Raw genomic sequence first — 72,089 nt, forward strand, 5'->3', positions numbered from 1 at the left:
TATAGTTCTGCCCTCATATCCTGGAAAATGTCCTGGAAGCCCTGCCCCAGACAACATCTGAAGGGAAGGACTTTTCGGGTCACTAAATTCACAAGGGATCTCTTGGACCCACCTGGGTCAGTCGGACAACTGTGGGCACAGTCTGAGTAACAAAAGAGTCTAGAGATTTCCCAACCACTCCCTCAGCTCCCTTAACCTCTTCCTCCACTATCCTAGTTCTTGCTCCTCATTCTCCCCTTCTCCTTTGGTGCTGGGGAGACAGAGGCACCTTCCACCTCCTCCTCCTCCTCCTCCTTCTCTCACCCACTGGCAGATCTTGCAACTGTTATTTGGCAATGTAACTAGAGTGTAGATTTGCAGTAATTCATGCCTGGTATGAATCCAGGGGACAGACACCTACAGGTTGCTATTTGGGTTGGAAGGCCTGGCTATATATTAGATGAGAAGCAGCAGGCAGGGCAACAGTAATGCTTGGTCAGGTTCTAGACACATTTTAGAGTGCAAGATATACCAGTAGAAAAATGTCTGCATGAAGATTAGACAAGAGGAGAAAGGATATGTATACAGAATGCTTTAGAGGCCCTAATGGTTAGAGCAGTGAATTGAGAATCAAGAGAACCAGGTTCACGTACCACTTGAGTTGTTGGTGATTGTTTTAATTTTTTTTTAATTGTGCGCCCTCCAGGAAAAGAAAAATACCTACTGTACCTAAATGTAAGCTACTTCAATAGTATTCAGGCTTGCAGGTGTCTTATATATTCAGGTATGGTAGACTAAATTGCTGTTATGGTCTGTTCTGTTTAATGTTTTGTGCTATGAATATTGTGAATCCTCTTTTGTTAACCACCTAGTTATAGGTGGTATAGAAATTTTAAAAATAAATAAATATTTTTCTGCCCCTGAAGGGCTTACAATTAATAATAATAATAATAATAATAATAAAACAACAAAAAAAGTGGAATTTGAATCTGGGTCCCTTGATTCTTACTGCACTGGGGGCTTAAGGAGTTATTGTTCCTTAATCCCTCCACTGGACAGTTGCTTAATCAGTATATATTTCTGTAACCTGGATGTGAAAAGAGGAGTGGCCTAGTGGTTAGGGTGGTGGACTTTGGTTTTGAGGAACTGAGTTCAATTCCCTTTTCAGGCACAGGCAACTCCTTGTGACTCTGGGCAAGTCACTTAACCCTCCATTGCCCCAGGTACAAATAAGTACCTGTACATAATATGTAAGCCACATTGAGCCTGCCATGAGTGGGAAAGCATGGGGTACAAATATAACAAAGAAAAAAGTACCAGGTCTAAATACAAATGTCTATCTTTTTAAAGTCAGATGCCTCTTCCCCTTTGGACTATCCCTAATCCCATCCAAAATATGCCTAGACCATGCCCCCTTGCCATATGGATGTACTGCACTATTAAATGTCCATATCCTGCCTTTGTAAAATTGGAATTTAGATATCCTTGCAATATGGACATCTAAATGCCAGTTTTCAGATGTCTAAAACAAGAATAGATCTTTTAAAATAACCACCATAGTGTCATGGTTCGGCAAGACAAGGCAAGTCATACTATACATATTGGGATAGCAGGAAGGCATATGCAAATGAGAGACTAGGGGACTCTCAATGTAGTTACATGGAATATTTTTTCATCAATGAATATTTAAGTTCTGGAACTCATTGCCAGAGCATGTGGTAACAGAGGTTAGTGTATCTGGACTTAATAAAGTCCATAGTCTGCTATTGAGATAGACTTGGGGAAGCCATAGCTTGCCCTGGGATTGGTAGCATGGAATGTTTCTACTTTTTGGGTTTCTGCCAGGTACTTGTGACCTTGATTGGCCACGGTTGGAAACAGAATACTGAGCTAAATGGACCATTGGTCTGACCTAGTATGGCTATTCTTATGTTCTTATGTACAATCTACATGAAAAAGTGGCATAAAATGATACCACTAGCATATGCAAAGTAGGTATGTTGTCAGATGTTAGTTTCCACATGTTGAAAATGCTGATATGCCCATTACAGATATGTCGATCTTCAAAGACATTATCACATGCTGATGTCCTTCTTATAGCAAAATGAATTTTCTCAGCAAACATTCCCAAAGTACCAATTTTCAACCTTTCAACACCAGCAGACTTGCAAGTGTATTCATGTTCACACTAATATATATATATATATATATATATATATATATATATATATATATATATATATATATATTTAGTAAGGGGATCCTCAGGTATCACAATGCAAGTGTTATCAATGACCACTTTCTTGATATAGCACTGCATACTCCTCATTGGTCCCTCATTTTTTATTAACAATTTTTATATCAAAAATTCAAAAGCTACTAAGCATAGAAAATAAACAGAGCCTCTGCCAACATGGCCAGGTTTCACAATCTTCTTCAAGGTAGAGCTCCAAAATAGCATCTGAAGTTTTGTCATATATCCTCAGCTTTTGAATTTGTGATATAAAAATATTTAATAAAAAATGAGGAACCAATAAGGAGTATGTGCTGTTATATCAAGAAACTGATCATTATTAGCACTTACATTGTAATACCAGATGATCCCCTTACTAAAAAAAAAATATTTTAGTGTGAATATGAATACACTTGCAAGTCTGATGGTACTGAAAAGTTGAAAATTGGTACTTTGGGAATGTTTGCTGGGAAAATTGATTTTGCTATATATTAAGGACCCTGTTTACTAAGCCACGCTGTAGGAGCGCTAGAGATTTTAACACGTGCTAAAAATTAGCAGGAGCTAATGCAGCAGCCCGGTGGTAGTTCCTACTGCGCATCATATCCAGCGCTACTAAACTTTTTGTAGTGTTGCTGTGTACCCGGCGGTAATCGGGCAGTGCTGCATGCTGCCCAGTTAGCATGGGAGCCCTTAGTGCCACCCCAATGGGTGGCGGTAAGTGCTTTCCCCTGAAATGGCCGTGCAGCAAGTGCTTCACTATGGTAAAAGAGGGCCTTGGAGCGCATCAAGAAAACACGCTGAAGTCAGCGCAGGCCCCCTTTTGCTGCAGCTTCGTAAAAGGGGCCCTTAGTAAACGGGGGGGGGGGGGGGGGGGGTTGTTTGAAAATTTTTCAATAATAAAAAAAGCAACTTTTATAACTTCTCAAAGACTGTTCAGCTTGTCTTTTTTTCTGAATTGTTATCGGCATTGAACTTTGCAGTCTATGCGGAATATAAAATTAAATTGTATTGTAGGGTCAGAAAAGATTAATGCCTGCTCATTTTTTTTTATTTTATTATTCCTTATTTGCACATGGTAACTTCAGGCAGGGATATTTGAAAGGAAACTATGCATCAAAAGAGATCATTGTTTCAATCCTAAATTGTTTTACTGGATCCATGAACTCACATCTCAGGAAGCTTAGCTTGGCTGACTTCTGCATCAGTGTGCTCTTCTTTCTGTCTCTCCTGGCCAGTGTGTTGTATTTTTTTTTAGTCCCAGAGGACATTTGTCTCTTATTTGCAATGGGAGAAGGTATGTGGTCTTGCTACTAGAAACTGAGATAGGGAGAAGGCCTATTATTTGTAGGAAGGATGGGAGAATGAAAGAAATTCTCGTAGAGTTGCACAGATGTAGGTCATATGTTTTATCTATTTTATTTCAAATACTAATAGCCTGTATATCAAAAAATCTATGTGGTTTACAATACAAAGATGCATAATTTTAAAACATATATAATTGAAAAGACAAAAAACAATAGACTGAATACAATTAAATGGTACCTAAATCACTATTAAATTGATCTTTATTATACATTTTTATCAAATCTAGATAGCTCATTATTCCTCTGATCCTATTATCTTTCAGTGAAATATAGGCTTATTGGAATAATTATGCCTTCACCTTCTTATGTAAGGACAGAATCTAGCCAACATTCAAAGTGATTTAAGCAGGTAAGAGAGGCTCCTGCCCATTTACATCATCTGAGACCACCTACCTCCTGATATTCAGCGGCCACTGAATATCGCCAATCCTAATTCCACCTGCTTAACTATGCAGACCTTGACTGAATATTGGCCTGGACCCACGTAACTATATTTTAACTTTAAAGAAGCCCCAATTCTCCTCCCAGCCTCCAAAAAAGCCCCCCTCCTTCCCCCAGTCTGAGAGAATCAAAGCCATCCCCCTGTAACAAGCCTCACAGACCTACCTGTATCCCTGGGGGTCCTAGTGGGGGCATTGGGAACAGGAGCAAAGTCCCCTTACTTCTACCCCTTGTGACTGACTTCTATAAATGGCTGCCATCTCGTGGCAGCAGTTCGTGGTACTTGGACCATCCCCAGCAAACTTAGCCCTGATATTAAGTGCCAGTGCCTGGATGTGGCCCAGCACCGACTATTGGAAGCTAATCTAGTCAGCAACAGTCAGCGTTTAAAAAACCACTGACCGCCGCCAACTGAATATTGGCCAGAAAGTTATTAACTTTTCATATATATTTTTATTATTATTAATTTAGATTTTGCTCACACCTTTTTCAGTAGTAGCTCAAGGTGAGTTACATTCAGGTACTCTGGATATTTTTCTGTCCCAGGAGGGCTCACAATCTAAGTTTGTACCTGAGGCAATAGAGGGTTAAGTGACTTGCCTAAGATCAAAAGGAGCAGCAGTGGGATTTGAACTGGTCACCCCTGGATTGTAAGACTGGTGCTCTAGTCACTAGGCCACTCCTCCACTCCTAGGGCTTTTTTTGAGGGGGTACTTGGAGGGTACTGAGTTAGGGTTACCATATGACTCCAGAAAAAGGAGGACAGATTGAGCCAGTCTGGGTTTTACTTCCATTGCTTTCAATGGCAGCAAAGCCCAGACTGGATCAATGTGTCCTCTTTTTTCTGGAGCCATATGGTAACCCTATAATGAGTACCAGCACCTTTTCCATTGTTTGCTAAAATTGACCCATGGACCCCACGTGGTTGCAGGGGGCCTGGCTATTGTGAGATGGGTTCCTCAGTGATCACCCCACCTCTGAAGGGTGGCCTAAAATTGAGTACCAGCACCATTTTTACTAGAAAAAAACTCCCTAGGGTTTCCTTTCATTTGCCGCACAGGAATTGCTAGTGCAGCTTTGTAAAAGAAGCCCATAGTTATGCAGTTGCCAACACTGAATATCGACCAGCATCCACATAAATTCTGGGTTGGTGCCCAGACATGACCCTGGCATTGAATATAAAGGAAATGTTTTATACTGACTTTTATTTGGAAGATTGAAGCATCTCTGTGTAATCATTTAAGGTAAGTGGATATTTGAATAAATGAACATGCCTGGGACACCCAGAGGAGGACAAGCCCATTGACATAAAGGAGATAATAAACCTAACACAGAAGATAAATGTTGTATGATTTATAAGGACAATTCTATAAGGGTAAAATTTGCACTTATATTTTAGGCTCAAGTACTTAGGCCAACCATAGAGATGGTATAGATGCCCAGGCCTAGATTTATACACATACTTGTGCAACCCACATGCGGTCCACCCAGATTCCATCCATGTGTATATCCACTCTGAAATTCTGCACCCTTTCAGTTAGGCATCTTCTTGTAGAATACTACATAGCTGGAATATTTGCATTTGCATACATAGGTACACACATACATGCATAAATACCAGCATTCTGTTCTTTTATATGTCCTCTTGGTGCCTACATATTGGTGCTTTCTTTATAGAATTCCCCTCTATGGGGTTAATTCTGTAATTCTACGTCTATATATAGGCACATATTCTTTAAAGAAAAGTAAGTCCTGACATCTCTATAGAATACTAGCATAACAGGGCATATATGAGCATATTTATGGATTTGTTAATTTATTTATTGGGGTTTATTAACCACCTTTATGAAGAGATTCACCAAGGCAGTGTGATGTGATATGATATTATATGTTTCTTGTATCTCACTAACTCTCACTTACTAGTGGTTCAAAGCGGTTAACAAAGATAAAGGGAAAAAATATATAACATAGGAAAAGATGATCAAGAGGCAAATCATTTAAACAGATAAGTTGCATGCATAGTTACAGAATACAGCATCTGCACGCCCTTTATAGAATCGTGATTAGCGCCAATTTCTTTCAGCACCCAATTTTGAGCGTCATTTACTGTTTCTGGTCTTGTACGTCAAAACTCATAGGGGTTGATATTCAGACTGTGGGAGGGAGCCTGGCTAACTCCCGCAGTTGGTGGTCGGCCCGGATATTCAATGTTGGTTCGTGTCCGGTGACCGACATTGAATATCTGGTTTATTTTTGGCCAATTTAAACTTTAAGCGGCTCAGTGTGGACACTTATAATAGAAAAAAAATCCACCAAAAGACGGAGAACTCAAGACACCCCACGAAAAACAACAATACAAAATAAAAGTGGGAGGATGACCAAGGATGCCAAAGACTGAGAAGATGTATAATATAGGCTTCATACATAATAACTTTTTCACCCATTAAGTTTGCCATTTAATATTCTCTTTTGCTATGGTTTTCAGGTATTTTACAATTAAACTACTCCAATATGTGTACATACATGTTTTGTATTTCCAAAAATATCTGTTAGTATAAACCCAATTCAGAGATACACATTTTATTCAATATTTCCTTTGCATATGCACACCATTATTTTGCTTTTGTTGTTTTTAACTATTTTTTAATGTAGTAATGTTGCCTCAATAAATTTTATATGTATTTATATGCATTTAAATATTCTGCTTTTGATTTTTAACTCTGTTATTTTCTACGTATGTTTTAAAATTAAAATATAATGTTTTTTTATTATGTTATTATTACACTTTAGATATATCTTACTATATATTTTAGCATATGCATGTTATTTATTAGTGTATTGTTTTTATAATTTTCATTTATTTACATTTGATCATAGACTCCTGATGCAGGCCTAACGGCCGAAACACAACGTTGTGTCGAGTCTCTTCACTTTAATAAACTTTTCTATATTATACATCTTCTCAGTCTTTGGCAACCTTGGTCATCCTCCCACTTTTATTTTGTATTGACACTTATAATAGCCATCTATGGACTGAATATTTGGGGATAGCCAGCTATATCGTCCAATATAGCCAGTTATTTCCTAGCCACTAACCACCGATATTCAGCAGGAGATAGCCAGCTCTCCCCCGTTGAATATCTCTGGATAGCTAGTTAAGTGCCATTTTTGAGTGGAGTTGAATGGAGAGTTGTCACTAAATACCTTTTCTAGAATACCATGATGCACAAAATGTTTTTTTTTCAAGCAATATTTGATGTCTAAGCACTTCTTCCTATCCAGGCAATCAATTTCAAAGTAGCTGCTCAAGTAGTTCACTATTAGAAGGTACTCAATTTCTTTGAATTGAAATATGTTGATTCCCACTTTTTGTCAAAGATTGGTAGGCGTTGGGTGAGGGGTTCTTGGGCAGTGACCAATTGGATCTTAGCACATTTGTATTACCTCTGGACAAAGTTCTGAATTTCATGATTCATGGATGGCCAGAATTATTTCCAGCATCTTTTGACTGAAACATACAGTCATTGTCCTTTGTAAATCGACAGTCAATTCATCAGAGACACTGTGAAAATTTCCAATCTTTGGTGCCAACATCTCATCGTTAGTGAGCAGTCCTCTCCGGATCTACTGCTTCATAGCCAGGTAGATCTTATCATTTTCCCCAGCTCACCAAATAGTATCTATCGTTTCAGACATTGCAACTAGCACTATCTCTGTGTGAGATGCCTCCTTGATCAGTAAGGCTTACGCCATGTAATGTATTCAAGCCCCCCCTTGGCTACACCACTGGCCTGAAGAAAGAAACACAAACCAGTTACAGCAGACAGTGAGACTGCTTATTTGATTGGAATATCAAGCACATAAAGGGTTTTGAATTATTACCTGTGATGCATAAAGTTTTAATTTCAAGATTTTCCCTGAAAACATTAATAGGATTAATTAGAAAGGATTAGATTTGATTCCTAATTTACACAGTGCAGTGGCTTGATTTTTTTTTTTACCTTTAATTATTATTAATTTGTCAAGCTGTGTAATTAACAGGACACGTAAAGGGTTTCTACTAGAGAAAATCATTACCTGTAGATAGATTTCAGTCTGATAAATATATCTAATCCCAAGACACTAGGTGTGACACTATTATTTATCTTCTGTGCATAAGGTCTTTATATAAATGTACACCCAGTATCTAAAGCCTTAGGGAAAATATTGCTTAACACCAGATTCTTCTAGGATTCAGTATTTAGATAGTTTTAAAGTATATTATTGTAGCTGATAATGTTTTTCTTGTCATTGACATTAGTGAATATTTTTGAAAATGTTAGATCTTTATGGGGCAACTTTCAAACTGCCCATATTGTGACAGAGACTGCATGTACTATATTTATTATTCACAGGCTTTGTACCAGTTCGCAGAACAAAATTATGATCAGATTTATCACGTTCAAACTTATTGTGGCTCGGAACTATGTACGCCCAGTTGAACCTACTTTTTCTCTTAGTAAAAGTTTGTTGGAAAGAACACTTAAGGGATTGAAAATGCAGTCTGTAATGCAGCTAAAAACATGTGTGTTGTGGAACAACATGTAAGCTGCTAGCAGCATTGATAGTATTTTTCAGACCATTGTTTACCTGTGCTGTTCTATTTGACCAGTTGCTTGTCCCCAGGAAGATTTACTGGGACTCCTTCATGTTTGCCAGCTTCACTGTGCCTGTTCCCAGATCACTGCTATCCCCACTTCCTGAATAACATCACTTGGAGGCAAAGGATAAAGGAGGTCAGGCCAATGCTGGAGGGAGAGAGCCTGATCACTTGCTTGTCCCTGAAAGATCTGCTGGAACTCCTCCATGTTTGCAAGCTTCACTGTGACTGGTACTGGAGCACTGCTAGCCCCAGCCCCTGAGTAACATCATTCAGGGGCATGAGGTGAAGAAGGCCAGACCAGCAACCCAAAGTGAGAGCCTCCTCTGTTGCGTTGACAAAAGATGGTGACTAAGGAGCTCCTTAGTGTAACCAGTGGAAGAATTTTTTTTATTTATTTAGTACCTGGCATCTGGGAGCTGAGGGAGGCTCTGGGACACATGCACAGTAGTGTCAATGGAGACCTGCACTGACACTGGCAAGTTTAAAAATACTGAAAATATTTTAAAAGGGGATTGCATGCATTTCAAGATTAGAATTCAGATGCTGGAAACTTTTACTTATTAGTTATAAGGTTTTTGAAGTTTAGAATTCATGCAAATGAGTCCGTTTTTGAAGGGTTTTAGTTTGGGTATTTAAGGTTCAATTTTCTTGGGAATTTTTAGAGAATAAACATTAGGCCATGGTTATGACCTAAATTGTGAAGTTTGAGGCCAAAACAAAGGGTTTATATATTGGTTTTATCCTACAAGACCTTATGGAATTCCTGTATGGAAATATGATCTCAAATAGAGATACCTGATTGGTTGCACTACTGTTGTTAGAGATCTGCTTAGTGACAGTTAAGGGAGAGCAACAGAAACTTTCCATGAGAGAAGACCTGCTTCTTAGTGTGGTTGTGTGTATGAGGTCTGTGAGTCAGAGATTGGTAACAAATCTTGAGTGAAATAATAATAAAAGACTGTTTGAGGTTACTCTGATTGAGAATATTAGAAGGATAAGAAGATTTTATTGTAACCTGAGGAAGTCTGTGATTTCTTAACTGTAAGAGGAAAGTTGCTACATCTCATAGGGGTTAGTGAAGACTTCCTGTATTATTTAGAGGGGGGGAGATAAAGCATTATTTAAAATTATTTTATTCTAACCAAAACTGCTGAGAAGCCTTAAAGGTTAATGATCCTTCATTGGGCTTAAGAGATATTAACAGAAATTGATATGATAAAAATTCTAAAGGGATCTCCTGAACAAATAACAGTTTTTAGAAAAGGGGTTATCAGATTTGAAGTCTGTACCAAACAGGTTGGACAGCCATTTAATGTTGGAAGGGTAAAAGTGAAGGGGTAACTGAAATAAAAAATCTCTTAGGGCTGAGTGAATTCTGTATGCTGGTGTGTGAGTAGCATGGTCAGTGTTATATGACAAGAATTCAACAACTGCTCTTTCCATAGTTAGGGAAAAGAAATGTTTGTTAGGACAAGTCAGGAAAAAGAAAAGACTCAGAGACTTTAATTTAATTTATTTTTCTTATTTTAGAATACAGTTGAGGTTCCAGTAGAAGGCAGGCAAATATTAAAGTACATACACTGCAGGGAGGCAGACTCTCTCCTTTTATTTTTTTAAGTATAGGTTTAGGAGGAAGACAAAGCTGAGACTACCAGGGAAGAAGAATTGATCCGAAGGTTCAGAAGGCATCCAGCTAAGTACTATAGGAAAAATAAGGATAACTGGACTCTGGACAGAAAGAGAGAGAGACACTTTGCATTCACATTGCATATACATACTCTATGGAACTGAGAATCTAAGGAAAGGAAAATCTAAAATAGTTAAATTATTTCTTGGCTATATGATTGGTTTGAAATAATATTAATGGATACTTACCTTTAAAGAAATTCCTATAGGAAATAAATAAGAAAAAGAAAGAAGTGGTAATTGCTCAAAAGGGAAAAATATTAAGAAAATTCATGCAAGATGTGTTAATAGCTATGTAATACCTGTGATTGTAAGTAATTCTGTAAGTCCTATTGAAAGGGAAAAATATTTTAGAGTGTAATAGCTGGATCCAGTAGGATATTGAGACATTGATAACAGTTATGCTATTCAACTTTTACTAATCGTTATGAATTTCCAGGTGCAATATAATCCTTGATTTGCTCCAAAATAAACAATATGGTTATTCTTTATTAAAGTGTGTGGTTTTAAATTGATGTAAATCAAATTGATTCTATTTACAGGAATTAATACTTATCTTTAATGTATTCCTCCGGTAATACCTTTCTCAGGAGGATGTTTGTTTATGTTCACTTTGCCTTTTTGTGAGCTGCACACAGTAAACCTTGGCTCACAGGGCTACATACAAGAGGGGTAATTGAACTGTGTGTTGTTCGCAGGACAGGCAGGTGACATTAGAAGGCTCCTTTGGGCAGACTTTGGGGGGGAGGGTTCTTTGTTGTCTTTGTTTTTGTGAACATTCTTTTGTTGGAGTGGATGAAAGGAGGGATTGATGTGGTGTTGGGTGTGGGGTGGTATGCGGAATTGGGTTCTATGTTAGGGTGTAGGCATGATATTTCAGGAAGCACTTCAGTGTTTAGACAGGTTGAAGTATGTACAGAGTGTGTGATGTAGGACGAGAATTTGCAAGTGGGATTAGTGAATTCAAGATCAGTAAGTAACAAGACAGTTGTGATGTATGATTTGCTGAGTCAGAATGGTTATGATATTTGTGTGTAACTGAGTCTTGGCAGGTGGAGTTAAATTTAGTAGTAGTACAGCAGTGTTGTCAATGTGACTATAAATGGGAATGATCCAGTAGAACATATAAGAAGGATGGGGAGAGAGTTATGTTTTTTTAGGAAGAGTCTGAGTTTTAAGGTGGTGTATGAGTGAGCTCTTAGTTCGTACTGGTGATAATTTGCCGATGGGTGTGATGTATTGTGCACCAGGAATGTAAGAATCTGGTTGTTTGCTATTGTTTGAAGCATTACTAGCATGGCCAGTGAATTTGGATAACTTTTGTTTGTCAGGGGAGATTAATATTCTATTTGATCCTGTATCCATTTAAGTTTGTAGAAAGGGATCATGTTTTGTTTGAAGTTTTGGAGGCTCACGTCTTTGGAATAAATAGTGGAGAAAATGACTCATAAAGCAGGACATGTATTGTATTTGTTTTGTTTTGATTTGATTTTTTTTTTGTCACATACATTAGGGCTGCTTTGGTTCAGTCATTTATTGTGACCCCCCCGCCCCTGTGTGTGTAGGGGAGGGGGTCTGATCATGCACTTGTTTCCTTCCTCCTGAAATTTGGGGAGAATTTGGATGTTACACTGGACATCCACGGGTTATGAAGGTACGTTCAGTATTTTTTTTTAATTTTTTTATTTATCATTTTTCTTAATTACATTCACGTTTATCACATAAATGTAAGGAAAAACAGAAATTAACGTTCAGTATTTAAAGTGCAAAATTTGTCTAGGGTGTGGCTTCCATCATTGGTTGTTGGAGAGGACTGTTTGATAGATGAGGATGTAGAGGTACTCTACTACTACTACTACTACTACTTTGCAGGAGACATTGGATGTCATTGAGCAAGTACATGACATTCTGATCTGGCAATGCTATAGGCCTTGCCTGTGGTGCATGCTTCCATTGCAGTAACCGATAAGAGAGCTGAGAAAGAGTCAGAGGGTAGGGAAGAACACTTATGATTTTGATATTTATCAATTACAGCTTCAGGAATATTTGTGGGTGTGTGAGGATGAAAGAAATAAATTTATAGGAGTCATGTGAAATATGCCTTGAATAGACTGAAGAAGTTGTTCCATACAGTGAAATTGTTGGTAAATGTTTATGTGGATTGGAATATGTTGTTAGGGCCAAATGCTGATGAGTTTGTGGTTTTCTAGGAAGTTAAAATGATATAACTGGAAGAGATGTTAGGTGATAGAGGGATGTTGGATGAGAATTCTGAAAATAGGAAGGAAGTAGAGGTTTGGAAGTCATTTTGTGTGGCAACAGAAAAGATTTGCTATATTTTGAGTAGGATTACCCCAACTAGGTCCTTATTGGATTCTTGTGCCTAGCAGTGGTAAGTCATTTGGCTAGGAAGGTGACACCAGTGTTGACAGTGATTGTAAATAAATTGTTGATCTCTGGTTTATTGCCAAAAATGTGTAAATGTTGGTTTGATTCTACTGTATTAGGGAATTGTAGGCCAATCTCCGTATTACGTATGACAGCTAAGGTGATTGAAAAGGTAGTGTTGTTTCGGTTGGTAGAATCAGAATGTATTGATCAAATCCATTATTTGGATAAGCACAGATATGGCTTTTGTGCTGCTCATGGGTTAGAACCCTTGTTGTTATCCACAGATGACACCTTGAAATATAGAAACAAAAAAATGTAAGTAGATAAAGACCATATGACCTATCCAGTCTGCGCAGTCATGCCATCTAGTCTCCCTATCACTCCCTTAGCTGTCCTGAATTCAGATACTGTTTCAGTCTCGACCACTTCTACCGGGAGACCATTCTATGAATTCACTACCCTTTCTGTGAATAAGAACTTCCTTAGATTACTTCTGAGTCTATCCTCTTTCACCTTCATCTGTTCCAGAGTTTTCTTTCAATTGAAAGAAACATGCCTCCTGTGCATTTATGCAAATTAGGTATTTAAATGTCTCTATCATATCCTCTGAAGTCTATCCCCATACACTTTATGATTAAGACCACTGACCATTTTAGTTGCTGCCCTCTTGACCAACTCCATTCTGTTTATATCTTTATCAAGGTGTGGTCTTCAGAATTGTACATAATAGTCAAAATAAGGTCTCACCAGAGTCTTATACAAGGGCATCATCACCTCCTTTTTCTACTGGTCATTCTTCTCCCGATGCACCCAAGCATCCTTCTAGCTTTCACTGTTGCCTTTTCTACCTGTTTGGCCACCTTCAGATCATCTCATATGATCACACCCAAGTCCCGCTCCTCTTTCATGCACAAAAGTTCTTTACCCCTAAACTGTAACATTCCCTCAGGTTTTTACAGCACAAATGCATGGCCTTAAATTTTTTAGCATTAAATCTAAGCTGCCAAATTCCAGAGATGGAGTATGGATGAGAAGTAGAATTTTTGTTTGATGACACTGGATATGTCATCTGCACTTGATACTGTTGATACTGGTTTATTGGGTTATGAGATAAAGTATGATTCATTTTAGTTATATTTCTCTGGGCATTCTAAAGTGGTGGGGTGGTCTTGGTGAAGAAAGGAGCACCCCAGGGGTCAGCACTGTAGGTACGTCTTTTTAATATCAATATGGCCTCATTAAGTTCAGTATTTGAGACCTTGAAGGTTCATTATCATGTGTATGCTGACAATATTCAGTTATTTTTTTCCCGTAGTAAATGGTGTTGATGGGGTGAGAGAGTGCCTGCCCTGAGATTGGTAGCATGGAATACTGCTACTGTTTCGGTTTCTGTCAGGTATTTGTGACATGTACAGGCCAATGTTGTAAACAGGATACTGGGCTAGATGGACCATTGGTCTGACCCAGTATGGCTATTCTTATGCTCTAATGAATGCATTAATATAGTCGGCATTTGGATGAATAATAACAGACTTGTTTTCAATGTAAAGATGGAGATCATGATTGTAGCTAGAGTAGTTATAGGTGTGTCAAAATAGTCGCACATCACTCCAGTACTAAAACAGTTGCACAGGTTGTCAGTTTAGTTCAAAGTACACTTTAACATACTTTCATTGATTCATCAAACTACTCTTTAGTCTGATGCTCCCTGGTATATGATCCAGGCTTTGGCAATCTACTACCCATGTCAACAATTACACTCGGAAACTGCTATGCAGTTATCAATTAAGGAGACCTATGAAGAAACTAGGGGCACTGCCTTTTCTTTGGCCAGTCACTTTTATGGAACTCATTACCTGGAGCTCTGTGATTACGTAACAGTACTGTGAAATTTAGGAAATTTTTGAAAACATGTTTATTTGTTCAGGCATTCTTCACTGTTTAAATGTATTATTAGTTAGCAACCTAAAGTGAACAGGAATTGAGGAGAATGAAGGGTTTAATGCTGTTATGTTTGATTTTATTGTTGATTGTTTTTATTATATGTGTTTTCTGTAATCCTAGGTTGTAGGTGGACTATTATGGCCCTGTTTACTAAGCCACACTGTAGGTGCGCTAACGTTTTAGAGTGTGCTAAAAAGTTAGCATGCCTACAGCGTGGCTTAGTAAATAGGGCCCTAAGGGGCCCTTTTACAAAGGCACGTTAGGCTCTATGTACATGCAACGTGCCAAAATGAGACCACCGCCAGGCTACCACGTCCCCCCCCCCCCCCCCGGTGGTAATTTCAGATTTGCCACATGCCCTTAATGCCTGCATGATTTATTTATTTATTTCATCCCACATACAGTGTTTCCAGTGGTATTCAGCAGTTGGCACACGCCAACCAGTCACCATGTATGTAGCGTGTGAGCCCTTAAAGCTAGATCAATGGGTGGCATTAAGGGCTCAGGACAGTTTTACCATATGCTTTTTTCCCATCCCAATTTTAAAAAGCCCTTTATTGCAGACATGCTATCAATCCAGGAACATAAAACCTATGAAATTAAAATAATGAAATATTTTGACACCTACCAGACAAGACTTAACAAAGATCGGGATTCCTATCACATTATAATCCATACAATTATACTGCTTTGTCACCCTCTGATCACCCATCCATCTCTTCCTGTTTCCCATCCCCTACCTCCACCCTTACCTTTTCCTGTGAGACTGTCATTGGAATGACTTCACGTTTCATTTATATAATTCTGATAATTCCCATTGCTTGTTCAGTTCTGATCTGAAAAAGGTATTGCCTTCCAAAGCTAATCAAAAATATATTGTTAGTCCAACAAAAAAGGTACCTTCTTTTCTTTCTTTTACTTTTAATCTCATTCTCAGATATTTAGACCATGGTCAGTGAGGAGCCTGGATATTCAATGCTGGGCATTTTCCAGTGACCGGCATTGAAAATATTGGGGGGGGGGGGGGGGGGGTTTGGCCGGTTTCAACTTAACCATCCAAGTTGATATTCAGAGCTGGTCAGTTGAATTGAAACCAGACAAATATAGGCCTACTATTTTAGCATCCTAATTTGGCTGCCAAACCTAGCCATCAATACACTGAATATCAGCGGATAGCAAGTTATATCGCATGATATAACCGGCTATCCACTAAGCTCTAACTGGTGATATTCAGAGGGAGATATCCGGCTATCTCCTGCTGAATATTGCCAGATAGCCATTTAAGTGCTATTTAAGTGGCCAGAAGCCATTCCTGAACGGTTAAATGGTTTTAAATATCAGCTTGTGTTTTCCTGTCTAGTGTTTTGTCTCTCCATTATTGTTTTTGCCTTGTCTACCACTGTTTTTGATTTTTAATAATTATTTTTTGTAAACTGCTGAAATTTTATTTAGATTTTGAAAGATATCAAATAAAGTTGAACCTTGAACCTAAATACACTTTCTAAATTCCAGTGTCGTAAATAATCTGAAACTGCTATAAGGCCTTACAGTTCTGTTTGCCTTATGATTTGTAAATACATTATTGGTAGAACTAGGAGCTGATGCATCTGTTAAAAAATAGGAGACCTTTTTCTTTCTAATATATTACTATTTGTTTATTTCCTCAGACCTTCTTTGACTTTTTTTCTAACAAGAAAGGAAGGAAAGTTGCTTCCCAAGGAAGAGGTTTCATTAACTGTGAGTGATCCTTATATGTTTTGTTTTCCAGGTCCTCTTTGCTGTGAAGGAGCTAATGCAATGAAAAATGGTAGGTTGTTTGGAGCACTTTGTTTTAATGCTGAGTAAAATGGTTTCATTTGCAGTACAGTTTATTTTAATGTACTGTAAAATGGACTTTTAATGCTTTTATTAGAATTTATTCATTTTAACGTGCACTATGGGGCTCATTTTCGAAAGAGAAAAATGTACAAAAATTGTCATAAAGCACCATTTGGACGGATTTCTTCTCAAAACATCCAAATTGGTATTTTTGAAACCTGTTTTGCAGATGTCTATCTATGCATTTCGTCTGCAGTATGTCTAAATCTCAAGGGGGCATGTTGGGGGCATTTCAAAGGCGTGATTAGGATGTGCCTAACACTTAGATGTTTTACAGCCATAATGAAACAAAACCAATATGTCTAGAGTGAAAATTCAACGTTTTGGTCTAGGTGATACGAAAAGATGCCCTAAATGACAAGATGACCACTGATGGGATTCAGAGATGACCCCCTTTACTCCCCCAGTGGTCACTGACTCCCTCCTACCCCCCCAAAAAAGTGAATTAAAACTAGTAATCATTAGCCTCTATAACAGCTTCAGATGTTATACTCAGGTCCTTTAGAGCAGCATGCAGGTCCCTGGAGTAGTGTAGTGGTGGGTGCAGTGCACTGTAGACCCAGGTGGACCCAGGCTCATACCTCCCCCTACCTGTTACACTTGTGGTGGAATCTGTGATCCCTCCAAAACTCACCCGAAACCCACTGTACCCACATATAGATGCCCCTTCACCTATAAGGGCTATTGTAGTGGTATACATTTGGGAGCAGTGGGTTTTGGGTGAGTTTTGGAGGGCTCAGCAGACAAGATAAGGGAACATTGGTGAGATGTTGATGATACGTTGAAACCCTCTGCTCAGTGTGCTGCGGTGGCTAAGAAAACACATAGAATGTTAGGTATTATTAGGAAAGCAATGAAAAACAAAAGTGAGGATGTTATAATGTCTTTGTATCACTCCATGGTGCAACTGCACCTCGAAGATTGTGTTCAATTCTGGTTGCCGCATCTCAAAAAAGATAGAGTGGAATTAGAAAAGGTACAGAGAAGGGCAACGAAAATGATAAAGAAGATGGGACGACTTCCCTATGAGGAAAGGCTGAAGCGTCTAGGGCTCTTCAGCTTGGAGAAAAGACGGCTAAGGGGAGATACGATAGAGGTCTATAAAATAATGAGTGGAGTGGAACGGGTAGATGTGAGTCATTTGTTTACTCTTTCCAAAAATACTAGAACTAGGGGGCATGCAATGAAGCTACAAAGTAGTAAATTTAAAACAAATCGGAGAAAACGTTTCTTCACTCAATGTGTAATTAAACTCTGGAATTAGTTGCCAGAGAATGTGGTAAAGGCGATTAGCTTAACGGGGTTTAAAAGAGGCCTGGATGGCTTCCTAAAGGAAAAGTCCATAGACCATTATTAAATTGACTTTGTGGAAAATCCACTGCTTATTTCTGGGATAAGCTGCATAAAATATATTGAAATTTTTTGGGATCTTGCCAGATATTTGTGACCTGGATTGGCCACTGTTGGAAATAGGATGCTAGGCTTGATGGACCTTTGGTCTGTCCCAGTTTGGCAATACTTATACACTTATGTATGTGTACCTGGGAGCATTTATATGAAGTCCACAGCATTGCCCCCAAGGTTTCTCCATTGTTCCCTTGGGATGTCTCGGAGACCAGTCTGCTAAAAATGCTGGCCCCTCCTACAATGTCTTGATTTTCTACATTTTTCACTTGTGCATCTTTTTTTTTTTTTTTTTTGCGAAACTGTCCTGAAAAGGTAAATGCACAGAGCACAAAGCCTTGTTACAAACTGTATTTTTTTAAAAAGATGTTTTGCTTTTTCAAAAATGGTTACACTTGCTATTTTGATTTGGGACATTTAGCGTAAACCATTCAAAGTCCAACTTAGATGTCATATCGAAAATGCCCCTCTACATGTCCTAGCTATAGAAAGCAGTAGTATATCTTTCCTCTTCTTGTTGGTGGATATTGGTAATACAAAAGGAATACATAAGGCTTACCTTAAGGATCTGTATATTTTTGGTCTATATTCAATAAAGAATTGTTTTCTTGAGCAAAGAATGTGAAAAAATCTTTTTCAGTTATGGCTATGCCATCTTCTTTCAATTTATTCTTTCAGAAATTACAGCACTTGCCTTTTGAAAATAAGCTTGACAAACCAGTGTTTGTAGAGAGAGATTCCAGCACACTAATAAACCACACATGCACTTTCCTAACATTTATGTCTCATGCTCAAGTTCCTTTCACATCCAACGTCACATTGTTCATATGTACTAACAATTACACATACAGGAGGCAACTTTTCAAAATTATTGGGGGTGCTGAGTCTAATGGAAATAATCTCTCCCTGGATACATACAAAGAATTTTTCAATATTGGGGGTGCTCAAGCATCCCTCACCCACAGAACCGGCTCCTATGATCACACTCAAGCAACACTAAACCTATATAGGAAATCCACAGGACACCAATGATGCCTGCCAAGCCCAAGAACTAATTGTTTTACAGTTTAAAAATTAAACACTGTACTCTATTTTCTCTTTGTTTTCTTTCAGGGTCATAGGTTTCAGTTTTTCCAGATGAATGAGAATGACAAACACAATACAAATTATTCTTCCATGAACACAATGAAGGTGCTTGCTCAATATTGAGGGTGCTCAGTACCCACTGCTACCCACAGAGCTGGCTCCTATGTTCAGGATAGAGGGATGTCAGGATTTATCAATCTTGTTAGGCAAGTAAAATTAATTTAAATAGGTTTTGCTAAGCTAGGCTAGGAATAGTTTAGGAACACGTTCCTTCTTATTAGGAGTGGACCACGTGGAGGGGCATAATCGAAAGGTGCGCCCAAGTTTTCCTGAGGACGTCCTTGTAGGATGTCCCGGCGAAGGGGTGAGGAAACTCGTATTATCGAAACAAGATAGGCATCCATCTTTCTTTTCGATAATACGGTCAGGGATGCCCAAATCTTGACATTTAGGTCATCCCTAGAGATGGTCATCTTTAGACTTGGTCATTTCTGATTTTCGGCGATAATTGAAACTAAGGACGCCCATCTCAGAAACGACCAAATGCAAGCCCTTTGTTCATGGGAAGAGCCAGCATTCGTAGTGCACTGGTCCCCCTGACATGCCAGGACACCAACTGGGCACCCTAGGGGGCACTGCAGTGGACTTCAGAAAAATCTCCAAGGTACATAGCTCCCTTACCTTGTGTGCTGAACCCCCCAAATCCCCCAAAACCAACTATCCACAACTGTACACCACTACCATAGCCCTTACAGGTGAAGGGGGGGCACCTAGATGTGGGTACAGTGGGTTTGTGGTGGGTTTTGGAGGGCTCACATTTACCACCACAAGTGTAACAGGTGGGGGGGCCTGGATCTGCCTGCCTGAAGTGCACTGCACCCACTAAAACTACTCCAGGGACCTGCATACTGCTGTCATGGAGCTGGGTATGACATTTCAGGCTGGCATACAGGCTGGTACAAAATATTTTTAAGTTCTTTTTTGAGGGTGGGAGGGGGTTAGTGACCACTGGGGGAGTAACGGGAGGTCATCCCCGGTTCCCTCCAGTGGTCATCTGGTCAGTTCAGGCACCTTTTTGTGCGTTGGTCATAAGAAAAACTGGACCAGGTAAAGTCATCCAAATGCTCGTCAGGGACGACCTTTTTTTCCATTATGGGTCGAGGACGCCCATGTGTTAGGCACATCCAAGTACTGCCTTCGCTACACCTCTGACACACCCCCGGGAACTTTGGTCATCCCTGTGACAGAAAGCAGTTGGGGATGCCCAAAATCCGCTGTCAATTATGCCAATTTGGGCGACCCTGAGAGAAGCACGCCCATCTTGCGATTTGTATAGAAAGATTGATGTCCTTCTCTTTTGAAAATAAGCCTGATTGTCATCAGTTCTACTTATTTTGCAATTAAGGATCATGGTTGAAGGCAGGGGGAATTCCACTCATACTACAACATATGTGTGCCCATGAGATGCTTTTCATTACTTATGCCAGCCTTTAAATACTTTGTTTCTTGAAATCTTAATGATGGCAGATGTGTAGGCACTCATTGGAGTTTTGAGCCTCTAGAGGAGTATAGTAAGTCTAAATAAATAAATACATGTATTTATTTAGTAAAATAAAGCAATCACAGAAAAACAAAACATACTAACAAAAAAACAACTAAATGTAAAATAGAAGAACACATGGGTAAGTTTCGCAACAGTTCAAACCAATAAATATTAAAAAAATCAGTGACACATAAGGTATATCAATTATCCCGGAATGATCAAAAAAAGAAAAAAAATCAAAATATTAGGTCAAAAAAGATCGTCTAAATAGAAATGTTTTCAAAGCCTTTTTAAACCTCAGTACCAAGGTTTCCATCCTTAGTTCTAATAGAGGAGAGTTGGTGCTACCATTTTGAAAGCTGTTCTGTTTTGACAAATACAACCAAAGTCTATAACAATATGGTATCATTAGCTAAACCAGGAGCCCAGATATAATTTGCAGGGCCCAGGCATTCGTGGCCCCCCGTAGCCATGCCCTTGCTGCCAGCATTATCCTTGGAACCTCAATTCCGGACCATGTATGGGCTCCAGCATTAAATTTCCATGTTTATGGAGCAGGTAAAACCATAGCTAGTTAAGTGCAATATTCAGCACTTAACCAGCTGTGGTGAACCATATAAAGATAGGACTGACTTTTAAGCGGCCCTATTTATGTAGTTACCTTGGGAGGTTGAGTGCTGAATATTTATTTAGTTTATTTAATTATTTATTTGCTACATTTGTACCCCACATTTTCCCACCTATTTGCAGGCTCAATGTGGCTTACATTATATTACAAAAGATATAGTTATGAACAGAATAAGAGGTTTGTTCTAAATTAACATATTACTAACCGGACGTTTTCGGTGGCACTATCCAGTTAAATGCTGCTGAATATGACTGGTTAGCCCTGAATAAGTGATTTAAGTGGCCAGGAGCCATTTCTCTCCAGTTATTTTGCTTTGAATATCAACCCCAAAATGTTCTTTCATTGAAAGGTGGGGATGTTGTGGGTCAATTGCTACTTTCACTGCTCCACAGAAGCAGATGATTTGTCCATCTGATGCATTGAATATTCACCTGGGGGGGGGGGGGGGGTTATAAGATACCCACATTACAAAGATTGGGAAGAAGGTCCAAAAGGGCCCCACTCAAACAGCCAAAGATTCCCCTCACTCAAGAACTGGATTGCCCAGCATCACCTTCTATGTAGTGTGGTGTAGGTCCAGAAACAGAACTCATGGCTATCAAAATTTATGTAGTGGGCATTTCATAGTACACCATGTAATACGCTATTGATTGCTCACTTTGTAAAAGCCCAACAGTATTCACTTATCCAACACTAGATTAGATATATGTGGAGGGACATTTTGATATGATGTCCAAATGGCAAAATAAACATTTATCAGAAAACATTAAAAAAACTTAAGTCCATAATGGAGGAAAAAAACTAAACATTTTCCAATATTCAAAAATGCACAAAAAAACCATTTTGAAAGAGGATGCACCAAAAACATCATAGAATTCATAGAAAAAATTTCTGCCATTCAAAAATACTCTATGCAAAATGTACAATGACAGTAGTACTGGACCCCGCTTCGAGAAGGCTTTCGCGTCAATGGCAGGATTTTTTCTCCACATGCAAAACGTGCATATATACCTCTACACATGTCTCTGCATAGGAAGCCCGTTAAAAACTCCCAGAGATGGAGCTTCTGGTTCTTCTGTGCCTGAAGCACAGAAGACAAATGTTTAAATATCACCACCAATATGGGAAGAGCCACAAGGAGGTGGAGGTGCACTGGATCCCTACGGACAACAGTTCAATGTAGAGCAGAGAGGGAGTAGGGAAGGTAAGTTCTTTCCAATCAGTGAAGGAGATGTATGGCTGATAAAAGACTTTATTGGATAACATCAAAGGTGACTCGATACAGCTGCTGTGTTTCGGCACCAAAGCGCCTGCCTCAGGAGTCTACAAAAATACATATTGTGATAAACACATTGTCTGCCCTTACTTGAGGAGGCCGCCAGAGGGCGCTCTCCCACTAGAAACCAGGAAAATGCCCATTCTGGTCACTAGAGGGAGCTCCAGTGATCTAGCTGAGTATTGACTTGCATGGGCCAGTAGAGGGAGCTCCAGGGAGATAGCTGAGGGAGTGAGAAGAGACTTCTAGACCCAGATCTTTCTGGAACCAGAGGGGCGAGGTCTCAAGAGGTGGGGAGGTTTATTGGACACTTCATAAATAGCTTCCTCTCAGTAGAGGAGGGAGTTTTTGCCCGAAGAAGAAGAGATGGGAACCTGGAGACCCTGAGGCCTGGAGGAGGAGATGGTCCTGAACTGACTGGGAGCCTGAAGACCTCAGGGGGAAAGTGCAGGTACTTCCCAGACTTGGGGGGGCTATGTTATTGATAGACTTGTGGTGAACTGTGTGTTCAAAGGAGGGTGGACTGTGTGTCCCAGGACTGTGTGTCCCAAGTACTGAGGAGGGTGGATTGGGTGTCCCAGGACTGTGTGTCCCAAGTACTGAGTAAAGCAGGCTGCAAAGCCTGGGGTTAGAAGTCCCCAAAGTATTGAAGTTAGTACTGAGCCCAGGTATCTGTGTGGGGGAGGCTCAGTGTGAAGACATGTGAAGGATGTATTGAAGTTAGTACTGAGCCCAGGTATCTGTGTGGGGGAGGCTCAGTGTGAAGACATGTGAAGGATAAAGTATTTAAGCTGGAAGAAGTGTGCCCAAGGGGCTGGAATAAACAGCTGCCTGAGGAATATGCGGTTGGTGAGAACTGTCTAATTTGTTTATTGAGAACCAGGTCACCCTTGGCGAAAAGGGGTAGCACACTTATCTGCATACAATTTGCATATTGAGAACCAGGTCACCCTGAGGGAGAAAGGGAATATTACAATATAAATAAAAATAAAATACAAAAAAAGCTAAACATACATGAAAATCATGTAACAACAGATTTAAAAGGCATATATGCATAATGAAACCTCATATGAATAAAATAACATATGTGTTGTTTGAAGACGCTATTTGTATGGTAAAGGTTCCTATTTGGAACAATACTAGTAAAATGCTTATTAATAACACACTAGGATCATAGTGTAAAATCCATTACAATCTTGCATATGGGCAAACATAATGTAAGGTGATGTAGATAGTAATAAGCATGTATTACTAAAAAGGGTCTTTTTTATATATTTACGATATATCTATGTTAAAAACCATAGGAACATATGTAGGAAGTATCAATGAACCCCTAAAGCGAAACAAGAGATGTTTAATGCATCACTGACCTTATGATGTAATGTTAGATCGTAACGTTGAGCACAGAAAAATATGAAGTATCTGACATGTTGGGATTTTTTAACCCTGTGGGAAAAAAAGATGCGCTACTAACTCTAAAACATGGCAAGCCGCATTGAGCCTGCCATGTGTGGGAAAGCACAGGGTACAAATGTAATAAATAAATGACGTAGAGAGAAAAGGATCTTTTTCAGGAAGTGAGCCTGATCTATACAGACCCTGACAATGTCATTATGTCGGGGCTCTTTTAGCCAAACGAGGCATACAGAGTAAGCACTGCCGATCAATCTATCAGTGCTATGGAACCACAGTGTTAAGTTTGCAATGCTGACAAAAAATGCTGATAAAAATGTATACGCAGTCAAAAAAAACTTACTACAATTAGAAGAAAGCAAACAAACATTCACGGACTGTTGAAATGGTCTCTGTGAAGCATCGAGAAGATGTACACAATGCGTCTATTATTTAAACGCCCAAAAGCACACCAAAACGTAACAAGAACGCTATCACGCATGCATGTAGATGTAAACAAAAACAAAACGGATTACTAAAAAAAATGAACAAAAAGAGGGCTGTGTGCCATAATGCCTTAGAAATACTAACTTGTGTATTTAAAAAGGTAAACATAATGTTTGCAGAAATAAGGTTACTAAAATGAGGATGCAAAACATGGGCAACATCATGCATATTCATGACGGAAAAAAGAATAAAATAATAAAAAATGAAAAAGTAATAAAATAATAAAAAATGAAAAAGTAATATGGGGACGTGATTGCTGTCAGAGATCTATTATTATGTGCTTAAGTAAAAATGTAAAAAAGACGTAAAAAAGACATATCGGGAAGAAAGGAGAAGTGTAGTTCGAGTATCTGCACTCATTGTAAGCCAGTCCAAATGAGGCAAATAGGGATGTGCTGCTGCTACATTGTGAATAATAGCAGTGCCTGACCCCAAGCGAAGAAATACAATTTTTAAAACAAATGTCAAGCAGGTCTAATTCTGGGCATTTTTCTTTCTGCCCCTAGGAAGTCATTTTGCTATCTGTTATTGGCAATAAGCATTCATCTCATAACACCATCCATGTCACGCCCATGAAACACCCCCTCTGGGAATGTCTTCTTTTTGGTGTATAGTGGACTTGGGCATTTTTATTTTCTTTTTGGTTGGTTTGATTATGTGCTTTAGATGTTTTGTGAGAAATGCATTTCATTGCCTCTTATGCCATTTCTTGGACATTTTTCTGTTTTGAAAATGAGTCCCTTAATGTCAGTTTTTTTCAATATAATAACCAGTTTCTTACAAAAGCATACCTAGAGTTTTAGGGACGGGCATTTCAAACAATAAGAAGTCATTGCCACAGCCATCTCGATAGTGACAATATTCAAATCGCTATCTGATAGCAATCCAGATAAAATTAGGACAGCAAATTACTGTCAGAATATCACCACACTTTGCCTTTGCTCCGCACACACCCCAACACTATTTGGATCTTTCTGAGCACTATTTGGATATTCAGCAGCACACTCCTAAAAGTTTGGTCTCCTGCCTTATTAAGAACCAAATGCACAAAGGTCCCCATAAAAAATCACTCTGTATTTGCACCTTGGTAAAAATTACAGATTTGAAAATACGGAGCAATTCCCAAAGTGACTCACATGCAAATAAGCATCTCACAAAAGCAGCGAGCAGCTTGATAGGGGAGAAGCCAGTCTGTCAACTATCGCCCCATCTCCCTCCTCCCTTTCCTATCCAAGATACTTGAATGTGTTGTTCACCTCCGTTGCCTTGACTTTCTTTCATCTCAAGCTATCCTGAGCCGGTACGTCAAGCTCCATCTCTGGCCGTCCTCAAATTTAAGCTAAAAGCCCACCTTTTCATGCTGCTTTTAACTCCTAACCCTTAATCACTTGTTCAGAACCCTTATTTTATCATCCTCACTTTAATATTCCCTTATCTCTTGTTTGTTCTGTTTGTCTGTCCTAATTAGATTATAAGCTCTGTCGAGCAGGGACTGGCTCTTCATGTTCAAGTGTACAGCGCTGCGTAGAAATGAAAAGTAGTAGTAGTGAATTGGGTGCAGACTCCTATTTCTGCAGTTAATATGGAAAGGTTTATAACAGAATGACAATGCAGGGAACCTATCCAGAAATATGCTACTGGCAATGCAGTGTTTAATTTACCCATTGGATTTTAATACCACTGCTATGATTCATTTTTGTTTTCCAGTAAGTTGCCATAATGCTTTTCTCTTCCCATTCTTTTCCATCTTTATTCTTAATTTTTGGAAAGCCATGCTGATGCTGCCTCACTTCTTATGTACTGCTTTCAGCTCTGGACTCCAGCCGTGTTGGTCCTGATTGGCTTTCATCACAGAGGTTCCTGTATCATAATCTTCCAGTAAATTACTCCTCAAACAGCAAGCTACAGTATGGTATGCAAAAGATCTGCTGTTCAGTTAATAGGAGAAATTAGATTAAGCATAAACATGAACACGTTAATTAAACTAGTGGAAGGAGGATCATGAATATTTTTTAATCAGGGCCTTTTGTTAGTTTACATAGAGTAAGTAAATAAAGAAAAAATAGAAGAAAAAAGAAATAATAAGCCTCTTAAAACAATGTACAAACAAACAGAGCCCATTTAAAATAGAGGGAGAGCAAACAATTGTAATACTGGAACTGAAGTAGATATTAACTTATAAATAATATAAATCACCAACTCCCAAAAAGAAGAATGAAAAAGAAGAAAAAAAGCATAGGAAAAGTAACTAGAAACATTTATTCCTATAACCAGAACATTGTGGAGGTACCTGGTCAAAATTGCCCCGAAAAATGGCCCCGACAAAAAAGCTCCAAACAAAAAAAGCTCCCGACATAATAGTCTCTGACATAACAGCCACTGTCAAAATGGTCTACCCACAATATAACCCTTGACAAGCTAGCTGCATGACAAAAGGGCCCGATTAGGATGCCTAGAATCTGGGACTGTATTTTTTTCCTAATAATCTTATCTTGCCAAACAGGATAAGGTTGGTAAGACTATGAAAATGATGACAATATTGTTTTTTCTTTTTAATTAGCTTGCTGATGGAAGAATAGTTTCTTTAAATAGCAGAACAGATCATGAATACCAGTTTGTAGCTATAGACTTTTGTTTATTTATATATGCTTTATGCAATTGAATGCTGGTGGGAGTCTTTATCAGTGAAGATTTCAGTTGTAGTTTATTATATTTTTTGTGATGTGTTATTTTTTCTTAGGGGGCTGTTTTGTTAAGAGGGCTATTTTATGTAGGGGCTATTTTGTCAAGGGTTATTTTGTTAGGGTGTGAAATGTCAAGTTAATTTTGATACAAGGCTGTTTTGTCAGGGCTATTATGACTGGGTGCCCATTTGGAACATAAGAATAGCCATACTGGGTCAGACCAATAGTCCATCTAGCCCAGTATCCGGTTTCCAACAGTAGCCAATCATGGTCACAAGTACCTGGAGAAACATTATGTTCAGGGAGAAGCTTTTGATGTGCTCTACCAAGATGTACCTTATACCTCCCTCTTCTACTCTGTGGTTTTCTTAAGTCTCATATTGATAATTCCACTTCTGCCGCTTAGAATTAGTCTGCCACAGCATGTGGGGGCAATATGACCTGAAACCCAGGAATCCATTGATGTCATGGCCTAGATGAAATGGTGCACTGGTATAATGCCCTGAGGAAGCCACAGAGATGAAACAGTCAGCATTATTACTAGCAAATGTCAAGAAAGCTTCTTGGAAACGCAAACCCTCTAAATCTGTAAAAGTCACCAAAAATTGTGTGTTCAAAGTTAGGTATGTGCCCAATTTGCATGTGCAATTTAAGTGAAAAACAAGTCAATAAGTGCCAATAATTGGCTTTCCAACAAGCAATTATTGGTTGTAATTAGAGTCAATTAAGATGTACGTATGTAAATGTAGGTACTTGATCTGTGCCTAAATTTTATGTGCATCCTGAAAAAGGGGGCACAGAAATGGGAGGGTCATGGGCCATTTGGAGTGGATCATGGGCATGGTTTTGGGATACATGCACAATTATAGAATAAGCAGCATTTGAACCACGTTTTCATTGGTGCAAATGAGCATGCCTACATTTATATGTGACCACTAGAATTTAAGCACTTTTCTATAAACCATGCCTAACTTTAGGCCAGCTTATCAAATAGCACTTAAACATTTTTTTTGCGCCGATTATTTAGGCGTGATTTAAAGAAATCACCTCAAAAAAAGGTAATTCTGCCTTATTTCCACTGCCTTATTTTCATGCACTTAGTGCCAATTCTATAACAGAATCTTGGCACCAGTTTATAGCCTTTTATAAATACTTGCATAACTGGGGGACATGCCCACGAACCACAACCTGCTTGCAGTTAGGCACTATGGAACTTAGGTGCTACCTTTTGAAATAGTGCCTAGTGCACGTGGAGGGGCATAATCGAACGGGGCCGGCCAACTATATAGCCGGCCATCTTCAAGGCCGGCCCCGTAAAGCGGCGTCCCGACCATATTATCGAAACAAGATGGCCGGCTATCTTTCGTTTCGATAATACGGTCGGAGCCGGCCAAATCTCAACATTTGGGCCAGCTTTAGAGATGGCCGGCATTGGTTTTCAGCGATAATGGAAACTAATGGCGGTGATCTCAAACCCAGCCAAATCCAAGGCATTTGGTTGTGGGAGGAACCAGCATTTGTAGTGCACTGGTCCCCCTCACATGCCAGGACACCAACCGGGCACCCTAGGGGGCACTGCAGTGGACTTCAAAAATAGCTCCCAGGTGCATACCTCCCTTACCTTGCGTGCTGAGCCCCCCAAATCCCCCCAAACCCCACTCCCAACAACTGTACACCACTACCATAGCCCTTAGGGATGAAGGAGGGCACCTACATGTGGGTACAGTAGGTTTTTTTGGGGGGTTGGAGGGCTCCCATTTACCACCACAAGTGTAACAGGTAAGGGGGGATGGGTCTGGGTCCACCTGTCTGAAGTGCACTGCACCCACTAAAACTGCTCCAGGGACCTGCATACTGCTGTCATGGAACTGAGTATGACATTCGAGGCTGGCATAGAGGCTGGAAAAAATGTTTTTTAATTTGTTTTTTTGGGTGGGAGGGGGTTGGTGACCACTGGGGGAGTAAGGGAGGTGATCCCCGATTCCCTCCAGTGGTCATCTGGTCAGTTCAGGCACCTTTTCGAGGCTTGGTCATGAACAAAAAGGGACCAAGTAAAGTCGGCCAAATGCTAGTCAGGGACGCCCTTCTTTTTTCCATTATCGGCCGAGGACGCCCATCTCTTAACCTCTCCCCCGTCCAACCTTTGGTACACTGCCGACACGCCCCCTTGAATTTTGGTCGTCCCTGTGACGGAAAGCAGTTGAGGATGGCCAAAATCAGCTTTCGATTATGCCGATTTGGGCATCCTTAGGAGAAGTACGCCCATCTCCCGATTTGTGTCAGAAGATGGGCGCCCTTTCTTCTTCGAAAATAAGCTGGATAGTTTTTTGAAACACCCACAACCCACTCATTCCACACACATGGCCATGCCCTCTTTTCGACTGCATGCATTAGAATTTATACACACCGCAGTGCAGAATATGCCTAGAAAGTTGTGTGCGTAAATTCTAATTAAAGCCAATTAGTGCCACTAATTGGTTAAGTACCAATTATCAACACTGATTGGCTGTTAATCAATTAAGTTGTGTGTGCAATTTGACTGTGCAGCCAAATAAGAGAGCACAAGTTAAGGCGCCATATATAGAATTTAGGGGTAAGCTCTTAGGACCAGATTCAGTAAACAGTGCTCAAAATGGGGCATCAAAAAAAATAGGCACCTTTTATAAAATCGAGCTTAGCACCGATTCTTGTGCCTAACTTTAGGTATCAGACTTTCACCTGCTGAAACCTGGTGTAAATGCTGGCGCCTAAGTTAGGTACGCTGAGGCCAGATTCTATAACTATGCATACAACTTTTCTGACGCACTTATGGCCATGCCCCCTTTTGAGTTACACGTTTGTAGAGATAGGTACCACGTTTGTAGAGATAGGTACCATGCCTTATAGGATAATGTGCAGCCAGATGTGCACACCAATATTAATGAGTGCCAATTAGTATCAATGATTGGTTGTTAGCACCCACTTATTGATAGTTAAGGACTTGTTAAACAATTAAATGATACATGCATCTTGGGTGAATGCCCAAATTTGGGCACAAAACTCTGGGTGCCATATAGAGAATATAATGCAAAAAGAAAAAAGTAAAAAGAATTTAAAAGTTTGAATGGGGTTTTTAAGGACCAGTGAATGATAAAAGAACCTACAGTTCTAGCAGACAATAAATCATATGATCTGCGTGAAAAGGTTGCTGAGGTCCTTTTTCCCCCATTTTTTTTCAAACATAATCACTTGTAGTACTGAACGTGAAATTACAAAGTTGAAAAATTGATGACAAATTATTGAAATACATTTGATGTTTTGGTAACCCAGAGAGTGCCATATATAGAGTCCAAGGATTAATGCACAACTTAGCATGTGCTAACCTGTACCCCACAAGCACGCCAAATGTTAACTTGTTGGTTTAGAAGTTAAGAGTGAATTCTATATATGGCAACAAAAGTTGCATGCGCAAATTTGACACTGTGGCCAAATTGAGAGCACAACGTAATTGATTAACAAGCCAATTGGCACTGAAAATTGGGTGATAACAAGCAATTATCAGCACTAATTGGCTCTATTTAGAATTAACATGCACAACTTTCTAAATGTATTCTGTAAAGTGGAGCATGTAAATTCTAAAGCGCGAAGCTCAAAAAGACAGGGCCATGGGCATTCCTAAAATTACACTCAGTGTTATAGAATTTGCCCGATCTGTGCCTAAGTTAGGTGTGGGCATTTACACCAGGTTATAGTTTATGTAAATGGCTGTGTCTCAATTTTAGTTGCGGGGATGGGTGTATGTGTATTCTATAAACTGCACGAGGTTTATAAAATAGTGCTAATCACGGGATTTTTTTAAAGCCATATGTGAGAATTGGGTGGGGTATGAGTGGAGAATGGGCATAGGTGGCCTATTAGAGTTGGTGTAGAAAACATACCACATGCTAACTGCCAATTATGCTTTTAGTGCAAGATCACTTAGTGCTTCTTGAATAGGAGGTGCTAAGTATCCATGCTATTTGCAGATAGTATTAATGCACAGTAATGAATATTTCAGTGTGGCAATTGCAGAGGATGTGTTGAGCACACCCCCAACAATTAGCATGCAGCCTTTGCACTTAGATCCCCTTGCTCAAAACTGCTGTGCTGTACAAAACAGCGCTGGAACATACCATCCAAACAGTGCTGCAAAGTTCCTCCCCAATACTCAACACTAATGGTACACAAAATTTATGTACACTTTTAGCGCTGAGCATTGTGATGTAATATGCACAGTCTACATGGCTAGGGGGAGGAGGTACCAGCATGGCAGCTGTTAAGGATTCGTCATTGACCTGTCCCTTTAGAGCAGAATTCAAGCAGCAAGATAGACATCCCCACCAGATGAGAGGGAGACAGGCAGAACAAGCACTGGTCCCTCTGCTCTTGCATCAACAAATCTTGAGCGCAAGTTGCCCTCTGAACAAGTGGCGGCCGAGATCTTCTTTCCCCCTTCCAACCCCACTATGTCTCTCCTCCGAATCCTGCGGTGGCTTGAATCCAAATCCTGCGGTGGCTCCAGGAATACAGAAGACTGTCTCTCCAGACACCCTAATGCCAGCTCCGAGTTGGTGTAGGGTTTACTAAGGTAATGGTGCCATTCTGAAGGGTGCTGTAGTCCGAGCATCGGGGGGGGGGGGAGGAGTAGGAAATGAGTCCATTTGCATGCTTTTGCATATATCAGCATGCTACTTGCGCTGATCTGAGGCAAGCTCATTATTCCCTGTTGCAGGGGCCTCTAGCACCCATGTTTGCTTCTAAGCATCAGGCCCTTAATGCATGGTAATTTTTGCTGTTAAAGTGTATTAAGTACAGAAACAGCACATTTTTTAATAAAAGGACCCTGTTTAAACAATGGGAAAAGAAGGGTATTATATACCTGGTTCATGTAATAGATGAGGAGGGGAAGGGCCGTCCTTTTGCTAATCTGCAGCAACAATATGGGATTCCAGATGGGCAATTCTTTGCTTATCTCCAACTAAGACATTATGTTCATACTTTAACTTGGACGGACTTGACGGAGGATGTAGCCGATATCCTATCTGAGACTTATATGTTAGGTGCTCAGCTGTGTGTGCCTTTAAGATTCCATCAGCAGCAGCTAAAGGATATGACCACGGAGTTGCACTGTGCGTCTTTGGCAGCAGATTGGTTGAGAGATCTCAACTGTGAGGTGACAGAGGATTTTTTTTTGGTACATTTGTACCCCGTGCTTTCCCACTCATGGCAGGCTCAATGCGGCTTACATATTGTTTACAGGTACTTATTTGTACCTGGGGCAATGGAGGGTTAAGTGACTTGCCCAGAGTTACAAGGAGCTGCCTGTGCCTGAAGTGGGAATCAAACTCAGTTCCTCAGTTCCCCAGGACCAAAGTCCACCACCCTAACCACTAGGCCACTCCTCAAAGCATATATTAAAAATGTATATGCGCGGCGCCTGTCGGTGTTGCAGCGTGAAAAACTTTATAGATTTCTATTGTGATTACACATTTCTCCACTGCACGCATTTAAAGCCAAGATTTCGAGTTCGGGAATCTGCCCGAAGTGCGGAGCGGCTATGGCCTCCTTGGGACACATGTTTTGGCTTTGCCCGCAAGTGCAGAGTTTCTGGGTGGCAGTCCTAAGGACTGTTGATTCATGGTGGGGCTGTACTCTAACCTGTGATCCCTTGTTGTTATTCAATAGTTTTAAATTTACGGCACAACCTCCAGTGGGATTCAAAGGATTTATACAATTGGCTGTCTTTTTCAGGATCCATGCCATTTTGAGTTCCTGGATGGTGCACACGGGTCCCAATATTATGGTGTGGAGAACACAGTTAATTCACCAAATGAGACTAGATAAGTGTGGGGTCCAAAACATGGATAGTGTTCTGGGAACCCGGTTTAGAGAAATGTGGTAGCCACTATGGGTTACATTGCCACCTAAAGGGAGAAGTTACAGTTTGAATATTTAGCTTTCACACATGTAGGGAGGGGCGGGGGAATGGGTGGTATGAGGTAGAATGGATGAGTTATAATGTTTTGCAATTGTTTAGAGGAGGGTGGGGGTTTAGGATGGGGGGAGGGGTGGGAGGTGTTGTAAATCCAGAGCGTTCTGTTTGGTTTATTCACTAGTTTCCTTGGTTGGCGGGGCGCAACTTTGGCACTGGAGGGTTGAGTGTATGGTTTATGGCTCGATTAACTAACAAGGTCTAGCCATTCTCATTCTATGATATGGAGGGCAAACTGGAGGCTATAAGAGACAAGACCTCTGATCTGTGCTGGACTTTAAATGGAGGGTTAGGCTTCTTCATTTGGCAGGTTACGTATGTTATAATAGAGTTATGCCCTTTTGTTAAAAGAGTTCATGTGATTGTATATGATATACCCCGGTAGTTCGTATTATTCTTTGCACTGCTGAATGCTGAGCTTACTATTGGAAATTGGGGAGAGTAGTGATATGATTAGTGGGGGCTGAATATTGGGAAGTGGAGGAGAAGACTGTTTTGGTATCACTCAGTTTTCTGTTGGAATAGTTGTATTTTGTTGACTGATTTGCTATTTCATCAATAAAATGATGGAACATAACGGATAGTGTAGGAAGGGAAGGGGGGAGAAAATGTTAAAATTATACAATTGTAATCTTATACAATGTTTTTTTTAGTTTCTTTGATGACATTCTGTGTTTGTATTCATTGCTGAGAATTGTATTCTGCTAATTGATGCTATCGTTTATCAATAAACAGATTTAAACATAATAAAAGGACCCTATAGATTCAGATAGTTTTACAAATATGTTGTATTTTAAGTTATTTTGCATTTCTTGAGTATAAACCATTACTTAATATTTTTCTTATTATTCTGCCACTCTGCTTTCTCATCCAAAGAAAAAACATTCAGAATCAAAATGTCAAGGCTACTGCACTGAATTAGAATTTATGCTAATTATCTTTGCTAGCCAACACCAAGTTTTAGTTACAGATGTGCTTTATTTGATAACAAAATGAACAATGAAATAAAATCTGTCACGAGTCATTTTCAATAAAGTTTCGAGTGAAATAAAGACACCAGTGAACTGCCATAGTCATTATTTCATTCATTTGTTATTCAAGTCCATGGGTAAACAGAAACACTGTAGGGGGAATGCTAGATATGGCACTCAAAAACACCAATTGAAACCTGGTGTAAACGATGGCACCCAACTCATGGCATTTTGGTGTGGAAATGTTGCTATTCTATAACACTGCATGCGACTTTTCAGCATGCCCCTGATGCGCCCATGCTCCTCCCCTGGCCAAGCCCCCCTTTAGAGTTGCATAGGAGAGAAATTAAATGCCTGGTTTTATAAAATAGCATGCATGCAAATCCAAATTATTGCCAATTAACTTCAATAATTGATTGTTAATGTCGATTAATTGTTGGTTGATGGCTCATTAACCAATTTGTTTGTGTGTATCTTGGATCTGTGCCGTAACTTCAGCCCTATATGTAGAATCAGGGGGTATATGTTTCTTTTTCAACTTGTTATAGAGGTGAGTCACATATAGCACTGAGCACGCTCGCTCGGTACCACTTAACCCAGAACGATTTATCCTTTTGAGGAGTGCAGTATTTATTTACGCACATTCTTTTTAAAGATCACTTAACATTTGTCTACTGAGCTTCAAAAGTCCTATTTTCTCAGGAAATTTCAATACAAGACTCCTGAGGCAGGTGCTTCTGTGCCGAAACACAGTGCCATGTTGAGTCTTATGTATTGCAGCAATAAAATTAGTTTGTTTATTCCATTGTCGGTTCAGCCTGCTTCCTTCTCCCACTTTTTGGTCTGTTCTGATTACCCCGTGGGTTTTCTTCGTTCAGTTACCTTTCAGTCTCTTTTCAACTCAGGCAGTGTGTAGCCAATACATGATAGGGAAAGGAGAAAGACCAAATGTTTTCAAGCAACCAATCCCAACCTGCCTTAGAGTGAAGCAGAAACAGAAGCTGCAAAAAATCACTACATTGCAGTTGCTTATATAAAAGGTTAATTCACTTTACTCAAGATTAGGTAGAAGAAATTTCTAAAGTGCCTTTCTTCTTAGACAAAGGATGCTGCTTGTCTGTCTGTCACTGTCCAGCTCATTTTCGAAAGAGAAGGGCGCCCATCTTCTGATAGAAATCGAGAGATGGGCGGCCTTCTCTCAGAGCCGGCCAAATCGGCATAATCGAAAACCGATTTTGGCCGGCCTCAACTGCTTTCTGTCACAGGGACGGCCAAAGTTCAAGGGAGTGTGTTGGCAATGTACCGAAGGCGGGACGGGGGCATGGTTAACAGATGGCTGTCCTTTGCCGATAATGGAAAAAAGAAGGGCGTTCCTGACGAGCATTTGGCCGACTTTACTTGGTCCCTTTTTGTTCACGACCAAGCCTCAAAAATGTGCCCGAACTGACCAGATGACCACCGGAGGGAATCGGGGATCACATCCCCTTACTCCCCCAGTGGTCACCAACCCCCTCCCACGCTAAAAAACTAATTAAAAATTTTTTTCCAGCCTCTATGCCAGCCTCAAATGTCATACCCAGCTCCATCACAGCAGTATGCAGGTCCCTGGAGCAGTTTTTAGTGGGTACTGCAGTGCACTTCAGGCAGGCAGACCCAGGCCCCCCCCCCCCACCTGTTACACTTGTGGTGGAAAATGGGAGCCCTCCAAAACCCAGCCGAAACCCACTGTACCCACATCTAGGTGCCCCCCTTCACCCTTTAAGGGCTATGGTAGTGTTGTACAGTTGTGGGTAGTGGGTTTTGGGGGGCTCAGCACCCACAGTAAGGGAGCTATGCACCTGGGATCAATTTGTGAAGTCCATTGCAGTTCCCCCTAAGGTGCCCGGTTGGTGTCCTGGCATGTGAGAGGGACCAGTGCACTACGAATGCTGGCTCCTCCCATGACCAAAGGGCTTGGATTTGGCCGTTTTTGTGATGGCCGTCCTCGGTTTCCATTATAGGCAAAAATTGAGGCCGGCCATCTCTAAGGTCGGCGATCTCAACATTTCGGTCTACCTAAATGTTGAGATTTGACCGGCCCTGACCATATTATCGAAACGTAAGATGGACGCCCATCTTGTTTCGATAATACGGGATGCCCCGCCCCTTCGCTGGGGTGCCCGTAAAGATGGGTGCCCAGTTTGATTATGCCCCTCTGTGTCACTGCAGTTAGTGATGTGCCGATACTTGAGGGAGGGGGTAATACTATAAATTAGGTTCTAGCACTTATGTGCCAGGTACTTACTTAAATGTTTAGACTACCAGCATATATGTGTGCATACACATGTACAAACCTGATATGTGCCTAAGTGCAATTCTACAACTAGCACATATCTCTTCAATGGGTAGTGTCTGGGTAGAGTGTAGACAGGGCACAAAGTTACACATTCAGGACCAGATTCTATATACCATATCTAAAAAATCGGTGCCTAAATAAAATATGCCTAGGCATAATCTATAAAGTGTGTCTCAATGTAGGTGCATTTTGTAGAATAAGCCTAAATGTCTGCACAGTTTATAGTATATGGCAAGTGCCTATCCACACAACTAAATAGTAAAACTTGGTGTAAATGCCAATGCCTTAATTAGGCATGGACTGGGTGTATTCTATAACAACATGCATAGATTTTAGAAATGCCCACAACCTGCCCATTTCACACCCATGGCCATGCCACCTGTTCAACTATGTGACGAATTTACATGTATTACATAGCTTAGACAGCTATATGTGTAAATTTTCATTAATGCTAATTAGTGTCAATAATTGCTTGTTAATTGGCATATCAGTGCTGATTGGCTTGTTAAGTAATTAAATTACATGCGCAAATCCAGAATATGACCGGAATTTCACATATAATTTAAGTTGTACTATATAGACGTCTAATCTAATCTAATCTATTCTCATACTTGATATACCACTAAATTCCTCAGTGGTTCCAAAGCAGGGTACAATACAATTGCTCCAAAATACAATTAAATAATCATACTTGCAGAAACACAATCAAAATAAAATAACTAAGTTGTCTATACAACATTTAAAAATAAATATTTGTGGAAAAAGAAAGTTTTAAAATTTGTATAGAATGAACCTTAAAAAACATCCTGTATTAGATCTAATGGCAATGAATTCCAATAACGGGTAACTTGATATGAATAAGAACCTTCATGATTATGTTTCGAAGATTTGATCAAGGCAGTGATTTAACAGAGAAAGATCCCATGTAGAACAGTCCACAGAATATAGAAGCTGTGTGTCTCAATGACTGAATCATAGCAACAAGAGAAGTGAGGAACAGATTGACTAAGAGCTAGGACAAAGCCCTCAGAAAACCCTATGGGGAGTAAATGAATTTGTAACAGAAAGGAATCAGCAAGAACCTGAAAGACACAATTATGAAATAGGAACTAAAACAGTACACTTAATACCAAAGTCTGATAAATGAGTTGAAATAATACGATGATCTACTAAGTCATAAGCTGTGGAAAGGTCAAGGAAACCAAAAGATTATATGTACCTGTGTCTAAATGCCACTCAACTTTAAGCAGTGATACCAAACACGTTTTAGTACTGTGGTGTTTTCAAAAATTGAACTACCTGGGATATAGTGTATGGATTTTAGAAAGAAACGATCTAAGTTGGAACAGTGCAACTACAATTTTCAAGATGAAAGGAGCAATTGATATAGGATGATATTTAGATGGAGTTAGCAGATCCAAAGAAGGCTTTTTTTAATGCAAAGATCAAATAAGAACAGTTTTCCAGCATTTTAGAAAAAAAACCTTCATCAAATGTACAGCGCTGCGTATGTGTAGTAGTGCTATAAAAATGATAAGTAGTAGTAGTAGTAATAAAGACTTTAAATTAACAAGGCATATGCCCCATCCTTCACCCCTCCATCTCTCCTAATGTCCTGCTTCTTTTCCTTATATCTCACTTCTCACTCCATCCCTTTCTCATCTTTATAATGTGGCAATCTTTGAGTCAATTCTTCTATCAGTATGTCACCATTCCCACATGCTCTTCTCTCAGTTCTCTCCTGCTCTGCCCTGTTCTTAGCCAGAGGGACATAGATACTCCCTCCAGCAGTCAATTGTAAAGCTTACTATTTTCCAGTGCTTCAGGATGTTCATGCTACTGGTGGTTTTACTATGTTCCTCTCTTGCGCTTTGGACTGTTCATCCAACTATCTAGCTAAAAAGAATAGACGGATAAGGAAATGTTAACAGAAAATAGGGAAGGTGACAAATTGCTACACAATAATAGAGGCTGATTTTAATTATCCCAATAATGACTATGTAAATGCCATGTCAGGATATGCTAGGGAAGTACATTTCCTAAAGGAAATAAATGTCTGTTTCATGGAGCAGAAACTGACAAGAGAGGGAGCTATTTTAGTCCTAATCCTTAGTAGAAAACAAGATTTTGTGTGTGAGATAATGGTGTTGGATAGTGATCATAACATGATCAAATTTTATTTAATAACTGAAGTGAGGACACTAATGAAATCAACTGCTCTAGCATTTAACCTTCAAAAGAGATATTATGATAAAATGAGGAAAACAGTAAAAAAAAAAAAAAACCTGAAAGAGCAGCTGCAAAGGTTAAGAATTTACATCAGCCGTGGATGTTTAAAAATATCATCTTGGAAACCCAGATCAGAAGTATTCTGCCTATTTAAAAAAGGCAGAATGAAGGCTAAGTGTTGGCTGGTATGGCATTATAGCCAAAATAATTTCTTTTGAGTAATGGAGGAAAGATATGAATGAATAAATTAGGAAAAGGATTGGCACTGGCAAGTTAGATGTAAAGCATTAATAAGGAATGCAAAAGGAGAACTGGAAAATAAGCCTACCATAGAGGCAAAAACTTATAAGAAAAAGTTTGTCAGGCACATTTGAAGCAAGAATGTTGTGAGGGAATCATTAACTGATTGAGTAGTAAAATGTGCACTCAAGGAGGACAAGGCCATAGCAGAGAGAGGTTAAGGTCCATTTTACAGAGGTCATTGAGAGGGGAATTCAGATATCCAGATCAAAATATGTTCGATTACCCTTGTATTTTACAAAAGACTTTGCCAAATGTGGAGCCTTTTGTAAAATACTGAGAAGGATGCCGACAAGTGCACAGGTATTTGCCAACTGCAGCCAATAGAAAAGAATAGTCTTCTTGCCAAATAACAGTGTATAGGCAAGAAACCATCGAAAACCTGATGGTTCAGGATTTCTTAATGTGTATTTTTCAAACAATAGGAGTGGCTCACTGTGGAATTCTACCATAATTGTAGTGAACACAACATTAATTTCTAAGAGCTTTGGACCTTAGGACCCCACTGGCATACTATAGTCACTGCATGGAGAAGGGCACTGCCATTTTTCAAGATGGCAGCACCAGAGGCAGGAGCAAGTATTATTCCTTCCTCTTGAGGTATGCATCTGGGAGGCTTGGGGAGGGGAATGGGGTGCTGCTAGACACCAGGAATTTCTTTTTTCTAAATCAGGAACAGGGAATTGGGTCGGGAGGAGAGAGGGGTCCACTAGACTACCAGGGCTTTTTGGCTATGTTGGGTGGGGGGGAGATCAGAGAGGTTCAGGGGTAGAGGGAAGGACACTAGACTACCAGGAGCAATGTAGAAAACTATCAGGAGCAGGGAGTTTGGTTTGGGGACTCCCTGTAACCTTTAACACCACCTCAGACCTGGTGGTAAATTTTTCATACTGCAGATATCAGCACACAGTCTATTAAATTCTCTGCATTGCTGCGGATTAGTTAATATCCTGTTTACTATGCATTTTAATATGGTGTGCACTGATGTCTACCGCACAAGTTAATTTTGTCACTAAACCCCTTTTTGCATCGTGTGGCCCCTAATGAATGCATAGACTGCTTATTAGCTGTGCATTGCAACCTGCAGTGCAGTAGCTTTCTACATGGACCGTAGAAAGAGAGAAGACTGTCACAGTGCACACTGAAAACCGAAGAAACAATTTGTATCAGCCAACAGGGCTAAGTTTTATCACTGCACAGAGCATCCAGTGCACACCAAGAAGCAGCACCACATCACTGATATGGTGACAACCAGCACTATTTCGGTTTTTGATTTTAAGCTTCCATCTATCTCTGATCTCTGAGAGGCTAAGAACTGTGTTTCCTCTCTTACAACTCACACACAACCGACAACTAAATAGTTACTGTGGTAAATCTGTTTTACTTTCAGTTTGTGACAGCCTGGAAATGACTGGTTAGAAACCTATTTGCAATAGTTTGGTGCTATTTCTTTCCTTAATGAGCAATAGAATTCAATTGGAAACAACTAAAAAAGAAATAAGTCAATATTGAGCCTCCACGGTCAGCATTTTTTTTTAAACACCAGATGCTGTGGAAGATATAAAATCTGAATATTCAACACCAGGATCTGGATAGAGGCTAGCACTGAATATAAGGGTAGAGCAGTCATTGTTGGCACTATTTGGATAACAGCGATACTGAGGCAGCCATCACGCCGTCCCTCTGAATACCAGTGGATAGGTGTAGTTAAGCCCAGGGGCGTATCTGCGTGGGGCCTCAGGGGCCTGGGCCCCCGCAGATTTTGCCCTGGACCCCCCTCCCGCCGCCAACCCTCCCCCGCTGCCGTTCTTACTTTTGCTGGCGGGGGACCCCAACCCCCGCCAGCCGAGGTCTGCTTCCACCTGCCGCTGCCGTAAAAACTTCTTCTTCAGCCGGCGGGGGACCCCAAACCCCCGCCAGCCGCCCAGCGGTGTTTAAAATTCATCTTCGGCCTCCGTGGCCGTTCTGCTGTGATAGGCGCTGTTGAAATCCACTTCGGAGTCTGACGTCGCAGCACGTACAACGACGTCAACTTTTTTCCCCAGCCTGTATGCCAGCCTCAAATGTCGTACCCACCTCCATGACAGCAGAATGTGTTCGATCCTCTCACAGCTTTTCCCTGGGTCAGATGTGGCTCTCGGGTGCACTACAGGGTCACATCAGCATTGCATTGTGGTGGGTGTAGGGTATTGGGCTCCGTGATTTCATTAGCTTGTGTTACAGTCTCACGATGTTGGTAGTTGATAGGCTCTTCTCCCATGGTGCTTTCCCCCTTGCCTACTGGGTCAGAGTGTGCCCTATTGTGTTTCCTGTTGTAGTCCATGCGGTAGTGGCCATTTTTGTAAGCCAGTTTTAGTTCCCTTTCCTGTGTTAGCCATGTTAGACAACTTAGTTCTTACCTTGAATGTGGCTGAAAGAGGGCATTGTACAGCATTCTGCCAGCTCTGACCTACTGCTAATCTCAGTACCAGGGAGACTTGTTGCCAGTGGGGCACAACCTCTGATCTGCAGTTAACTGTGAGTAAACATGCTTATTCCAATAAAGGACATTTTCGGAGAGATTAGTCTTCAGGTGTCAACAGGTGTGCCAATGTGTCCTAGAGGCCTGCATGTATGCAAGTCCATGGAGCACTTTTAGTGGGTACCGCAGTGCACTTCAGCCAGGTGGACCCCGGCCCACCCCCCACCCCCCCACCTGCAACACTTGTGCTGGTAAATGGGAGGCCTCCAAAACCCACTGTACCCACATGTAGGTGCCCCCTTCACCCCTAAGAGCTATGGTAGTGTTATTCATTTGTGGGTAGTGGGTTTTGGGGGAGGGGGGTTGGGAGCTCAGCACCCGTGGTAAGGGAGCTATGCATGTGGGAGCTTTTTCTGAAGTCCACCACACTGACCTAGGGTGCCCAGTTGGTGTCCTGGCATATCAGGGGGGCGAGTGTACTATCAATCCTGGCCCCTCCCACGACCAAATGGCTCAGATTAGAAAGTTTTTGAGCTGGGCGTTTTTAGTTTCTATTATCGCTAAAAAAAAACGCCCAGCTCAAAAACGTCCATTTTTTCAAAAATACGTTTCGGCCCGCCCCTTCACGGACCTGTTCTCGGAGATAAATGCCCATGGAGATAGGCGTTTGCATTCGATTATGCCCCTCCACATGTGCCAAATGTGGGCCAAAATGGAGTTACCATGTGGCTTTTGCGGTAATTTCATTTTTGGCATGCGTCTGATACGCACGTCTGAAAAGTTATTTTTATTTTTGAACGTGTATATTGGTAGCACGCCAAGTGGCATTTGAGGTGCTTAAGTCATTACCGCCCAGTTACCACATGAGGCTTTACAGCTAGGTCAATGGCTGGCGGTAAGGTCTCAAACCCAGAATGGACTCATGGCAATTTTCATTTTGCTGCACATCCATTTTCAGCAAAAATTTTTAAAAGACATTTTTTTTACAGGTGCATTGAAAATTGATTCTGCGCACTCCCAAAACACATGTCTACACTACCACAGGCCATTTTTCAGTGTGCCTTTGTAAAAGGGCCCCTTTATATATACATTTTTTTTTTTGTTTTTCTTATAAGTTTGCATCATTTCATTGTTCATATGTATGGATAAGCACAGCATGATTTTTCTGAGCACAAAAAAAGAACAAAAATATATTTTGAGGAGGTTTTTGGCCAATGATGATATAATGGCCCGTTAATTGCTGAAAGTAGATCAGTGAGAAGTTCACTTTTCTCCTTTTGTTTTTAAGAGAATCTATGAGCAACGTATATTGTATTCTACAGCTTTCTGATATAATCCAGAGAGGACAGTACTGTCGATTGAACTAACATCCTGAAATGTTGTTGATAAAAATAAGAGTGGATCAATCATAGTTGTCTTAGTTTACAAAATGATTTTTGAACTACTGAATTAATTTGTGCTGCATTGCCCTTCTCGTGGTGGCCTGGAGTCTTCATCCATTCTTTTGGTGCCATGACATCTTCCTACTACCTTTGATATGTTACAGTGCTGTTGCCTCTCTGATGGATGCCTGCTAGCAAGATTTAAGAATGTATCATTGAAAATAGATGGCAAACCTTACTGTTAGCGTTCAACATTTCTTCCCTGTGTAATTGAAATGAATACAACAAATGAAATGAATGATTCAGAAGCTAAAAATGGATCAAATGAGTGATTGGTCCCAAAATAAACTGAAGTGACAAATTTTCATGTTTGAACTTTGAAGTCACAGCTCAGTTGCCCCTAGATATCCTCCTGACAGGAGAGAGAGAGAGAGAGAGAGCACAACAGGAATGAAAGATGAGAAGTGAGAAGGACAAAGGGGCAAAAACAATATAAGGGAAAGAGGAAGATGCACAGGAGGCAGGCTCAAGGGGCCCCAGGAGAAGGAAAGAAGGGACAAATGATAGAAACAGCATGTTAAAGAAGTGGAAAAAAGCCTGTTCTTCTAGAGCAAACATAGAAAAGCAGATGGCTGGAGAGCATCAAAATCGAGGAGGAGAGGAAATAAGAAACTAGTGGTTTTCTTGGTACTGAGTGGGAACAAAGTATGGTTTCCAACCACCAAATTTTGGACTGGACAGTCTGATTTTGCAAACTCTTTTATACTATGTCTGATTACAGTAGCACAGACAGAAATCTGGACCACATAGACCACATCATATAGCATGCCAAAGGATTTATTGTAAAAACAAACACCCAACATAGTTGCATTTCAGCCCTAGCCATTATCAGAGGTATACATAAATAAACATAAATATTCACACATTAAATAATCATATTAACAAATAAGATGGGGTTTTTTGTACATGAGTCTGAGAAAGTTTCTTATGTTTTGACAGACTCAGTAGAAACGTCAACACAAATGCATAGTGTTTCCCCCCATATTCTTAATTTGTCTTAAGTAATGCATAATAAGAGTAAGTCAGATATACTTTTCATTACTTTTCATTATTATTGTTGGCAGATATGTTTTCAATAGAATAGTGAAGACAGTGGTAGTTTGTTTTTCTCCAATTCATTTATTTTATTCAATGCAGAGATAGTAGTGTTTTCAGTTACTAAGCATGATTAATTTTGTAACAAATGCTGCCCAGAATGCTATGTCATTATAGTAATAAACTGTTATTAAGTTAGGGGTCCTTTTACTAAGGTACGCCAAAAAGTGGCCTGCGCTGGTGTAGATGCATGTATTGGATGTGCGCAGGTCCATTTTTCAGTGCATCTGCAAAAAAGGCCCTTTTTTAGCCAAAAATGGACATGTGGCAAAATAAAAATTGGTACGTGTCCATTTTGGGCCTGAGACCTTACTGCCACCCATTGACCTAGTGGTAAAGTCTCACACGTTAAGTGGACGGTAATCGTCAGCGCGCTTACAATTCTGATTATCGCCCAGTTACCGCCGCACATCAGAAATTGTCCAGGTCGCGTAGTAAGCACGCATTGAAAATAAAATTATTGCTCAGGCCACGCAGTAGCCAGGTGGTAGTTCAAAATTGGCGCATGTAGGATACATATACATGCCTACATGGCTTAGTAAAAGGGCCCCTTACTGACAAACTGACCATTGTTCTTATAAAATTGTATATTTATAACATTATAGATTAAAGAATTATAAAAACAATTAGTTCTCATAGAGAATTTTACTAGGACATTTTATCAAAATGTTTAAAGATATTAATGTCTATACATGTTTTTGTGTTTTACATAGATTTTTATGGAGAAGGATGCAGTATGATGAATTTATATATCATTTTTAATTTATTTATTATTTTTATTTGTCTATATAATTATTTACTTGTGGCTATTGTCATAATCAGGAGGATACACAAGTCCTAGACACCCTTCTCCCTAGGAAAACTGTTGTTTCGGCATTCCAGCATATACAAAGAGATAGGGGAATTCCCAGGCTGGAGTGGAAGGGGATGAGAGGGAAAGTCACAAGGACATAGGAGGTTGTGTAGGGGCAGGGTTAATGAAGAGAGAAGCCCTGTAGAAGATAAGTCTCCCTAGGTAAATAGAATAAACTTCCTGAGCCCGTACGCCAAGCCCCCTCCCTACCCATATTCAAATCCTTGCTCAAAGCCCACCTCTTCAATGTTGCCTTCGGCACCTAACCTTTATACCTTTCAGGAAATCTAGACTGCCCCAATTTGACTGCCCCTTCTTGATTGACTGTACACTTGTCCTTTAGATTGTAAGCTCTTTGAGCAGGGACTGTCCTTCTATGTTAAACTGTACAGCGCTGCGTAACCCTAGTAGCACTTTAGAAATGTTAAATAGTAGTAGTAGTAATTATGTAATGGCTCTAAGTAGGTCCCAAGGAGGGGGGGGGGGGGGGAGCTTCTGGCTGGTCTCGAGAGGTTTGAGAAACCCACTTCTATGGGAGTAGGGTACTTAAGGAAGAGTGGATGTCTGATTTGAAGTACTTGGACTGTACTGATGCAGAAGCTTTAATGGACCCCCCAAGGTATTGAGGAATGAAAAGGTTAGGATGGATTCCTTATTACCTGTCCATGAAAGATATGAGGCAGGGGATAGTGTCTAAAATGAAAGAGAAACTACCTCAAGGGGAGGAGCTGTCAGGGGTCCCAAACCTACTCAAGCTGGGAAGGATCCCAAATTAAAGCAGAGACTGAGAGAAATAAAGTCCCTATCAGATTAAAGCAGTTTTGTAGGACTTTTCTTCCTTATTAAAGGACTCATGAACACTGAAAAAACACACTGCCTCATCCTATCATCTAAACACAATACGTACAAACCCATTACCTTAATCACCCCAGAACACACCCTCCCTATCTCAGACAGCCTGAAAATACTTGGCGTTACAATTGACCGCAACCTCACTCTTGAAAGCCAAGTTAGTCCATCACAAAGAAAATGTTCTACTCAATGTGGAAACTTAAACGCGCAAAACCTTTCTTCCCGAGGGAAATATTTCGTAACCTAATACAATCAATGGTTCTAAGCCATGCAGACTACTGCAATGGAATCTACGCACAATGCAAAGAACAACTCACTAAGAAACTCCAGACCGCTCAAAATACAGCAGCTAGACTGATATTTGGTAAATCGCGATTCGAAAGTGCCAAACCTCTCCGAGAAAAATTGCACTGGCTTCCAATCAAAGAACGTATTACCTTCAAAATCTGCACCCTGATCCACAAAATCATCTACGACCAAGTCCCAGGATACATGACAGCAGGGGCGTAGCCAGACTTCTGTGGGAGGAGGGTCCAGAGATCGAGGGGAGGGGGTACATTTTAGCCCCCCCGCCGCCGCCCCCCTCCCGCCGCCATTGTCGCCCCCCCGCCACGAACCCTCCCCCGCCGCCGCCTACCTTCCGTTTTGCTGGCGGGGGACCCCACTCCCCGCCAGCCGACGTCCTCTCCGACCGTTCTGCTGCAGAGAAAAGTCTTCTTCCTTGCATGCTGATGTCCTGCACGTTGTACGTGCAGGACGTCAGACTCAGAGAACAGTTCTGTTCTCTGAGTCTGACATCCTGCACGTACAATGTGCAGGACGTCAGCATGCAAGGAAGAAGACTTTTCTCTGCAGCAGAACGGTCGGAGAGGACGTCGGCTGGCGGGGAGTGGGGTCCCCCGCCAGCAAAACGGAAGGTAGGCGATGGCGGGGGTGGGTTCGCTGGGAGGGGGTTCAGACTGAAATCTACGGGGGCCCAGGCCCCCTCAGGCCCCACGTAGCTACGCCACTGCATGACAGACCTCATAGACCTACCAATCAGAAACATAACCAGATCATCTCGAACATACCTAAACCTTCACTACCCAAACTGCAAAGGACTTAAATACAAAGCAACCTATGCATCCAGCTTCTCCAACATAAGCACACAACTATGGAACGCATTGCCAAAAGCTGTGAAAACAACCTATGACCACCTAAATTTCAGGAAATCACTAAAAAACAACCTGATCAAAAAGGCATACCCCACCAACCCAACATAAATACCTACACTCTGCAACACAGCATAACCAAAGCTTGTAATGGACACGGGCCCTTTTATTAAGGCATGCCGAAAAGTGGCCTGCACTGGTGTAGGTGCGTGTTTTGGACGAACGCAGGTCCATTTTTCAGTGCACCTGGAAAAAAAGGTCTTTGTTTTGTGGCCAAACATAAACATGGGGCAAAATTAAAACCAGAACGTGTCCATTTTCGGCCTGAGACCTTACTGCCACCCACTGACTTAGTGTTAAGGTCTCATGTGCTAACTGGGCGGTAAGTGTTACTGTGCATAAACTGCTGATTACCACCAGGTAGAAAATAGAAAATATTTTTTACCGTGTGTTTTGGACATGCATCAAAAATGGAATTACCGCCCGGGTAAGGTGCCTACGTGCCTTAGTAAAAAGGCCCTGAAGACCCTTCTCCTTACATCCCTCCTCCCCCATACACCTACCCTATAGCCGGACACATAAGAAATGTCAAAAAAACAACTGATGGTTAATATTCAAAGTCAATTTTTATATTCATCAGCAGCTGGTAAATACATAACTTGCCTATCCAGGTATTTTAAAAAAATATACAGATAATTTCAGGCAGTTCAGATCACTAAATGGCACATATTATCCATATCCTATATAATAAAACGCACCTCCAACATTCTGAAGCTGACTGCATGGCTGAGGCATTCCTGCTCTCTGTATCCATCTCCTGAATTGACATCACGTACTTCTGGGTTCGTCACAAGCAGAAGTGACCAACCAACCATACGAGGTTTCTCGGCTTCAGAATGTTGGAGGTGCATTTTATTAAATAGGATTGGTCAGTTCCTTGAAGCACAGCCAGAGCTCAGCGTCCTGCACAGTAACGCTCAGACACCAGAGAGAGAGAGGGGGGCGGGAAGTATCTCTGTCACATACACACTCTCTCTCTCTCACAGTCAATGTCTTTCTCTCTCTCACTCTCACACACTCTGTCTCACACTGTATCACATTCACTCTCTATGTGTCACACAGTCACTCACACACTCTCTTGGTCTCATACAGTCAGTCTCACAGAGAGTCTGTGCCTCACACACACTCTCTCTCTTGCACACACTGTATCAGTGTGAAACACACTCTCTCTCTCTCACACTGTGTCTCACATATGCACTTACACACACACTATCTCTAACAGACACACTCGCACCCAGACTCACTCTCTCTCTCTCATACACACACACTCGCACATTCACTCTCTCTCACACACACAGTCACTCTCACATACACTCTCTCAAACATACACACTACGAGGAAACCCTTGCTAGCGCCCGTTTCATTTGTGTCAGAAACGGGCCTTTTTTACTAGTATTTGTATATTTGGGGTGTGAGAATCCATAAAATGATGCATTTAGCAGTGATATTCAGCCTCTAAATGGATAATATATACATTTATTTTAGGCCTGCTGTGCAGGCCAAAACAGGCTTCAAATGTTTTAACTCAATTCCTATATGTGCCTTTTTACCATGTTTCTAACTTATGTGCACATATTTGTTTGAAGAATTCTAATGAAAAAGTATCCCAGTATTTAAAGAAGGAAAATAAAAAGATCCCTCCATACTCATGGAGGAATAGATTAATACTTCCTCCAAGGACTGTTTGGAAGCTTTTCCGATGCTTTTCAGTTCTCCAGCTAGTTCTTATGTAGTCTAACTTGGCTGCTGCTTTACTGCTTAGAGATAGTTGAACATAGCATCTGGCAAAGAACGCACTGTTCTAAGAAGTAGAGAATAATGTGATGCAGATACAGCGTGTCTGTCATGACAGTTTTATCTATACTACAACCCTCTGGAGTTTGCTCTGAGATGGAACTGAAATGTCAACTAATCATAGTTTAATGAAAAAAAATGAGCTGTGCATGTTACAACTGGGAGCAGGAGTCAGCAAACCATGATGTATTCTTCTTCTAGCAGCATTCATTAAGACACAATTTCGACTTACCACCAGCTTGTTTTCAACTGTTTTACTTTTGATTGTTTTGAAATCAAATAACTATTTGTATGGTAAATCTTGCTGTAAGTTGTTACTGTCGCACAACAAAATTGATGTCACATAAATAAGCACAACTCAGAGTACAAATAAGTGAAATAGTTACGATCAGTTATTGTGATCATAAACCATGGAATGAATTTAGGCCCAATCTTCCAAATTCTTCTTTTTATTTTTCATTTTATTTATTTATTTATAACTGACCAAACATGCTAAACCTCGTGGACCTGCCTCCCAGAAATGCCATAAGATCAGCCCGCAAATTTCTCAATCTGCACTTCCCCAGCTGTAAAGGACTGAAATACAAGCTGATACACGCTTCCACCTTCTCTTACATGGGCACGCAGTTGTGGAATGCATTACCTACAGCCTTGAAAACCATCGATGAAATAACTAACTTTCGCAAATCTCTAAAGACATATCTCTTCAACAAGGCCTACAAAGATAACCAATAACCGTACAAAACTACCTCACCAACCCATCCAGTTATTAAAATCCACCTTCTGTACTAACCTGCCTAACACCTTCCCTCTCTCTTCCCTTACCTAATCTTTGCACATTACCAATTGTACCTAAAATCCTGGAATGACTACGTCATAACAAAACTCTGTAAGCCACATTGAGCCTGCAAATAGGTGGGGAAAATGTAGGATACAAATACAATAAATAAATAATAAATAAATAAATATCAACAAATATGTGAAGCAATTTAAACACACATCTACATCAACATTTCTGTGGCAAAATATTAAAGCTACCATTGAATATCTAGTGGCTTTCAGGGGGAAGCCATTGTGAAGAGGTATGTTTGGAAAAACAAACAAGAGTTCTGCTATGAGATTTACTCCCCTGCTTACCAAGCCACGCACTAATGCAAACACAGCCCATTCACTTTGAATTTTATTTATTTATTTATTTTGGATAGATTTACTGCCTTTATGAAGAGAGTCACCCAAATTGGTATACAGTAGGTACAGTTTAACATAAAACTTATAATTTTGTTAACATATAACAATAGTAAAATAACCAAGGATAACCATAAATACAATAAATGAGGTAAACTTGAAAACAGTAAATTGAAACTAATAATAGAAGTACCATGAAACAGTATTAAAAAAATGTGTGTGTTCTTAGGACTTGGATGGTTCTTATGCATATAGGTTTAACAAATGTGATGGCTACACATGGAACCACTTTAGTGTGGAAGTTGCAAAATCACTGTTTCCTTAAAGCTTCCTGGTTCATGCCACTTACTTTATTCATGTATATGTGACTTTAGTCATGTGTTCCCAGAGATAGTCACATATGTATATTTGTAAAATGGCTGCTTGTACTATGCATGCTGTCAAATACATATGCACTCCTTCACAACCTTAGAAGTATTTTACAAAAGTTTCCATGTTCGGCAGAGCCTTTTGTAAAATACCGCCGGAACTGAGAATATCCCAACCTGGATGTCTCAATTCCAGTCTCACTTCTATATAAATGGCCCATCATGTTTTCAAACATATTCAGCTTGTAATAATATGGGCTACATAATTCTCTATCAATTTAACTGATTTGAAGATAAAGTACAGGAAGACTTGCATGGGTAAAACCATAGATTATATGACCTGCCAAAAATCATTAGAGGTGAGTAAATGTTTTAATTTCTATGTGAGATGAATATAAAAGTAAATTGCATGAGTATGAGAAATTTGTACATGTGGTCAGTTGTGAGTCTAAAATCACCCCTAACTAACACCCATGAGTATATACAGCAAATAGAATCCCATCCAAGAAAATTTGACTAGGGGATATATAGGGGAACTTTTACAAAGGCACACTGAAAAATGGCCTGTGGTAGTGTAGATGCGTGTTTTGGGTGTGCGCAGAATCATTTTTCAGTGCAGCTATAAAAAATACCTTTTTTTAATTTTTGCCGAAAATGGACGTGTAGCAAAATGAAAATTGTCATGCGTCCATTTTGGGTCTGAGACCTTACTGCCAGCCATTGACCTAGTGGTAAGGTCTCACGTGGTAATTGGGTGGAAATGATCTACGCGTGTAGAGTAACAATTGCCACCCAATTACCGCCCACGTGCCAAAAAATAAAAACATTTTCTAATGTGCATAGCAGACGCACACCAAAATTACCACAAGGGCCACATGGTAGCCAGGCGGTAACTCAAAATTGGCACACGTTGGGTGCACGTAGGTGCCTACGCGGCTTAGTAAAAGGGCCCCATAGTCTTCTGATAATCATTACTCATGTTTTCTTTTATTGTTAGGCCATTTTTAGTCAGCTAAGCCAACACTATGAGAAAAGCCTGTTATTGTTCTAGATGTCTGTTAGCTGGCACAGATCAAGAAAGGAATGAACAATAGAATATTAGCCAAATTAATTTGAAACCCAGCCTCGAGATGTCATAATAACTTACAGACTGGGTCAACATAAATGTTTTGCTTTCACTTTGTATGTATAGCAACTTAACAAATAGCAAGGCCAACAGAACATTATAACAAAATACAGGTGAATAATAACCATTAAAAAAAGGAAAATTTCAAAATGAAAAGGAAAAAATTACAAGCTGCAAAGTCCACATAAAACAATAGCCCACAAAAACAAGGGAGAATACCTAGAAAATAATGAAGAAATAAATGAAAGCATTTTTAAAGAAAAGGCCCAAAGCCTAAGTTAGCATACTTACATAACTGACTAATGCTTCTCAGGCAATCTCCAGCACCTCCTTCCTCCAGGGATTGTGTAGGGTATAATTTAGCATCCAAATAAAGTCCTTAATTGGACAGGATCAAAGAATATATGTTTTATATTCACAAATTTAAGAATACATTTATATGAAAAATGCAACAGAAATGAAGCTTCCAAGTTCCAGATAAGGTTCTGAGAGAGGACCTGCTGAAGGGAAGAAAACTTTACTAGTGAGTATAATAATTATATTACCTGCTGGGGAATTGCATTCAAAATTGGGAAAAGGTAGACTCAAGGTTAGATAGGTAATTCCGGTGTCTTATTTTAATTTACTCTACTTACATGATAGCTATGTACTCCATTTGCTTGGTTCTGGCGAGTTACCAGCTCCATGGTTAAAACTGAAAAAAGCAAGATTTTTAACTGAAATACCTTTGGATAGTTTTAAACTATCTAAGCAGTGTACAATTTCTAAGTGTTTATTATAAAATGCTCCTCAGTTAGGAATAAAATTGTGACATTATACGATCCTTTTACTAAGGTTCACTAACTTTTTTTTTGTTACATTTGTACCCCACGATTTTCCCACTCATGGCAGGCTCAATGTGGCTTACATATTGTATACAGGTACTTATTTGTACATGGGGCAATGGCAGGTTAAGTGACTTGCCCAGAGTCACAAAGAGCTGCCTGTGCCTGAAGTGGGAATCAAACTCAGTTCCTCAGTTCCCAGGACCAAAGACCACCACCCTATGGAGTTAAGGGCCCTTTTACTAAGCTGTGCTATGACTAGCACATGGGTTCCCCTGCATGCTGAGGCAACTTTTAGTGCAGCTGTGAAATGACCAATTTTTTAAAATTTCAATTAATAGCCACATGCTAATTTCCCAATTAGCATGTGGCTATTAATTGAAATTAAAAAAATTGGTCATTTCATAGCTGCACTAAGTTGCCTCAGCATGCAAGGAAACCCATGTGAGCCTTACAATTAGCATGTGAGCCTTACTGACACCTATATAACAGTGGCGTAGCTATGTGGGGCTGTGGGGGCCTGGGCCCCCCAAAATTTCATCCGGGCCCCTAGTTTTGCTGGCAAGGGTCCCCAACCCCCGCCAGTTGAAGTCTTCTTCAGCGCCAGTCTCTGGCACCGCCAAGTTGCCTGCCCTTCTCCCTCTTTCCTCTCACGTCCTACACGCTCCTTTTAATGAAATTGAGCATACCAATTCTATTTCAGAGCATGTCATGTGTTATTGATTTAGTAGCAGATGTCAATTTAGAACCATCCAAGACTACTATTTTGGATGATTTTAACATTCATGTAGATGAGGAACAAGACAATGAAACGTGCTGATTTTCTACAAATCTTTATCTATGGTTGGATGGCAGCAAATTACATAAGGATGGACATATTTTAGATTTAAATTTTGTGGAGAAGAATTTCTTAGAGGCTGTAGTACGTATAAAAGGAGTTAAAGGTGGGACATGTAACGGTCCCTTGGTCTAATCATTTTGTGATAACACGAGGTGAAATTTTCTAATACTATATAGATTATCAAGTCAGCCCAATACTATCATGGGTGTGACCCTTTAATGTTGAAAGTTGTCTTAAGCCCAAACCTTGATGGGGTGGAATTGAGTACTGTAGACGCAGTTGATCTTTGGACTTCTGAGATGTCAGAGGCATTAGACTAGATTGCTCCTAAAGTACAGTATTATTATAAATGGAAATCACATAATTCCATGGTGTAGTGATGAGCTGAAAATAAATAAGAAATTAGTCTGTCAAAATGAGCATGAATGGAGAAAATATCCTTCAAGGTTAACATTAGAGAATTATAACAAAAAGCACAGCAATACAATACTGCTACTTTGCTTGCAAAAAGTCAAGTTTTAAATAAGCAGATTGAATCAGCTCCATCTCAATTTAGAGAGCTTTTTTTCTTTTTGCATAGTTCATAGGTCGAGTACCTTTGATTCCCTGAAAACTTTATCAAATGGAATGTTTTCTTTCTGAAGCTCAATTATGGTCTACCTTCTCAGAAGAAAATATAGAACAAATTAAGGCTATCTTCGCTAGAATTAATAATTATTTCTGTGCACTTGTGAAGGCTATGAAATAGGTCTCTCTAAGCCAATTGTGCATATAGGCTAGATCCTATATATGGTGCCTAAAAATCCCCCCCCCCCCAACACACACATATGGTATTCTATAAGCCACAACTAAAATTTGGTGTGGTTTATAGAATTAACACTTAAGCAGAGAGTTTGCACATAATTTTATGCATGGCCATTTGCACCAACAAAAACATGGTGCAAATGAGCACCAATATTCTACAATAATGCATGTAACTCAAAACCACACCCCTGATTCACCCCTATATGCCCATGAACCTTCTGTTTCCATGCCCCCTTTTTTGGACTTCATGTAACATTTACATGAGTAAGCTGCAATTAAATCTAATTAGTGCCAATAATTGCTTGTTAAAAAGTGAATTATTGGTACTAGTTGGCTAATTATTCTATTAAATTGTTCATGCAAATCAGGAACACACCTAAATTTGCGTACTGAATTTCTGGTGACCTTTGTAGAATCAGGGGTATTGTGGGTAAGTCTGTCTCTGATGGTATGTTACCTACATCTTCAAAAAAAGAAAAAGGCCACTGTGAAGCTGTTAATTAAAAATGCTACTCTGGAGTCATCACGTACAGCGAATTATAGACCTATATCTTCACTCCCTTTTTAGCTAACATTATTGGTAAGCTTGTACTTGATCAATTAACTGATTTGTTAAATACACACCAAATTCTGGATAATTACCAGTTTAGATTCAGATCGCAGCATGATCTGCTGTGGAGTGGCCTAGTGGTTAGGGTGGTGGTCTTTGGTCCTGAGGAACTGAGTTCAATTCCCAGCACAGGCAGCTCCTTGTGACTCTGGGCAAGTCACTTAACACTCCATTGCCTGCCACATTGAGCCTGCCATGAGTGGGAAAGCGTGGGGTACAAATGTAACAAAAAAAAAATATGGAAACCTTGTTGACTTCTGTTAGACATCATTCTTTCTGGTTTTGATAAAGGGACATGTTTCTTTTTGATCTCCCTCAATATTTCAGCAGCTTTTGACTCATTCAATCAACAACCTTATAGTGACTGGGATCAATAGGGTTTAGTGGATTAGTTCTTCAATGTTTTCTACTTTTTTGAAGGATAGGCAATTCTGTGTAGAAAAAGAACAGCAAAGGTCCTCTTTCATTGATACTCATTATGGTGCTCCTCAAGAATCAGCATTATTCGCTACTCTTTTTAAATATCTTTTTGAGTCCTTTATGTGTTTTTATTAGAAGGTTTAGGTCTACAGTACCAGTTATGTGCTGATGATACCCCTTTAGACTTGAGAAATTGATAGCAAAGAGCCTTGATGTATTATGTTCATACTTGAAAACAATTAATCAATAGATGAGGGCAAATCATTTGAAGTTAAGTATGTCCACAACATGTTATGTTTTTATCTGGTTATGCTGTAACAGATGTTCCAAAATCTTTTCATATTGATGGTCATGAAATTGAAATTGTTGAGAAGATTTGTCCAAGTTAGAATTAGGATGTCTTGCTCGTTACATGAAAAAAAAAAAAAACATCTTAGAGCCATTTTCAAAAGGGAAATACAGACTTTTTTCTATTTGAAAATGGCTCTCAGATGGATGTTTTTGCACAGAAAATGTCTAAAAAGAAGAGCTGTTTTCCAAACTGACACATCCAACATATAAATGCCAAACAGTCACAAGAATGTCTGTGTGGCATCATTTTGAGAGAAATGGCCATACAGATGTCCCTGCAGATCAGAGGGTAGCCAAGTGGTCAGTGCAATGGACTTTAAACAATGACACCCAGATACAATGCCCACCATAACTCATTTATTTTGTATTCTGAGCCATCCAGGAACACAATAAAACCTACTATACACTATTACAATCACCTTCCACCCTGCAGATGTTTCCTATATTTAGGTTCAGTAGGCAATTTGGTGTTTTTTGAGGGCTTATGGGACTTGGACCTGGATCCCCTGGTTCACAGTCCACTGCACTGACCTGTAGGCTACTCCTAGGAATTGCTTGCTGTTCTGTTGGGTATGACCATAATACCCAATGTTGTCATAATGCCTGGTATCCTCTTTCAGCTTCACATTTTAAGGGGCAGGAAGGGAACAGCATCAACTAGGGGATTTTGGAGGAGCCAAGCCTTAATACTTCCAGTGGTCAGCTGGCCAGTCAGAGTACCTTTTTATAACTTAGACCTGAGTGAAACAGATCATACTTCTTTTTTTGTCCTGGATGTTTCTTTATCAGCCAGTAATTAGTTCCCAGCAATATAAGGGTAAATAGTCCCATTATCAACTTAATTAACAATTCACTGATACTTTGATGTAGGCAACAGTCCAGCAGCAAGATAAAGGCTATCCTGTCTTTTTTCATTTAGTGTCACATGTTTAATAATCTCCCAATTGGTCAGAAGTCATATGTTTGTACTCGCTGCAAAGAGCATAGCGGAAGAGCTGAGGCAGAGAGTAATATAGAGACTTACAGAGAAATAGTAAAGAAGTCCAGCCTCCAGCCTGGCAACCTTTGTGCTGCCATGGATGATAAAGGTCACTCAAAAAGAGAGCATTAGCTTGGAGAAGTTGGAGGTGATCCTAGTGTTCTTAGGTAGAAAGCTGAAATCCATAACCTTCAGGCAGAGCACCAGTCTATCAATGAATGGATGAGACAATGGTGCAGTGATGAAGGATTTAGGAACTGGACAACATTCTAGGGAATAAGAATCCTATTCCAAGAAAATGGCCAACACCTTAACCAGCATGGAAAATGGCTGCTGGCACTAACAGTAACACGATGACAGAGCAGCTTTTAAAGTAGAATCTGGGATGAAGCCCACATTCAGGATGGGGTATCTCTGAAGAATACTATCAAATAGTGTTGTTCAAAGTACTTAAGTAAAAGTAAAAATACAGTGAAGAACACATTAAAAAATATACATAAGTAAAGAAGTTATTGCCTAATACTTTTTGAGTAAAAAGTAAAAGCACTGCAACTACAATGAATGCAACTATTGTTAATGTTTTTATCCCCAAAATTTTATTGTTCGACAATTCAATCCACTTTGCTTTTAGTAAAACTAAATTTTAAAAAAATGACTGTGCTTATGAGTCATTAATCTAGCACAGCTAAAAAGGTTCAACACCTGCACTAGCAGAAAGTGAATTGTTCAGTCTGATAAAAAGTTCCTTCAAATCAGGCCAGGTTGCAATATTATTGATGTCTTCTGACTGGGTCTGCAGGGAATCTCTGAAATACTTGACTTCCATGCAGCAAGGAATACTTTATCATTATTGTCATTATCATCAGCATTAGAAGTAGTACTGTGGGATTTATCATTTGCATCGTCATCTATAAACTATCTTCCAGATTTTAGATAGTGCGTCTAGAGTTCTGCGCTGAAATCTAGGTGTATTCCATAACAACGTGCATAACTTAATTGGCTTAACAAGCTAATCAGCATTGATAGCAGCACTTAACAAGCATTAATTGGCAATAATTAGAATTTATGTGCACAGCTCGCTAAGCATAATCTGTAATGAACTGCTTCTACATTGTAATGTGCACAGTTCAAAAGGGGTATGATTAGGGGCAGGGAAATGGGTATTTCATAGGCATTCTAAAATTTACACACATAGAAAATGGCCCAGTGTGCGTAAGTCTATGTGCAGGGATGTTTGCCACGTTTTTGTTGGTGTAAATGGAGGTGTGTAGTTTTAGGTGCTAGCATATCAACAAAATATTTTCTATATACCACATCTAAATCTAGGCATCACTTATAGACTTCCAGGGATGACTTAAGGTAGGCCCAGGGGTTGACTACAGGAAGGTGGGAGGTCTTCATGGGTATCTTCATAGAGGAGGGAGAGGGGGATCCACTTCTATATGTCCCTTGCTAGGCCCTTAAAGGTGTCTTTCCTGAACATAGGCTGCATGTTAGTGGCCTGATGCTCTCCGTTCAGGAAAAATAATGTAAGCTTTGAACTGACATCATTTTTCCAGGAATAGCACAGCTAGTGGAATTCAGTGCAAGTTGAATTCTTCAATTTGCATAATAAGGAGCTGTTTTACATGTTTTATATCTCACTGTTAGTTGCATCTCGTTTTTGTAGTAAATTAATATACATTACAGTAGTACAATACATGTTATTTCTGTTTAATGAGTATTATGGATCAAATAATGTGCACTATGTTCTTAACACATATTAGTACCTACCCCCATAGATTATTGATATATATGCCTTCATTTTGGTATTGATTTCAAATATCTCATTATTATGACAATGAAAGAATTTGAAACACACATGAGATTACATGGTTTATTACCATTGCTATGATAAATACATATAATTGTTACCTCTATTGTATGTAGAACTGTAAAAAAATAATTTTACTACAGTATCAAAATGTACATAAGTGTTTGCATGTCAACAGACTGGTGTACCTTCGAATTAGTTACTACAGCAGAATGCTGCAGACATACAACTTGTTACCTAATATCTTCATATTACAGGAATACAACAATTTAAGTTAAATAACTATAAAGATGAAATAATTCCAGTTAGATATCATGTTAAACAACTATTGTGTCCACACAAACACAGCACTTACATGTAGGGAATTTATTTTTTAAAAAAAGAAGAAGCTTTCATATTAAAGTTTACATTCTGTTTGACTTGCTAAGGTTTGTTAAATCATAGATTCAGTAATGGAAGCGATGTACTTCTTAAACAAATGAATCGTATTGTTTGAAGTATTATGAATCATTCTATTTTAAAATTAATCTTTTCACATGACTGCAAAATCTGTAGGAAATACACAAAAAGATGACATCAAATATGGAGCATAAAGCCAGGTGCAATAAAGAAAAGTCTACCTGATCTCACATCCTTGCATGTAAGGTTGAACTTCTATGATTCTCCCATATTCCCCCAGATTCCATATATCGCGCTGAGATTTCTTGCAGAAATCGAAGCATATTCCATAATAATGTGCATAATCTGGTTTGATAACCAATTAATCAGTGCCTATAATTGCTAATTTGGGGGGTTGCAGAAGGCAAAAGTAGAGACTAATAGACGATTCACCACTGGTGAATCGTCTATTAGTCTCTACTTTTGCCTTCTGTGATTCGTCATCGTAGAGAACTTTTCCTGTTCTATATTTTGTAATTTGGGGGGTTGGACATGACATACTGCCTTTCTGTGGTTACAATCAAAGAAGTTTACATATTATATACAGGTAATTATTTTGTACCTGGGAAAATGTAGGGTCAGGTGATTTGCCCAGAGTCACAAAGAGGTGCAGTGGGAATTGAACCCAGTTCACCAGGATCAAAGCCCACTGCACTAACCACTAGGCTACTCCTCCACTCTAACAAGTAATTATTGACAATAATTGGCATTAATTAGAATTTATATGCAGAACTGTCTAGGCATATTCTATAATATGCTGTGCATAAATTCTAAGTTGCATAGTTGAAAAGGGGCATGACCATGGGCGTGGAATAGGTGGGTCATGGACATTTCTAAAATCTATGCGCATTATTATAGAATACATGCGGTCTGCACCTAAGTTAGGTGTTGGCATTTACACCAGGTTATACTTAGCGTAACTGCCTCTGACTAAATCTAGTTGCACATACATGCGCTCAGCATATTCTATAAACCGTGTGGAAATTTAAGCTTATTCTCCCTACATTAAGGCATACTTTATAGAATGCGCTTAAGCAAATTTCATTTCAGCGTCATATTTTGGGGTATGAGATACAGAATCTAGTCCATTGTGGGGATCTACATTCATTCTCATGTGTTTGATCATTTAGGCACCCTAAAAATATTAGTGCACACAAACTCTATAGTATACATGTAGATCTATGAATAAACATGTCTACAATCAATTTGCATATGTTATAGTTATCAGTGTAGGCTACCATTAAGATGTGTTATTTTATTGTTAATCCCAGTTATTAGTAACTAGGAGGCCCTTTTACTGAAGCTTAGACACAACAAAATTAGCATGTACTAAATGCTAAGAAGCCCATAGGTAAAAATGGGCTTTTTATCATTTGCCCCAAATTCTAAATAGCACACCTAGAGATCCATGCCAAAATCCAAGCGTATTCTATAACAACATGCATAACTTAATTGGCTTAAGCTAATCAGCGTTGAAAACAGCTCTATCAAGCAATAATGAGCACTAATTGGCAATAATTAGAATTTACATGCACAACTCTCTAAGCTACTCTATAACGCACTGCACCTAAATTCTAATACATGCAGGCAAAAAGGGGCAAGGTTATGAGTAAAAAAATGAGTGTTCCATGGGCATTCTGAAATTTATGCATATAGTTATAGAATATGGTCCATTGCGCGTAAATTTACATGCTGGGATTTATGCCATGTTTTTCATTGGTATAAATGGATGTGCATAGTTTTAGGCGCTGTGATATCAACTAAGCATATTCTATATACTGTGCCTAGGCACCGCTTATAGAATATGCTTAGTTGGCATTGTTTTTCACATGGATTTTTTAGGCGCCATATATACAATCTCCCCCTTAGCCCATGCTAATTCTGTTAGTGTGTACTAAGGTGTAGTAAAATGGCCTCTAGGTCTCACTGCGTAAAAAGGGACCTGTACTAAAGCTGCACATTAGTGGTAAAATTACACATCTAAATGGTATGCCATGTCTAACTACGTCCATTAATGTGCATATAAAAAGTTAATGTAACAAATAAGTGAAAATAATTGAAAAGCACACAAAAAGCAGGAAACAAAATCCAGAAAAGAGGAAAAAAAATTTGGCCATGCAAATCCCTGATGTCTCAACCTCTGAAATGATTTTGGCCTCTATCACTTGCACTGGGAGGGTGTTCTATGTATAAATCACCCTTTCATAATATTATTATTCATGCATCTCTCTTGTTCTAGGAATTCCTTTCTATTGATTTTTTTTCTTATAAACTATTAATACTGCAAAGTTATGAGTATATCTCCCCATCCTGCATCTCCTTTAGAGTATACACATTTAGGGGCTTATTTTCAAAATAGAAAAAAAATCCAAAAATGGCATAACAGGCAGATGTCAGTATTTCTTGTAGAAAAATGTCTAAAGCGCATAATCAACCCCCCCCCCCCCAAAAAAAAAAAACAGCTGAGTTTCCAGTGGGGGTGTTTTGTGGGCCCGACATGGGCAATGTGACGTGATTAATGTTTTTGGCAATAACAGATAGCAAAATGACTTCCCAGAGGCAGAAAGAAAATCATTCAGAATTAGACCTGCTTTAAAAGCATCTAGGGTAAGGCTAAACCTGTCTTTAGATCCATATGTGATTTTTGTTTTCTCAGTTGGAGAGTAGAGAAGTGAACGTGGTCGTTTGTGAGGAATAGTGGAGAGTTGCTGAATGCTTTCTTACCATTGTGTGTTTGCCCCAATCTGAACCTTTTAACCCTCGCATTTCCAGCCTTGCCTCCTCTGTCTCACCTTCTCAACTCCTTGCCCACACCTGATATCCCCTCCCCCAGCCACATGCATCTCCTTGCCCACACCTGATATCCCCTCCCCCCAGCCACATGCATCCCTTCCTCTGTAACTTGCTCTCTTCCCCCACCAAACCTTCACTGTCCCCAAACCCCCACACCTCCCATTATACCTCCCTACCTGCTTGTCCTCTGTCTCTCATTGTCCATATGTCCACTCCCAGTTTATTACTGTGTTCTGTGCTGCAGCTGTGTGTGTGACAACTGTTGGCTAGTGGTGGAAGAGTGAGTGCTTAGTGCTGCAGCTGTCTGTGTCAGGACTGTTTGTTGGTGGTGGGAGGGTGAGTGTTTGGGGCAGCTGGTGTGTGTCTCATGACTATGCTGGTGTGGGTGCTGGTGCTGGGTCTCATGAGGTGCAATAGGTGGAAGTGTGCACAGTGGTATTTCTGGGGTCAGTGAGTTGCATCTGTGGTGGAACACCTGCACGTCAATCATCAATGCACTGAATGCTTTGGTGGCTCACCTTGCTGGAGGTGGATGAGAGTTTGGAGGGTAGGCCCCAGAAGAGATATTCCTACCAGAGAGTTTTCAGGACCCAGACCCTCTTCTTTGACCTCAATGACCAGGAATGCCTTACTAGGTTCTGCTTTGATAGGGCTGCCATATAGCACCTCTGTGATGAACTACTAACCCTCCTCCAGCCCACAAAATGCAGGAATAATCCTGTGGTAGCTCACCTGAAGGTCACTGCCTCTCTCACCTTTCTTGCCACTGGCATTTTGCAGTCAGTGCTAGCAGTCAATGCAGGTCTCACCTAGCATACCACCTCCAGCTATCTTGCTCAGTTCCTTGATTCCTTCCTCACCCATACCTCACGCTATATTACCTTCTCGACTACCGCCCAGGCACTCCAGAGCAACATGGCTCAGTTCTATGCCATAAACTGCTTCCCCTCGGTTGGTGTCATCAATTACACACACATTTTTATTTGTTTATTTTGTTACATCAGTGAGATCAAAGCGGTTTACAATCAATCAATAATAATAAGAAAAAATAGAAATAAAAGAACTCCATAAATGATAAGAAAGAGTTACATAAACCAGTGGCGATCCTAGCTGGCATGACACCCCCCCGGGTGCACGCCGCTGGGGGGGGGGGTGCCGCGGTGCGCGCCTGTCAGCTGAGTTCGCTGAGTTTGCTAACTTTGCTGCAGCTCCCTCTGCCCCGGCCGGAACAGGAAGTAACCTGTTCCGGGGCAGAGGGAGCTGCAGTGAAGTTAGCAAAGTCAGCGAAGTCAGCGAACTCAGCTGACAGGCGCGCGCCATGGCACCCCCCCCAGCGGCATGCACCCAGGGGGACCGCCCCCCACCGCTCCCCCCTTGGTATGCCACTGACATAAACCAAGGAGCCAAAGCAAATAAAATACAAGGAGGAGGAGTGGCCTAATGGTTAGTGCAGCAGGCCTTGATCTTGGCTACCTGGGTTCAATTCCCACTGCAACTCTTTGCGACCTTGGGCAAGTCACTCAACCCTCCATTGCCCCAGGTACAAAAACTTAGACTGTGAGCCCTCTAGGGACAAAGTACCTGCATATATGTGTACAACACTGCATATGTCTAGTAGCATTATAGAAATGATTATTAGTAGTAATAAAATCTAGCTTAAAAACAACACAATAAAATTAATATTAAAAGATTCAAATTAAAACTTAATTTCCTCACACAGACCCACTAGTGTTCAGGCTAGCTTGGAGTGGTGCCAAAAGCTAGGTTAAAAAAATGAGTTTTAAATAATACTTTGAAAATAAAAAATGAGAGTTCAGAGTGCAGTGAGGGAGGACGATCATTCCACAGCTTAGGGACTAAGAAAAAAAAAGCAGCAGACCTAGAAGATTCATATTGCACAAACTGAGGTGATGAAAGAAACAAATGATGTCCATCTAAGGAGTGAAGTGCACGGGCTGGAGTATATGGAATAACAAGTGAAGGGACATATGGTGGGATTAACAGAACGTAAAGCTTTGAGTAAGAATCAGGATCTTAAACCAGGAGCGGACAGGAATGGGAAGCCAGTGAAGTTGAAGAAGTAAGGAGCTGAAGTGATCATATTTCCTGGCATTAAAAATCAAATGGGCAGCTGAATTTTGGAGGGTCTGAAGTTGATGTTGTTGGGTTTGAGTGATACCAGCATATACAGAATTACAATAAATGGGAGATAATAAAGGCATGAATTAAGGTGTGCATGGAAGAAAAGTCTAAGAGTTTATGAACGTAAATGGTGTAGCCATAAAAACCTAATTTAACCACACCAGAGTTTTGATGTTCAAATGAGAGCCTGGAGCCAAATAACATACCCAAATATAGGAAAAAAGGTACTGGAGAAACATCATGGCTAAAGAACTTCAACAGAATAGAGGGAGTAGGATGAAAACTGGTGATACAGCAGGCAATAGTTTTCTTACGGTTAAGGACAAGTTTGTGGGTGCAAAGCCAATCAGAAAGAGCAGACAGAGCAATGTGTAGTGGACCAAGATCAGGAACATAGAAAGTGGTAGGACAGATTAGTAGAATATCATCGGCATAGATGAAGAAACAAATGTTGAAACCCTGTAGAAGAGAAGCCAGTACACTGAGAAAGATGTTTATTAATTTATTTTATTTATTCCATTTGTATCCCGCATTTTCCCACCTAATGGTATGTCCAATGTGGTTTACATACAACAGGACATACAATTACAGAGTTTCAGTTTGAATTGAAGAGTGTTGTTACAACAAGGCAGACTATTACAGTGAATTCAGATTAGTTTAAGAGTATCACTTATTACAAGCAACAGATATGGCCTAGGCTATATCTATAATTATTATGGTGGAAGTGAGTGCAGTAAGCTAAGGGTTAGGTTTGCGTTGGTTTGTCATTGTCTGAAAATATATGAGGGTGTTGCAGTGGGTTTGAGGTTAGGTAGGATCAGTGGGGAGGAACTTCTTAAAAAGATGTGCTTTTAGGTTTTTCCAGAAGTTTAGGTAGTTCTTTATGCGTTTCAGGTCTTTTGGTAGAGTTCCAGAGTTGGGTGCCTATAAATGAGAAGCTGGAGGCGTATGATGTTTTGTATTTCAGTCCCTTACAACTGGGATAGTGGAGAGTTAAATATGATCTTGCTGTTTCCATCAAGTTTCTGAATGGTAGATCAATTAGTTCGGTCATGTATTCCGGTGTCAGTCCATAGATAATTCTGTATATGATTGTGCATAACTTGAAGGTTACAATATGTGCGCACTTATTGGTAGCCAGTGTAGGGTTTGAAGGAGGGGTTTTGTGATTTTGAAGCGTGATTTCCCATAGATATGTCTTGCTGCTGTGTTTTGTGCTGTCTGTAGTTTTCTTATGATTTGTTCTTTGCAACCTGCACAGATGCCTTTGCAGTAGTCTAGGTGGGCTAGCACCATTGTTTGGATCATGTTGCGGAAGATGTCTCTAGGGAAGTATGGTTTTATGCATTTCAGTTTCCACATTATGTGGACATTTTCTTTTTCATAGTCTTAGCTTGGCGTTCTAGAGATAGGCTGCGGTCTATAGTTATGCCTAGGATATTCAGTTTGTCCGAGATTGGGAGGGATGGGTCTAGGCATTGATGGTAGTATGGTGGTCATTGTTGTACTGGGAGGAGAGGATAAGGCATTGAGTTTTTTCTTTGAGTTTGAGTTTGAAAGCCTTGCCCAAGATTCCATGATTCTTAGGCAGTTTGTTATTTCCTTGGTGATTTTGGTAGAATTCTGTTTGAAAGGGATGTAGATTGTAATGTTGTCTGCATATAGGAATGGGTTGAGTCCTTGTTTTGCAAGGGATTTGGTGAGTAGTGTCATCATGAGGTTGAATAGTATCGGTGATAGTGATGATCCCTGCAGTACTCCGAATTCTGCTTTCCAGTGTGGAAAAATATCTGAGTCTGATTTGACTTGGTATGTTCTGGAGGTTAAAAAACCCTTGATCCATTGAGTACTTTGCATGTAATTCCTATCTTGTCAAGGATTATCAACAGTATTTGGTGATCAACCATGTTGAATGCACTCGACAGGTCGAATTGGAGTAGGAAGATGTTGTGTCCCATTGCTATTTCCTGTTTGAATCTGGACAGGAGTGTGATTAGTATTGTTTCTGTACTATGGTGGGGTCTGAGGCCAGATTGTGATTTGTGCAATATGGTAAATTTGGTGAGATATTCTGTTAGTTATTTTGTCACTATGCCTTCCATCGTCTTGGTTATAAGGGGTATGGATGCAATTGGTCTATAATTTGTGATATCATCTGCTTTCTTTTTGGTGTCTTTTGGGTTGGGGGTTAATAGAATATTTCCTTTGTCCTGTGGGAAAAGGCCTTTTTGTGGCATGTAATTAAGATAGTCCGTGAGTTCTGTGATGAATTGTTCAGGGGGGTCTTTCATGATGTAATTTGGGCAGGTGTTGAGATGGCAGTGGGCTGTGGAGAATTTTTTTATTGCATGGGTTACTATTTCTGTAGTAAGGTGGGTGAAGTTAGTCCAGATGCGGTCCTCAGGGTGTTCCTCCGGGTTAGGATCTAGTTCGTTTAGAATTTCCCTTGTGCAGATTATTCCTTAGGTTGGGGATTTTTTTCTTCAAAGTAATGGGCTAGTTTTTCAGTGGGTGGGACTTTGTTGTTCAGTGTTGTTACTGTTTTGGTGTTGAGTAAGGCATCCACTACACTATTTTTTTTTGGGGGGGGGAGGGGTTATTATAATCTGTGCCTATTTGTTCTTTGTAGTATTTTCTTTTGGATTGTCTTATTTTGCTTTTGTAATTTTTTTTAATTTCTTTCCAAGCTTTTAGCGATTGATCATCTTTGGTTTTTCTCCAGTTACGTTCGAGTCTTCTGGTTTGTGGTTTTAGAGTTTTTATTTCTTCATTGAACCAGAGTATTGTATTGAGTTTTTGTGAAGACAGTTTTCAAAGGGAATTTTTATATTAGAGCCTCATTTGTAGTTTGTATATAATTGTTAGCATTAGTGTGTGTACAATGAAAAAACTTTACCATAGGAGTATTTACCGCTTCCTATTTAGGAAGCGTAAGGGCTCCCGTGTATTGGATGTACTAAGCAGTTAGTGTGGAGGTGATGTTGGCATGCTAGTTGATTCTCACATCCATACCCATTCTTTGCCCCTGATTTGTCCCCTCCAAAAAATTCTTTAAAAATAAATCCCATTAATTTAGCATACATAGATGGCAATCTAACACAAAACACTTTAGCATATCCTGCATTAGGCTATTTTTGCTGCATTAGGCCCCAAAGAAAAGAAAAATGTTTAAAAAAAAAATGAAGTCTGAAGCATTAGAATCAAATCCTGGCAAACACATTGGAAATTGTTGCATTCCTATTTTTTATGCAAAACTGTGATATAAATTTGAAGTGAACCATGTTTCGCCATAAGCCTGCTAAACATTCAGATTTATTAAAAAATCTATATATTACCATTTAGATTTATACCACATACCTATCATAGCATTTAAATATTCACAACTCAAAAGTTTACACACACAACTGAGTCAAACTAAGCATATCTAGGGCATCTCCTGATCAAATCTCAAAAAACTTGTACAAGAGTTCTTAGCATCTGCACAATGTATTACATGCGTTTACTATAATAAAACTTGTTTTTCAAAGAAAGCTAGGCAAAGATAGCTTTCCATAACTGCAGTGCAATTTTTTTTAATATAGATTTCCTCTAAAACATAAAATGAAAATATCTACATTAAATGGTAAACATTAACAGGGTCATTACGAACAGCATGCGTTAATACCTTTACCACACATTGAGGCTCTTTTACTAAGGTGCATAGGCACCTAAGCACATCCAATATGCATCAATTTGGAACTACCGCCCGGCTACCGTGAGCCCCGGATGGTAATTCCATTTTTTTATGCATGTCCGATACGTGAAGCAGAAAATATTTATAATTTTCTACAACATGGCACTAACCAGGCAGTAATCAGCAGTGTACGTGTGCTGACAATTACTGCCCGGTTAACACGTGAGACTTTACCGGTAACTCAATGGATGGCGGTAAGGTCTCAAGCCCAAAATGGATGTGTGCCAATTTTTATTTTGCCACATGTCCACTTTTTGCCCAAAAAAGGCCTTTTTCACAGGTGCACTGAAAAATGGACCTAGGCACATCCAATACACGCACCTACAACAGCGCAGGCCATTTTTCAGCGCACCTTAGTAAAAGGACCCCATTATTTGCAAATATTGTGTAAGAACACCAGAGAATGTTGTAAAGGGGGTTAGCATAGGGGAGTTTAGAAAAGGTTTGGATGGCTTCCTAAAGGAAAAGTCCATAGATCATTATTAAATGGACTTGGGGAAAATCCACTATTTCTGGGATAAGCAGTATAAAATGTTTTGTACTTTTTTGGGATCTTGCCAGATATTTGTGACCTGGATTGGCCACTGTTGGAAACAGGATGCTGGGCTTGATGGACCTTTGGTCTTTCCCAGTATGGCAACACTTATGTACTTATGTACTTATAACAGCATTAGTGCATACTGGGGTCCTTTTACTAAGCCACGGCAAAAAATAGCCTGTGGTAGTATGGGTGTGTGTTTTTGGTGTGCGCCGGGCTAGTTTTTACCGCATCTGGGGAAAAAGGGCTTTTTTTCAATGAGTCGGGAAAAGACCCTACGGTAAAATTGAAACCAGCGTGTGCTTATTTATGGCCAGAGCCCTTAACACCACCCATTGATCTAGCAGTAAGGGTTCATGCGCTACATGTGCAATGACTGGTCAGCACATGGCAACACAGGAAACACCACGTGTGGTAAGAATTTTAAAAATAATTTATCCTGGCTATATGAGCTCATGCCAAATCTGAAATTACCACCCGGGGAGGGGGGGGGGGGGCTAGCCTGACAGTAGTCTCGTTTTGGCACATGTTGCACATGCATAGCACCTACCATGTCTTTGTAAAAGGGCCACACTGTTAGTAAATAATCCCTTAAATATATTTTACCAAACTTGAAAATATTTCAGTCAAATTTTGGTTCCAAAGTACTAAATGTCAATGTCTAATGGTAAAGCTGTGAGGTGTGGTTCTCCTTCTCAGTACGTATATTTCAGCAGATGTGAGTGAAGACTAGTATCCTTGAGTTTATTTGGAAATAAATATTTCCCACTGGTTCTTTGCTACACTCTACCTAGAGACCTCCTGATCTCCCAGCACCTCAAAATGCAAGCATTCTAAACATCATTTCAGCTGCAAACTTCCTACACACCATTAACCCATTGTTAGATGAAGTAGTTCATGGACTGTGATGGGTTAATATTCAACCTCTGCAGTCAGCATCCTTAAATAAATCACGGTCAGCACCACTATCCAGATACTAAATAGCACTTGATATCTAGGTAGAGCAGTGATTTTTTTTGGGGGGGGGAGGGGAGGGCAGTTAGTAATGAACATTATAACACAATTTTTGCCTCTTAATACATGATAAACATCAAAATTGAGCATTATTTTACAGCAAATCACGATATATTAAATTTTAATATACATGTAGAGTAGTACGGGCTGCATAATGAGACGTAAAGCTTGCAAATGCATGTAAAACATCTCAATATTAAGTAAATCGAATAACACAGCTTGCATTGAACTTTGCAACCTGCATAATTTTTTTAACGTGAGAGTATCAGGCTACTAACATGTGGCCAATGCTCCCAGGTGGCATCTTAAAAGGACTGGCATGGTGTTAAAAGACCCCAATAAACACTCCGTACACATTCTTGCCACTGCCCTAAGTCCCCCATCTTCACAAAGACACACTTTCTGAAGGGTTCAAGCCCTACTCCACTCCCTGTTGCCCACTACCAGTCCCTGCAAAGCCTTGCGCTCCTCCCCCGGACCTACCTGACGTAATTATTGGTGGTCTAGGGGTCATGGGCCTGGATCAATCCCCAGTTGCTCCTGCCCTTGCCAGGACAGTGCTTAAAATGTTGCCTGCAACCTCTCATGGTACTACTGCTAAGGGTCAGCTGCAATTGGCCCTTATATGGAAACCTTCTTCCTAGTGGTAGTACTATGAAACTACTGCTAGGAGTTGCAGGTGCCATTTTGAACATGGCGCTGACAGGGGTAAGAGTGACAAAGGAATTTTCCTACTCTGACACCCTGGGCCACCAATCTTTGTTTCAAGATGGGCCTACAGAGTGATGGGGATCTTGGGGGGTTTCAAGGGACAGGCAATACAGGGTTTTGAACCATTCAGATCTAATGGAGGAACTTGAATCATTCAGATCTAATGTGTCATAGAGGGTTTGGGGGTAGATATGTTCTAGGGGGGTGGGGTCTTTGCTGGTGGGTGAGAAGGGAGGGGGTCCAAGAGACGACATGTCTTTTTGTACCATATAAGCAAGCTGATACTCCCAGGAAATAGAATAATGCAGCTCCTGAGGCTGAAAGCAAATTGTGTTATTCATTTACCGCTGGACTCACTATCCTGTTGTACTGTTTATAGCAGGTTAGCGTCTCTCATGGTAAACTAAGTTGCGGTATAATGCCTTATTTTACCAGAGCTTGATGACTTCCCCTCTCAATTCATTTTGTCGATAGCAATCCATAAAAAGTTGGCACTAATTTTTCTAGTCTAACTTTATCTAGGTAGTTATCCAGATAGTAGTTTGAATATCACCATTCTCTGGATAACTACCAACTACACCCTTGTCCCCCTAGGCAGTGCCATGACACTATCTGGATAAAGCTGAGGCAATCCATAAGCATATTCAATGGCACTATCTGGTTATTTAAACGCCAGCAGATACACTGTCTAGATAGTGTTGCTGATATCCACCATCAACACCTGCTAAGCTATTTATTCGAATAACGGTGGCTCTTATTTGAATAAATGACTTTGAAGATTGGCTCATGAGTTTCTTTGAAAACCTGATGACTAAAGGCACAGTTTTTACTTTTCTTCCCATTCAAGTAAGAAAAGAAAAATCTACCTTAAAAGCTGGAAAAAAATTTACAACTTAAATACGGGAGATCTACAAGTTTCAGTGGGTTCTTCTTGACCACTAATCCCATTCAGGTGTTCCAGGGAATATACTTCAGGCTTGCAGTCATATGACTAATTGCTATATAAACTTCTGGTCCCATGTTCTTAAGATGAACTTAAATTTAAATTTTATATTAAAAAAGCCAACCATCATAAGCAAAGGTGAATTCATAGGAAACGCACCATGAAGAGATTATATGATTGAATACAACACCACATCTTTCCAGTTGAAAAAAAGTCATAAAGGAGCTCTATAGATTTTATGAAAAGTTGTTTGTACATAGAAAGTTCAGATATCCTGTTATCAGTCTAATGTTTAGCATAGGTAGAATGATCCCACTTTTTGTATCTTTCAGTGGCAGTTCAAACTTCTTATCAGCAGAGAGAAGTGACAGTCAGCTTCTCTTACATTGGTCCTTTGTACTGATTTCCAGAAAAATGTTGTCTAATTCCAGGACATGAACCTGCAGCATCTCCAAGTTTCCTCCACACAACCTGCAACCAAAATAGAAAAAACAATGGTAAGTGCATGATAATAGGACGTCTAAGTCAAAAAAAGGATGTTCAAGCTGGAGTGTTCAGAATTTCTCATGTATTTTACAACAGGCTTGCATTCATATATGCTGATGAGATTGCAAACAAGATCAAAGTAGGTATCAATTTAATGGAATCCTGGGGCTCTTAATTTCAAATTAAAACTTAATACTGATAAAATCAAATTTATGATAGTAACTAGTCCCTATCACCCAATAACATCTCAAATTTTAAGACTGATAATGTTACTTATTCTTTGGATTCAACAATGAATATCTTGGGGATCTTAATTGATCAGTTTCTTTCTTTTGATTGCCAAATTTCCAGAGTAGCCTCAAATGTCTTTAATTCATTGTGAAAATTTAAAAGATTAAGATCATTCAAGATCAGTGTTTCGTACTTTAATACAGTCATTAGTCTTAACTAAATTTGACTATTGCAATTCAATTTATTCAGGTATTAAGTGGAGCCTCCTAAGAAAGCTACAAACTGCACAAAACATGGCTGCCAGCCTTATATATAGATTGCAGCATTACGTTAAAGCATCTCCTCTTCTTAAGGATCTACATTGGTTCTGTGTTCTTGCTCACAAGATTCTTTATGGTATCTTACCATCTTATATGATAGATCTCCATTAAGTTAACACCAAGAATTGCCACCTCATCATGTAGAGAATATTTCATATTACTTTTCCCAAGTTGTAAAAACTTAACCTACAAAACTATCCATAATGCTTTTTCCTACCAACGTAGCAAACTCTGAAACGCATTACCCAAGTAAATCAGACACTCAGGGCAAGATGCACAAAAGCCCTCATTAGAGCCGTTCTGTACCGAATTCCAAAACGAATCGGTACGGAACGGCTATGCACGAAGGAAAGGGAATGCAAATGAGCTGCTCGTTGCAGCTCACTTGCATTCTCTAACCCTTCGGTAAAACCATCGATAATTGGCCCATAAAGCATTCGCAGAGCAGCCAAGCGTTATGCTGGCTGCTCTGCGCATGCCAAAAACGCCAGAAAAAAACAAACAAACAAGTCCTTTATGGACGGCCTTGCCCCCCCCCCCCCCATCCGAGGTCGCCGCTGCTCCCCGCTCACCCCTGCATTAAAAAATCATAACTTTAGGCAGCCCCAGCCCCCCTCCCTCCCTTCCTTTCTCTCTTTCTCCCCAGCTCCGCCTTCCGCCATCCTCCGCCCCCGTGCCCCGCCCCCCCCTGAGGTCGTCGCCGCCGCTCTCCCCCTCCACCAGGCCCCCCTCCGTCTTACCGGGCCCTCACAGTGCCTCTCACCTCTGTGTGAAGGCGCTGCATG

Source organism: Microcaecilia unicolor, chromosome 3 (assembly GCF_901765095.1).
Source record: "Microcaecilia unicolor chromosome 3, aMicUni1.1, whole genome shotgun sequence".
Lineage (NCBI taxonomy): Eukaryota > Metazoa > Chordata > Amphibia > Gymnophiona > Siphonopidae > Microcaecilia > Microcaecilia unicolor.